This window comes from Xenopus tropicalis, chromosome 2 (assembly GCF_000004195.4).
Source record: "Xenopus tropicalis strain Nigerian chromosome 2, UCB_Xtro_10.0, whole genome shotgun sequence".
Classification (NCBI taxonomy): domain Eukaryota; kingdom Metazoa; phylum Chordata; class Amphibia; order Anura; family Pipidae; genus Xenopus; species Xenopus tropicalis.
In genome coordinates, this window is record NC_030678.2 from 157,689,633 (window position 1) to 157,761,420 (window position 71,788).

A 71,788-nucleotide genomic window follows, 5' to 3' on the forward strand; every position below is an offset into this window, starting at 1 on the left:
GAGATGGGCCATGTTAGCAGTCTATCCTTGATCTGCTTTTCTTAATAAGATACATGATGACAATAAGGATTTGGGATTCTGTGATGTTGGTACCTTACGTTAACCTCTTGCCCGCTGCAGAAAGTAAATCATATGGTGTCAGCTGTCAGAGAAGCATCTGTGGAGGCTCTACCATATTACTTTTAAATGCCATGTCATGCTGTGTGTTTACTGGCAACACAAAGTGGCGGCAAGATCATAAAGCAAAATACAAAATAGAGTTCAGCCAAGCCTAATTCATTCATTCCTAATGCCCCCACATAGGTGTCAGGGATGGCATGGCATGAAAAATGCCAAATTGTCAAATTCTTGACATGCTTGTGAGTATTGCTCATCTTAAGCAAATGAATCTTGCCCCTGTATGTATGAGCTTAGTCTATAATGAACTCGGTAAAGCAAATAAGGGGTTAACAGGCATCCCTACATCTTTCTTGTGTTTATTCTCATTTTTATTCAGCCTTTCTGTGAATAACTGTGACCCTATGGGTTTTGCCCACTCTGTTTGGCCCCCTGCTCTATGGGTACCAGTAGGAATTCTGTGCTTTAGGGCACATGTATGCCCGCAAGTGCAGTAAGCAAAGGGCAATTTTAAGTGCAAATGTCGTGTTTTTTTTCTCGGCATTATTACAGCCACAAAGGGAAGATGCTCTTGAGGCAGTTGCACTACTCCTACCACAGTTGTGCCCACTTTGCCAAAATTAAACGCAACTGTACACTTTGATGCAAATCAGCCACAGTTGTACCAAATATTTTCTAAATCTGCTTGGCATCATTTCCAGTGTTTGGCGTGAGAGTGAGCCCAGTTTCCTTTGGTGCAACTGAACTGCGGTGATTGACACAGGGTGCTGAGGGAACCCTGGAGGTGATGGTAACACCAGGGTTCCTTTGCTTCAATAGGCTTCATTTTGGACAGAAAGTAGGAAGGACTGAGCACAACTATAGGAAAGTGCAAGGCGCACATTTTGACGTAAGTACCTTTAATAAAAGTGTTTTTATGTGCAAATGACTGCAGGAACAGTGCAGGGACTGTACCAGCGGATGTACCTGGGCCCTTCTAAGTGTTCAGAGGATTCCAAAGTAACCCATTGAAAATGTAAATGTTCATATTTTTAAAAGCCAAAAAATAGTTGCCAGTCAGACTGTAGAACACTTTAAATTTCACATATGCAATAAGCTTGAAGGGAACTCCGGCTTAATGGGTCTGGTTACATCCTATGCTGAAAGCTAAATAACCATTTGTATTAAGTCTTATGGAAAGATTCTCATCTTTCATCTTACCTCTTCAGTAGCATAAAAGACACAGAGGTTATTTAGATATCATAAGAATAGTTCTGTTGAAATCCCAGTGGCTCCCCCCTTCCTTCCCACCCCACAAAAAAAAGTCTCCATGTGTTTGTTGTGTTCAAAGAATGCCACAAAGCTAGTGGTGAAAGGATAAACCGAAATCCCAAGCACATTGTGTGGGTTTAGCTTTGGAGAGGGACAGATGCTAAAAGAAGCGTGTTCTTTGTTGTTTATTTGCCCCCTGTATACAAGTCAGCAAATGTGAAGCATTTCACGGGATGTTTTCTCTCTAGCTGCTTCACTTTCCAACCCTCCTATTTTTCAGCCGTGTGTAGAATGGGTGCCCGCATCAGCCGTCAACAATAAAATGTTGCATTTTCGGATTTAAGGGGTTGAAATGCTTCGGTATATCAATATTTATCCAGTGGGTGCCAGCAGTTTGTTTAAACAGGATTGGCTCAGAGATGGTTAGGATTTAGTTTAACCACACTTTCCGATCAACTCTTCTTTGTGAGATAATAAAACATACATGTTTATCCGCAAGGAATGAAAATAGGCAATTTAAAATGTTACGGAATAAACGTACAATTGCATTCTTGTGGTTACCATGATGTCCAGTCTAACAGGGGACTCCTTTGTGGCTGATGTTGCTGCGACTGGTGGCCAAATAGAAGTGCACATGAGTTCAAGCATTTAATGGAAGACTATGTATTTTGCCACCAGTGACATGGTAACATCAATATGGTTGTTAAACTGGCATTTTGTAGCATTTTAACCCAATTTTACCCAGCAAACCTACTGGACATTGGGGAAATACAATGAGAATACTGATCAGCCTGGCATATAGGCATCTCCTGTCATTAAAGCTGCTCATGCCATTAAGGTCAGCCATTGTATGGACACCAAACGCCTGAAGATCCACTCATATCTTTGTCTGATATGGCCACCTATGTGGGCTACATCAGGCTGATCCAGTTGTTTGGCTCTTAGGCCAACAATCAGTTCATAATGCAGGCTGTTGGAAGAGGCCGGTTAGTTCCTTGCCCCAACAGGAATTTTGAACCTGATTAGGTCTGAAGAAGCTGAATAGGCAGTGTCCGCCCCTGTGCACACAGTATATTATCTGCTGGAGTTTTTTTTAGTGGTGACTGTTTCCATAAAAACCAACAACAGGCTCCATGGCCAGGTTTGGTGCTTTACAAATGGTAAAGAAGAATATGCCATGTTTACCATTAGTCTAAACCACACCTCTCACATTAGATCACTCCATAAATTCAGGCTATGGGTGGGTTACAAAGATTACAGAAGGAGAGGCATCATAGACATGCCAAGACGTGATATGCTGTCCCTTACCCAGTAGTGTAGCATAGTTCAGTTGTATAGTGTAATGTACTGTACCTGGAAGCAATTGGCTGTAGTTGGTTCCTAGTTACTTTTTATGGCTTCAAATGAACCCTGAAAGGGCTGAATCAATTACAGAATAAGTGAAGGTAACATAGCGGGGGCATTAAGGAAGCTATATAAAGACTAGTAAACAGGAACCAGGAATGAAAATATTTTTTGAAAACATTAAAGTAATACTGTCATGGGAAAACGGTTTTTTTAAACGCATCAGTTAATAGAGCATCTCCAGCAGAACCCTGCATTGTAATCTGTTTTACAAAAACACTAACAGATTTTTTTGTGTTTAACTTTGACATTTGACATGAGGCTAGCTATATTCTTCATTTCCCTGGGTGCCACAGCCATGTGACCTGTGCTCTGATAAACTTCAGTCACACTTTACTGCAGCGCTGCAAGTTGGAGTGATACCCCCCCCACCCAGCAGCCGATCAGCAGAACAATGGGAAGGGAGCAAGATAGCAGCTCCCAGTAGGTATCAGAATAGCACTCAGTAGTAAGAAATCCAAGTCCGGCTTGGGACTCCTCCAGTTACATGGGAGTAGGAGAAACAATAGGTTAGCTGAAAGCAGTTCTAATGTGTAGCGCTGGCTGAAAGCGCAGACTCAGGCACAATGCACTGAGATGGCGCCTACACACCAATATTACAGCTAAAAATACATTTGTTGGTTCAAGAATAAAATTTGAAATAGTAGAGTGAATTATTTGCTGTGTAAAAAGTGTAATTTAGAAATGAACAGTACCACATAACAGTACACTAGCTTTAATCAGGAACAAGCTACATTTGTTAATAGCCGGTACAAAGAGATACCATTAAACTGTACCAGCATAAGCATTCCCTTTACTACACTACAGTTCCTTAAGTCTATTTAGTGTCTTATATCCTATAAACTAGAATTTCATGCTTGAGAGTGCTTAGAAGTCTGTATTTCACCTGCTGTCCAGTTACATTTTAGCTACTAAAATTAAAGTGTTTAGCCCACTAGATGTTGATCATGCAGTCTCTATTCTTATGGACAAATGTGCCCACTTTGCTGTATATTTGACTCTTAAAAATTGTGTTCTCAAATTGACAACACCAGCAGTACCTGGACTTTAATGCTGCCTGATGCATTTATATGATATTATATTGTTCGCAGTATTCTCTCACGTTCTATAGACTGTGCCTCTGGGACCTTGGTTTTTAGGGATTATCTTTATGTTTTTCTACAACATTAGTCTAAAGCTGGCTATGCATGTCTAGATATAGTCAGCCAGTTTCAATAATTTTATTTATACTGCTCAGCCGTCTTGGCACGCATTTCAGCTCACAGACGATCAGATACCTTGGCTGGTTTATAACCACCTTAAGAGGTCGTGGTAACACCGAGCTATTGGTTTTTGTGACCGTGCCAATCCCAGCTTTTAAAGTATGCATCAGATTACTCTATACATCTGACAGGTCTTCACAAAACACTGATCTGGCCATACTGGGCGTCTGATTGGGCAGACCTAATCTAGCTCATTAATGAGAGAGATTGCAGGCACGCTGCATAGCTCTGTAATGAAACCTTTCCAGCGCTGCCGGTGGAGATATTCCAATTTCCACACCAGCACAGGGAAGAGTGCATTTATAAAGCTCTAATGGTAACTGGTGGAGAACATAATTAACAAGATTATGCTGGCACGTATAGTCAAGGATTCATATACTTGGCAGGTGTTTCATATCAAAACCCATACATCGCCAGTGAGTTCATCTTGAACGTGGTATCTGCAGATAGGCCTTAATCTCGGCGATATGCAGAAATCCCACCAATTACTAAGTATTACTTTAGATAAGAACCCATCTGAGGTTAACAGGAGCAAGTTTACAAGAATGGAAATGAAGCCTACACAGTCCTGGCTGTATTATCTAATAAGCATTGTGTGTCTTACATAAGCAGCAAGCCATAAATCATGTGACTAATAACAATTTGCAAGAAAGCTTGTCTCCATGAAGAACTACTATTGGCATGAGAAGATGCTTTTTGCTCCCTGATGGGCAAGTAAGTCCTGATAAGAAGGTCATTTTTACTGGCACAAATTGCCAGCCCGCAGCTTTTAATTAGTCATTGTTTGACGTAACGTCTAACGATCTTGTTTATATGAGGAGGGCAGATTGGCATGCCTGAACTATTCAGCACCTTGCCCTTAATATATGCTCAGGAATTTCACTTAATGAACCTTTCATCCATTCATTTTAGTGAGTGTCTACACACTATTTCAAGCCACGTTGCTTTGCCATGTTTCACACTGTTGGACAGTTGTTTTTTTCACATAAAACCAGCTATGAAAGATTAAAAAAACCTACGTACACACATTACAAAAATTAATATTTTTAGAGAAAAGTGTTTGATTTTCTTTTTCTTTACTAAGGGCTAAACTCCACTGGAGATTTTGTAGGAAGCTGTTGGATCAACAAAAGACACCCTACAAGTCGGATGTAGTTGCACAGGTTAAAATATAATAAAGTCCATTTAATGTAAATTATGGATTCATTGGGGTCTTAATCTACACTTCTCAGCCAAGATGGGTCAAGCGTAGCCCGGTGAATCAGTCCTGAAATGGAAAAAGTAGCCACTTACTATAAATTACTCGACTAGTGGGTAGGCTGGCCTTTTGGCTTTAGGTAAAAGTCCTTGATAGCTTCTACTTGCAAGAGTTCAATTTTATGTTATTCATTTTCTTTCTTTTTGTTCTTATTGAAATTTACACCATCCCAAATGTATCACAGAAGCTGGTTTTGATTGATAACTGTAGTTTTACTTTGCAGGAACCATCTACAGACAGTTCTGACGTCAATACAACATTGCTTGTCCATTTCTTTGGCCGCGGAGGGAGAGAGAAGCTCCAGTACTCAGAATTTTACAAGTAGGTACAGTTTTTGATCAGCCATAGCCAGTGTAATAATGTAATGCACTATATCAGCAAAAGTGTTGATGTGGTTATGTTTACTAGATAGCAGTCTTAGCAATAATTTGGCCAGTAATTGGTTGTCTTAGTGAGCTGTGATTGGTTGCTCACAACAGCCTAAAGAATAACCAGTTACCTATTAAATTATCCTTTCAACTAAATAGCATGGGAAAAAAGGCCAACTAAATTCTCTACCTGGCCACAAGGTTCAATCCACTCATCTATTACTAATTATGTCCAGATCGTTCCCACTGTCCCCCTGAACCAATCCCCCCAGCCCAAATGTTCCTGACAGTTAGAAAAGTGTTTACACTATAACTCAGACTGCTGCCAATACTTCCAAATTTACCAGTTCAAGTATCTATCAAGCAAGTTTGAAAAACACATACTATATTTTGTAATAAGCCAATAATACCCCTGACCATTTTCCTTTGCATGTATGCTAGGCAGCACACGGAATAGTGTTTCCCTCCAGCTGCTAGCGTGCAGATAGAGTGGCTAGAAAGGGATTATACAACTAGAATTAATGTTGTGGCATTCACAGCTACTGTATATGGGTCTATATGTGAAGGAGAGTTAAGACTGTGATCCTGTATATAGTCCAGCAGGCTGTGATAAGTACTTTGTAGATTTTGCACAATAAAGCAAAGCATTTTGCTGCCTTAAGAAAAATTGCACATAGCAAATGTAGCGTACTTGGGTCTTACTGCTCAGTAAGCTATAATGAAGTGTATATCGTTTCCCATACTTACAGAATAGATGCATTGGATGGGAGGGAGTCCTCTAGGTTAATTATTTTGAGATTTGGGGTGAAAATGTTTATTTTATGCTTTGGTTAAAGATGAAAGTTTGTCTCATTGTGGCTGCGTTTGTTGTTTATATGTCAAAGAACACAACATGTACTTAGGGGGTTTCATAGCTACTGTGCTACAGTCTGGGGTTTCATAGCTACTGTGCTACAGTCTGGGGTTTCATAGCTACTGTGCTACAGTCTGGGGTTTCATAGCTACTGTGTTACAGTCTGGGGTTTCATAGCTACTGTGCTACAGTCTGGGGTTTCATAGCTACTGTGCTACAGTCTGGGGTTTCATAGCTACTGTGTTACAGTCTGGGGTTTCATAGCTACTGTGCTACAGTCTGGGGTTTCATAGCTACTGTGCTACAGTCTGGGGTTTCATAGCTACTGTGCTACAGTCTGGGGTTTCATAGCTACTGTGTTACAGTCTGGGGTTTCATAGCTACTGTGCTACAGTCTGGGGTTTCATAGCTACTGTGCTACAGTCTGGGGTTTCATAGCTACTGTGCTACAGTCTGGGGTTTCACACCTACTGTGTTACAGTCTGGGGTTTCATACCTACTGTGCTACAGTCTGGGGTTTCATACCTACTGTGCTACAGTCTGGGGTTTCATACCTACTGTGCTACAGTCTTGGGGTTTCATACCTACTGTGCTACAGTCTGGGGTTTCATACCTACTGTGCTACAGTCTTGGGGTTTCATACCTACTGTGCTACAGTCTTGGGGTTTCATACCTACTGTGCTACAGTCTGGGGTTTCATACCTACTGTGCTACAGTCTGGGGTTTCACACCTACTGTGTTACAGTCTGGGGTTTCATACCTACTGTGCTACAGTCTGGGGTTTCATACCTACTGTGCTACAGTCTTGGGGTTTCATACCTACTGTGCTACAGTCTGGGGTTTCATACCTACTGTGCTACAGTCTGGGGTTTCACACCTACTGTGTTACAGTCTGGGGTTTCATACCTACTGTGCTACAGTCTGGGGTTTCATACCTACTGTGCTACAGTCTGGGGTTTCATACCTACTGTGCTACAGTCTGGGGTTTCACACCTACTGTGCTACAGTCTGGGGTTTCATAGCTACTGTGCTACAGTCTGGGGTTTCATAGCTACTGTGCTACAGTCTGGGGTTTCATAGCTACTGTGCTACAGTCTGGGGTTTCACACCTACTGTGTTACAGTCTGGGGTTTCATACCTACTGTGTTACAGTCTGCCCAAAATCACACAATACTGTAACATTCCATGCTGTCTTAGAGACTCCTTGCTTTTCCCCTTGGCAGAATTCTTTAAAACAAAATCTATAAATGTTTTATTGAAACCCCACTTATAGCAAATATGAACATTCGCCCTCACATTTCCACTCTGCCCATGGATACTATGTAACGCTGAGGTGACTTCCATACTTATATTTTATAGTAGTGGGTACATTATTGACCATATTATGTACAGGACATTATAACACTGTAAGCTTTGGGTTTTATAGCTCATTAACTGGGCAAGTGGCACACTGTACTTGCAGATATGACATGACAGAAGTAGGGCCATCATTTCTTCAGTGTAGGGGGGGTAGGCCTCTAGTCTGGTTAATGGACCTATGAATGCCACTGCTGATGTCCCAGTGATGGTTTCTGTGATTTCCTATACTAATTTACAGCAGTATGGGGAAGATTTGGGGTTATCACCAGTCCAGTTCTTAGTAGCCAGAATTTCCCTATTAATTCTTCGTTGGCCTCCTATGAGATTTGCCTGGAGGGTGATTTCATGCTTTTGGCGGTTTGGGTTTGGGTATTTGGCAGTAGGCATAGCAAACATTGTGCTCAGTGTCCCAGTTGAAGAATACTGCCGTTTCATCTATATCGTTACTCTTTGCTCTCCGTTTTCCCTCTCTCCCCTGCAGCCCTTTTCCATAAGCCACTACCAGTGGAATGCCCATTGGAATCCTGCTTTCCTGGTAAAGAGAAGGGGCAGCAGCCTTAATAGGATTTGTTTGTATATGGAGCATAACCTGGAATGCCTCTGCCTTCCCCTGAATCCTGTTTTGACCTATTGATAGAAGTATGCACCTCATTCAGCCAGACACTGCCAAAGGCTTTGTCTGCCACACAGATAGAAGCCTCTTATCACAATCAGACTCCCACATCTTACTTTTAAGGTTCCTGGGCTAAGTGCAGAGTCTCGTTTAGCTCATTATTCAACAACGTCAGTTTTTTTTTTATTTTCTATTTTATTCTTCTCTGAGCTGGAATGTGTGTTTTATCACTGCCTGTCCTGTAGGCTGCCATTGGCATTTACTTAAAGTAATACTGTCATGGGAAAACATGTTTTTTACAAAACCCATCAGTTAATAGAGCTTCTCCAGCAGAATCCTGCACTGTAATCAGTTTTTCAAAAACGCAAACAGATTCTTTTATATTTAATTTTAGCCATATTCTTCATTTCCCAGGGTGCCACAGCCATGTGACCTGTGCTCTGATAAACTTCAGTGGCACTTTACTGCTGAGCTGCAAGTTGGAGTGATATCAACCCCCTCCCAGCAGCCGATCAGCAGAACAATGGGAAGGGAGCAAGATAGCAGCTCCCAGTAGATATCAGAATAGCACTCAATAGTAAGAAATCCAAGTCCGGCTTGGGACTCCTCCAGTTACATGGGAGTAGGAGAGACCATAGGTTACCTGAAAGCAGTTCTAATGTGTAGTGCTGGCTCCTTCTGAAAGCTCAGACTCGGGCACAATGCAATGGTTTGAAATCCTGGCAGGGGAGGAGGGACTAAAACTTCTCCACAGCTTACAGACAGCATGCAGGAACTACATAACCCACAATGCATGTGCATAACGTGTGCATGGAATTGTGGGATTGGGAGGATGCAGGCTGAGGATAGGTGACTACTGTTACATTTCATTGGAATCTCAAAGTAGTCAGCCAGATCAGCAGGGGGCGGGGCTTAGGGGACTGTTCAAAACCATATTATTATATTAAAAATCATGAAAAGGCTGCATATTACTTAATTTATGTAAATTGCAAAGTTGTTTGAAATTGTGTTTACTTTTCAGAAAGCTTAAGTTGTGTTTGGGAGGAGTTCCCCTTTACTTTGGAAAGACCAACAGCAGAGAGAGCAGATAATCCTTGAGCTAACAGCGCTGACAGGTTCAGAAAGCTCTGTACACAGAGGAGAATAGACGATAAGTGCCTACATCAGTGCAGGATGAGGGTGACTGGGAGATGTAAATAGCCATATAGAAGGAAACCTGGCAGTTTTACTGTCCTGTATATCTCTAGGGTAGCTCTCCATAGGATTGTGACATTGCACTAATATATACAATAATATTTCCACTCAGGCCCCATACAGCGTGCAGCTGTACAGAATCCCACCAAGGCACCCTTTTGTCATTGGATAGGCACATGTGGTACAGATGGGCATTCAGTGATTCTGAGACTATTGTAAGGTTTGGGAGTGTTTTTAGTCAAAGAAGCTTCAGGTTTTGGGTTTGCCCATAGAGAATCAAGACCCTGGTAGAGAAGCACCCAAACGTGGCATTGCAGCTTTATCAGGTACTCAATGGGAATCTTTCTGATACTAGTGGCGACCCAATCCTGGGGGCGAAATTACCAAACAAGCAGATCTATTCATGTATGGGTAAGCAGTGGCAGGAGATCTCAGCCTGAAGGCTAATAAGGGGGAGATGAAGGCGCACCTCTAGCTATCTAACTACATCTAAAAACTCCAGTGTGAAAGTCGCTTAAACTTGGGATTGGCGCTGGTGTAGATATGCTGGCAGAGAGTACCCCTTGGGTGACATGGCCCTTAGTGCTGGGCGAGGGTGCGGTTCCCACGTTTGATTTCCCTTCTCACCTCCCTTCTTGGTTTCTATGATCTTTCTTTTCAGTTTCCTTTCCTACAGGATGTATAAAAAAAGCTATGATTAATAATACATAAATGCTAAAGGCCCTGAGCGAATACACAGTTACCTGTACCCCTGTAGATAAAGGTACATCAAACACTGGTTCAGCAGGACATTAATTGCCTGCAGTAAATCTTCACTAGCGGGAAGGGGGGAGCTAATCTCCCCGAAATGTGTTCACACCAGCAAGAATGTGAATTGCCTGTGGGATGGCATTTGCCTCACGAGGGCAACTTCGGAAAACCAAAGCGACACATAAACCTTCCTGCAGGTGATTCACATTCTTGCTGGTGTGAAGGCATTTGGGGAGATTAGTCACTGGCGGTAGCAAATATTTATCGTGGGTGACTAATCTCCCGGGGTGCCAGTGCCCTTAAAGGGCCAGTCGATCTTGTCATCATGGGAAAACAATGTTGCACTTTTCATATGTATGGGGAAGGGGGGATAAAGGCAGGTTAAACGGCAGGCGTGGGATAAGGGCAGTGCAAACACTATGCTACATAAGAAATGATTGGCTCACTTTCTCTCAGATCTGAACTTTGTATGTTGTTGTAGTACAATATGCGGCACCCCCTATAGGTTCTGTAATGGCGGGATGAGTGGCTGTGACCTGTACTTTACACAGTGACAGAAGCTTGAATACTGGTACGTGCAGCAAGTACACAATAATGCACCATAGGCACTGGCAGGGAGTTGGAGTCACTTATGGCCCATACAGGGGGCACTTACACTGTGGCACTGGCACAAAGAGTTAATCCTTGGGTGCAAGGAGCAGGGCAGGGTGTAACAGGGCAGTTTTGGTCTGGCTATGGGCAGGCAAATATGGGCTGTCAGCTCAGTAGTTGGCAGCTTATTGGCTCATGTATGAGGCCACACTGATGGCCACCCCGGCTTGTTAGATATAAATCAGGAAGTCTGGACTTCCATCGGCCAACTTGAGATTTCTTTCTAAAACCCCAGCGCCCCATATGTGTTAGCAATCTCTCTGATCACCCAATGGTATTAATGTATAATTAGGTTTTTCACCTCTATTTCTGTCTTACATATTTCAGTTTAGAGCCTGACCTGGCAGCAGTTCATCCTGCAAACCTTAAGTCTGAGGACACCCTTCATCCCGATCCCTTCCTCCCCCTCTTAAATCCCTAATTGCACTGATTTCGACATCTTGAAAGAGAGAATGTTGCCCGCAGGGGTGGAGTGTTCATATTGTTACATTCTGCGAGCATACACTATATCAGGGACATGTTCTTTGTTCAAGCGCTGACCATGAATAATTCATTTAATCAGCTAATTTAGGGCTTATAAGCATAGTGCCAAAGTGTGATGGGCGCGTGCCAGTTTCGCTAACTTTTAATAAGTACGTACGAATCCTGCCTCTTCTCATTAAACTTTCACTAACATTCCTGGTACCGTATTGTGTTACACTGCATTCCCTTTGCATTATTGCACGGCATTAGGTAAGGTTGGAAACAATTCATGGGACTGGGATTTCCAGCTGGATTGGCACGGATATGAATTTTCCTTTTCCATACATGAAGGAATATAATAAATATAGGAGAAAAGTTAAAGAGAAACTGTACATATTTATTACTTTCATCTATCTGTCTAACTATCGCCATCTATCTGTCTGTCTATCTATCTATCTATCTGGGCCACTCCTGCCATAAGGGCCAGTGGCGCACTGTGAAAAAACCCAGTTGGCCGTGGCCCTCATGGGTGCCATGGCCCCGCCAACCCAGGCCTGCTCCTTCCACCAACTGCAGGTGCTTGACGTTGCAACTGGGGTAAAGGACCCCAAGGCAGCAGTTCCGATGGGCCCCAGACAGCGCAATAGTGCTCCCAGCACTCTTTGGACTCTTTGGACTCGCTCTGACGCTGAAGTGCAGAATGGCCAAGGGGGGGCGGCGTCGAGGCTGCTGTCTCAGGCGGCAGCAGCCCAAGAAACTCTATCTATCTCTCTGTCTGTCTTATCCTAAGCTGAATAAGGCAAACACATTGGCAGTTATCATGGCAGTTTTGAGAGAATTGCCCCATATTATCTGCCCATGTCTACTCAGTGTAAGACATATGCTTGCAGTTTTGTTTCCCCTTAATTTCCGTGATAGAGCTACTGGCTCAGTTTGCAATTGCCTAAGTTGCCATTGTCTGTCAGGCTATCTGCCCACAACCATCCTTATCACTCCTTAAAGCCAAAATCCAGAAAAGGGGGCCTTGCTAATAATATATAGGGTTTTAATGGAACCCTCCATTGCCTGGAACTTTGGTGCCACATCAGTTTTATAATGTAAGGTTTCCCCCTACCGGGCTGGGGATTCAAAATAGGCCCTGGCATTTCAAGTACACAGAGGCCCAAACAGACCAATAAATAGTGAGTGTCTATGGCACCTTACAGCATCCCCTCTGGCATTTGCCTGAACCCACAGATTGCCAGTCCGGGCCTGTCCCCTGCCCTTACACCATTGGCCAGCCCAGGCACCACACTTGTGAAGTGGAGCGAAATATGGTGGAGCAAAAGGTGGAACTTATTGGCCTAGGTGTCTCTATAAATCCCTTACCACCACCATGGTACTTTCTCTCCACTGCTTTGGGCCACATTAGAGCACTCTGGGTGTCGATTCTATACATTCAAATGAAGCAGGGAAGTTGGGTTTTGGGGGACGTTAATGACAGCGGGAGTTGACATGGAGAGGTAGGTAGTGCAAGCACTGATTGTGTTGCTCTCTGCATAAAGCTAAATAAAATTGATTGCAGCTTTTTTTGGTACAAATTCACTTGAAATAGAAAGAGTAAAAGATAATGTACACATTACAGTTGTATAATGCTGTGCAGCTCTCACCGTAGGAGGGTTTCTTCTCAAGCACTTTCCTTGGAGTTCACGTGTGGTAGAACTATAGTGGCCCCTAGTGGTGTTCCTGTCAAACTATAACTTTTTATTTGTGTTACTTGGAGTTGAAATAATGAGTACTAATCTCCAAAACCGACCCTAGCAACAATTGTGGGGTAATAATAAATATGTGTATTGTGTACTGAGCATTATTATGAACTTGTATTCATAAAGCGCCAATATATTCCACAGAGCTGTACATATATACATTAAGCATACAGATTCCATACAAAAATACAGCTGATTACCAATACAAGAGGTACGGAGGGCCCTGCTCTGTACTGATATACAGTATGGAATATAAAATAGGAGCAACCGAAACCCCATATATTTGTTACAAGGGGCAGTGTATGCTGCATGGGTTTTACAGGTATAGGACCAGTTATCCAGAATGCTCAGGACCTGGGGTTTTCCGGATAAGGGATCTTTCTGTAATTTAAACCATTTAAATATTGAATAAACCCAATAGGATTGTTCTGCCCCCAATAAGGGGTAATTATATCTTAGTTGGGATCAATTACAGGTACTGTTTTATTATTACAGAGAAAAGGGAATCATTTAACCATTAAATAAACCCAATAGGGCTGTTCTGCCCCCAATAAGGGGTAATTATATCTTAGTTTGGATCAAGTACAAGGTACTGTTTTATTATTACAGAGAAAAGGGAATCATTTAACCATGAAATAAACCCAATAGGGCTGTTCTGCCCCCAATAAGGGGTAATTATATCTTAGTTGGGATCAAGTACAGGTACTGTTTTATTATTACAGAGAAAAGGGAATCATTTTGTAAAATTAGAATGATTTGATTATAATGGAGTCTATGGGAGATGGCCTTTCCGTAATTTGGAACTTTCTGGATAATGGGTTTTCCGGGTAAGGGATCCCCTACCTGTACCACTATCGGATGCGTTATCTGGAAATCTGTTATCCAGAAAGTTCCCATTTTAAGCAAATAATTATAATTTTTAAAAATGATTTCCTTTTTCTCTGTAATAATAATACAAAAGTATCTTAATCCTAACTAAGCTATAATTAATTCTTATTGGCGGCAAAACAATCCTTTTAGGTTTAATTACTGTTTAAATAATTTTATAGCAGACATAAGGTATGGAGATAAAGAAAACTCCAGCTCCTAAGCATTCTGGATTACAGGTCCCACACCTGCATATATTTCTTTTTTGAGACATGGGCCTAGCCATAGCATCTCATATGGCAACATACAAATCTTTCCAGCAGTGAAGGAAAGCAATATGGCAGCCCCAGTCAGACATATAAATTGTATATATGCTGCTTATTAAGGGAAAAGGAAACATCAACCTATTTCTCCGCTCTGATAAACCTGCTAATGTACGAGGACTGAGCAGCGCCAATTTATTCTCCTGTTTTGTAAATACAGTTTATAAAACAGATAAGTATTTTGCAAAAGTGCATTTTTTTGCCGAGTTTTAGCTGCAGCTGAATAATAAAAATGTTTTATTGCAATTCCATCGCTACATTCCTGCCACTTTATATCTGATTCATATTCTTTTCTCCTGGGGGCTTTAGATTTATGGAAAATTTACAAACAGAAGTACAAGAAATGGAATTTATTCAGTTCTCCAAAGGCCTGAACTTTATGAGGAAAGAAGACTTTGCCGAGTGGCTGCTTTTCTTCACGGACGAGGAGAACAATGACGTGTACTGGCAGAACGTGCAGGCTCGGATCCCTCCCGGGGAGGTGGGTGCCCCGGTCTCTATGCGCTGCGCCATTTCAGCTGAACAAAACAGTAGGCTAATAGGTGTTGCACCCTATATACTGGCTTCTGTACTTGCCCAAGGCAGCCCTTTAGCCCATGATCTGTTCCTCCAAACTGACCCTTAGTAGCTCCCCATCCCTGCTCATGCTCTGGGCTGCTCTCACTTACCTTAGGGACCCACTCCCAATATACAGTATTTATATTTTGTAATACAAGGCAGATAAGTCATTTAGATAGGATGCGCAGTGTCACTGACACTCAAAAGATGACCCAGCAAGATCAGAATATGAGAAGCCCAGTGGCTAAATTTGAAGGAATAGATAAAAAATGTCAACCAGCGCCAACCCTGAACCAACCCAAACCTTTCCTGGCCATGCCCACAGCCAACCTGTCCATCTCTGATGTCACTGAAGGGGTGGGGCAGAGCAGGCATGAATATATAAAGAACTGGGAAAAGTTGGATGTAAAGGTGGCCATACAGGCTAAGATCCGCTCGCTTGGGAAAGGTCACCAAGCAAGCAGATCTTCCATCTAGGGGTGGGCGATATTGGGCTAATTTGGTCGTTTAGCCCTTTGGGCAATCGATTGAATTCCGCTGGTTCAGGGACCGCAGCAATGAGCCAATGCAGTCCCTGATCCGACCAAAAATCAAACCTGCCCGATTTCAGGCCAGATGTCAGTCGGGCAGGCCTGTCATTCCTGCCCCTACACGGGCTGATAAGCTGCCGAATCAGTCTAAGGGACCAATATTGGCAGCTACAATCGGCCCGTGTATGGGGACCTTTAGATATTCGCTTGGGACACGGTGATGGGTTTGGGGAGCATCTGGGTTGGCAGTGTATTTGGCCCATGTATTTGATCCATTAGCTGCTGAACTCATAATCTACTGTCACACTTCTAATATCTAAAGATCTGGGAACTTCATGATTTATTTTTATAAACTGTAAAGGAGACTTTGAAAGGTTCCATTATGCATCCACAGTCCATCTAATTCCATGAATGGCTCCCTTACACATATTGTAGGTGCCTGGGTATATTCTGTAGGGTTGGGCTGCTCATTGGTTAGAAACAGCTTTTACTTGCTCTTAGATTTGCTATGGGGAGTTTCTGAAGTCCTTAAGTTCACCAACCAGTTGCTATTAAGGGCTACTAGGAGCTGAAATGGACAATGCTGATCATTTACTGACAATTGTCTCTACATGTGTTTTAGCAGAGACAATTCTCAGTATTGTCCATGGCAGGGTATTTTCTGGCCTTTAGTAGCAGTGACCAGTAGCTGCTACTAAGTAGCTCAGTGTGTCTTCACACATATGTGCCTTGTCCTGTGTGGCCTTACCCCAATCTAGGCTGAACTGACGGCTGTGTTTGATTGCAGAGTATCAGTATGGATGAATTCAAGAGTTTCTATCAGTTTATGAACAACCTTGAAGACTTCTCCATAACAATGAAACTGTTCAGTAGTGCAAACAGAGCTATAAAGATGGGTAAGTGGTGATAGTAACTGGCCCCTTTTTATAACAACCCCACTTGAAGGGCTAAAAGTCTTTATTTTTAGTGTTACGTCATTGTAAACCAGGGATTCTCAACCTTACTGAATAGGGACCCATTTTTGGATGCCGACCTGTAAAGTGGATCTCCAGGTTCCCCTGGCAAAATTATTTCAACTACAGAATATTTAAAACTGTTGACAAACACTTGGGCTCATTTATTAACACTGGGCAAATTTACACCAGGGCAGTAGCCAATGGCGACCATCACATTTTCGCTTTTATTGTTTCACTTTCATCTGACTGAAAAGCGCTAATAATGTATTGGTTGCTGTAGGTTACTGCCCAAGGGCAAATTAGCCCAGTATTGATAAATGAGACCCATTGTTAATGTATAATGCTTCTTTAACCATTTTACTAAGCATAAATATGGCCTTTTTGTAGGCCATGGGTTGGTGGGTTTGGGCCGTGGGTGGGGGTCTAAACTCCTTCCTAGGCCCCTCCCACAGCATCAGTGCACTCCATTGGTGTCAGAAAGGGTATGATGGGCCTTCATGGGACCATCTAGATGTCTCTTCACTATAAATGGGGCATCATGGTTTAAATGACGATACCCTGCTACAGTTTTTTACTTCTATTTTGTGTGTATGTGTGGGACCATTATTAAACAGAGAGGTCCAGGAACCTTCTTCTATTCTTCAGCGGAATAAGTATCAATATTACTGTATAATCTGTTGGGACTGCATGGCCTCGTATATTTAGCCATGGATCTGTTCCTGCTAAGCAATCATTCATTGACAGAAACCCATTGCACTGCATCTATTAATGTCTAGAACACACATGAATCCGCCCTATTTTTTCAGTTTTCTAATTATGTGTGTGGTTCCGTATACAATAAAGACAATATTATTTATTGACCAGCATCTGATTTTGTGTTGCTTCCCTTATTAGCTGAATTCAAGAGAGCGGTGAAAGTGGCCACGGGCCAAGAGTTATCAAACAACGTGTTGGATACTGTCTTCAAGATCTTTGACCTCGATGGGGACAACTGTTTAAGCCACGGGGAGTTTTTAGGTGTTCTAAGGAACAGGCTTCACCGGGGCTTAAAGGTAATAACTCTATACTAAGAATAATACAGATAAGGTAATACAGATTGCAGTTACTATAAAGTGGGGTGTAATCTAGAGGGATGTTCCATGCAGAATGGCTGCACATGAGGCTCAACTGACTGCTCGATACGCACCCTTTCTGTGCTTGAGTTGCAGATATATGCACAACTGCACAAACTGATCAATGGAAATAGTTCCATACTCTCTGGAGAATGGGGAGTGAAGCAGTTAATTTGCTTCTCCTTATCACAAAGGCCAGTCACGAGGAGGCATCACAAGGGCATTGTCAGCAGCAGAGCCATCCCTGCACCCCTGCAGTTGTCTGATTTCATCAGCTGCCAAACAAGCCCTTGATTCTTGTTACCGAATCGTTCTTATTCTTTGTAATTACAGAAGGAAGAATGATAAAATCAGTAGAAATGAGTATAACCTTGGATAGGTCGTGGTTCCCTAGTCTTTACAGATCTGCTAATTGACTTTCTTATAATTAGCCCATACTCCTCTAGATCGCTCCCTGTGGAATGTAGAAAGACTTAAGAAAAAAAGAGACTTATTGAGGACAAAAAAAACTTCCTTTCTGTTTTCTTTTACACTCGGTTACACCACTATTTCTGCTCATAACCAGGTACTAATGTGCCTACATAGTGGTACTCAGAGCACCGAGTCTGTGTATGGGAAAATATTTACTGTCCCTCACAGGCTTGTGTTTTAGGCTCCTGTACTAGCACAAGGCCAGGGCCGGAACTAGGGGAAGGCAGAAGAGGCACGTGCCTTGGGGGCAATGATGAGGGGGAACCAGGCACGTACCTCTTCTACTCCCCTACTCTGTGCCCTCGTCCCACTACTGCTGGAGGGGGGGTAGTGATTTGTGTGGTGGGTGAGGTAGCTGGCTGGCTAGGCTCGGCACTGCCCAAGGCACCCACTGCCCTTTAGCAGGGAAGATCTGTGCCCCAAAGATGCCCCAGTACCCCCCATCTTCTTTTCTGCTGATTCCCTGCCCATACTCTGTGCTGCTCTCACTTACCTGAGCTTAGGGGCCCACTCACAATATACTGTATTTCATTCAAATTCACATTTCATTTTAGCATAGAAACCAGTTTTTTTCTGCATCACAATCACTTTCTGCCAGTGTTTGGCTCATTTATGATGCTGCCTGACTTTAGCTATTGGCAGGACACTGAGCACGTGCAGTACCACTGCTGCACAAAAGATGGCATTACAAGATTAAACGCAGTGCGGACAGTAGTGATCAGTGAATCCCATTTAACTTTGCCGAAAATGTCGTAAAACAGCAAAAAGTTTTAAGACACATTGAAGTCAATGGGCATTGTTTTCCGCATGACTTTTTTTTTTTTTTTTTTTACTGCACTAGAACTGTTTTTCACCTATTGGAGACTGTGTATTTTTGTGCTGCGCATCCTGGCGAAAAATTTCACTCATCACTAGTGGAAAGCTGTGAAGGCATGGAACATTACTGTTGTAAGGCTACCAAAGCCATGACCGGAACTAGAAATGAAATACAGAATTTATAGCCAAACTCTTTTTTTTTATGCTTCTAAGTTTCCTGTAAAGGAGATATATAGCATAACTAAATATAAATAGATATATGGTGCTCCCTATAGATCCTCTCTGATCTCTTTGTGTTTCAAATGAGGGGTGGGTATCTTCCAAGATCCCTTTCCCTGCCAGAAGCACAGTAGGAGGGGAATAGCCAATCACAGCCCTGCAGGCACACAAGCAAAGACAGGCTTCAGTCCCCTATCAGGTCAGCGTAGCTGCTGATTGGTTCCTATCCTACAATGCAGTGTGCTGAGTGCCAGCGGCCCCACTGTACAGCCTGGGAGGCAAAAGAAAGTAGAAAGGATGGGTGGGACTAAGGGTTTTTGCAGAAATTTTCAGTAAATCAGCCCAAAATACAACTTTTTCTCAGCAAATTCCTTCTGTATTTGGATGAGTATAATGCACCGGCACATTCTTGTTTGTTATATAATATTAAATGAAAAATATTAATATATAAATAAATATCAATATAAATAGAAGTATTTAAATACATATATACGTAAATACAAAAATATTAAACGTTTTTAGAAAGGATGGTGAATCCAGATTAGGTGCTTTTGTGCAGTTTGTAATCTTAAAGGGATTAATATCCCGTGAGCGCTGTTGTATTTGCTTCTCATTCTAAACATAAACCCCTTGTTGTTCCAGCACGTGCCCCAGCAGCAAGGCGTGCACGGATACTGGAAATGTGTCAAAAGGGAAACCATTAAGGGAGCCAATGAGGTCTGGAAACAAACTGGGAAAAGTCCATTCTAACGTCTCTCCCAAAGCTTCGCTCTGTGTCTGTGCTGGTTGTGGGTTCATTGTGGTGTGGAGTCTCCATGTATTTCTGTTTACGTATATATCTGGGAATGTTTACAGCAATCTAACAGCGTGCATCTCATGTTATATCTTATATATATATATGTGTGTGTGTGTGTGTAAGTTATACAAGGATCGGCCTTGCTGCTCTGCGCCAGGGAAGGCCCCAGAGGCTGCTCCCTATCAGGATTAGCAGGGTGCTGTGTTGCACATATTCAACATTATATAGAATGTAGAACACTCAGAGGTGCAGCAGCTGCAGAATCAGCACCAATTGTATCATTTCTACTTCTGTCCCCATAAAGTCACCGTCAGTCCTGCTCAGCTGGGTACCGGGCTCTGCTGGCACGTGCTGCTGCCTTCGTTCCATATCTTTCCATGCACGTTGGTTCATGTTAGCGCCGTGCTTACTGTGCAGCCTGTTATGTTAGAGGTTGGGGTTGTTACGCTAGCAAAGCAAATGCACAGCTTCAGGCCCCACCACTCCTCACTTCTTATATAGGGGACACTATGGTGGGCTATGGCATAGAATTCACCTCCCAAACACCTACCTACAGCTTCCAGCTACAACTGGATTTTTATTTTACCTATCCCTAGTTTCTCTGTTCTTCCGCCTATAAAAATGGGCAATGAACTGCTGCAAATAGGCTTTAGGCAAAGCATTCATTCATTCATACTGTAAATGTAATGCGTGTCCCCTTGTATCTTGTCTTGGAGTCTCTGGCGAGTAACTGCCGACACAAAGGGACCAGCAGCTCTAGTATAAGGATTATGTGAAGCTATATGTAATAAAAAACAGGAGCAGTAACCCATAGCAACCAATAATACATTTGCTTTTAAACAGATGACCAGTAAATGCTACCTGCTGACTGGTTGCTATGGGTTACTGCTCCTGGGCAAACATAGTGAATTTTATTACATAACCCCCAGTGTATCTAGTTCCATGTACTCACAGTTTGATCTTCATTTTCTCCAAGCACTGAGCTCTGCACCTTCTGTTCCATAGATGTTCCAAGGAATGTTGGTTTTGTTTGGCTTTACAAATGGCTTTGGTGACTAATTATTCTGTTGTTTTTATATTATATGGGTGTCTTTTTAACAAATTTAAGCAAAAGACTCCATCAGCAAATGAATGTCTATTTTCTACTTATATCTGTAAAATATATTATTTTTCACTAAAGGTTAATTCAATAAAATATGAATAATTATACTTTGTGTCGTTTTATACCTTGGGGTTGCCAGGTGTCAGTGGGAGGCACATAGATACATTAGGTGGCGCTAGTGAAGCACAGGCCCAAACTGAATGGGGAGGGGGAAATCTTATTTTGGAGAAAAGAAAGAAAAATACTCTTTATTTTAAAGAAAGCCTATTTAAAAAAAAAAGAAAGGGTTTGCCAAGAAGAAATTTTCATGGTTTAATGAATATGAGAACTAAATGCATATTTCTTGCAAAGTCGCATACAAGAGCGTCAGTGGTGTGCTCTTCTATCATATACCGGTACGGGACCTGTTATCCAGAATACACAGGACCTGGGGTTTTCTTGATAAGAGGGCTTTCCATAATTTGGTTCTTAATAATTTTTCTACTTAAAAATCATTGAAATGTAAAATAAACCAAGGATTGTTTTGTCTCCAATAAGGATTGATTTTAATTACGTTGGGATCAAGTACAGGTACTGTTTTATTATTACAGAGAAAAGGGAATCATTTAACCATTAAATAAACCCAATAGGGCTGTTCTGCCCCCAATAAGGGGTAATTATATCTTAGTTGGTATCAAGTACAGGTACTGTTTTATTATTACAGAGAAAAGGGAATCATTTAACCATTAAATAAATCCAATAGGGCTGTTCTGCCCCCAATAAGGGGTAATTATATCTTAGTTAGGATCAAGTACAGGTACTGTTTTATTATTACAGAGAAAAGGGAATCATTTAACCATTAAATAAACCCAATAGGATTGTTCTGGCCCCAATAAGGGGTAATTATATCTTAGTTGGGATCAAGTACAGGTACTGTTTTATTATTACAGAGAAAAGGGAATCATTTAACCATTAAATAAACCCAATAGGATTGTTCTGGCCCCAATAAGGGGTAATTATATCTTAGTTGGGAGCAAGTACAAGGTACTGTTTTATTATTAGAGAAAAAAGGGAATACTTTAAAAAAAAGAAAAGTATTTGTTAAAATAGTATGTATGGGAGATGGGCTTCCCATAATTCAGAGATTTCTAGCTAACATGTTTCCAGATAATGGATCCCATAGCTGTATAACCTATACAAAAACTATTTCATCTCCCTGACCAAACTCCTCTATTTGATTAGGGCCACAGATCACAGCTAATGTTTACTATACATGCTGCTGAGCTGGAATCCTAGGACTAGAATATGATGGAATTAATTATGTTCCCTTATACAAATAAGTCAAAAGGGATTCTGGGAACAAATTCCTTAAGGCTGTTAGAAAAATCCCATTTACAAGGGTTTATCCTATACAGTGATGTTTATATCAAAGTGAGGTTTGTAAGTCTGGGGTATAGGTTAGAGCAGTGATCCCCAACCAGTGGCTCAGGGGCAACATGTTGCTCCCCAACCCCTTGGATGTTGCTCTCAGTGCCCCCAAACCAGGGAGTTATTTTTGAATTCCTGACTTGGGGGCAAGTTTTGGTTGAAAAAAACAAGATTTACTCCCAATAAAGCCCCTGTAAGCTGATAGTGTGCATAGAGGCTGCCTAATAGCCAATCACAGCCCTTATTTGGCTCCTCCATGAACTTTTATGATGCTTGTGTTGCTCCCCAAGTCTTTTTACATTTGATTGTGGCTCACTAGTAAGAAAAGTTGGGGTTTAGAAAGGTTGGGTTAGATATTTTTGGCTGGTTCTTTTGCTTTAAAGCTATAACTGTACTGTTTGATTGTGCCACTAGAGGGCATCAGTGCACCATTTTAGTTTGGGTTGACAGTATGTTGGTGCTGTATGTGGATCTGAGCGGTCATCACACTCTAATCCTTAGGCTAGAGATCTAATAAGAGCAAAATGATGTGCAAGCTGGAATTCTTGGCTGTACCTGTGCTGTGGGGTGAGAGATCACATAGTAAAGCTTATTAACTGCCCTCATTCATACTCAGCAATGTGTTTGTAATAGGCGCACTCTAAATCCCATTCCTGCCACTAACCCCCATATGTAATAAAATGCACTAAGTTTGCCCAGTAACCCATTAAGATTTTGCTTTAAATAGGTGACCTGCTGATTGGTTGCTATGGGTTACTACTCCTGGGCAAACTTAGTACAATTTATTACATAACCTCTTTAGAGTCTAGGGGGAGGCTTACTTAGACCAATCCAAGTAAGCAGTATACTCTAACCCCTTTCACACTAGGGATTCCTACTTTAGTCTTTTAATAAAAGGTTGCTCTCTCCCTCTATTATATATAGCACTGTAATTCCCAAACGTAGCAGTGTTAACAAGATAACCCAGTTACGTCACATACAGTGTTACAGTGACAGGCAACCTACAGCCGTATTATTATTGCATTGGGCTAGAACTCCCAGCATCCTGCTGTCACACTTTGAGAGTGTAATTTATTGGAGTCAGTGTGGGACTGGCCCACCAGTTAGCCCAGGTCTGCCATTGGTTTGTTCCCCCATGGAAATAAATTGGGTGTTATTTCCAGGCAAAGTAGTTGGATGTGAGTGCAGATATCTCCTACTTGGCCTGAAGTAGAAAAACAGTTAATAAGAAAGAGATGTCGATGTTTCCTGCACTTTAGGGCTGGATCTCCTCCATTAGCGACTAGTGACTGACTGGGGGAAGTAGCCACTTAGGCACAGGCCCCAGCTCTTCCTATGCATTTCCCCTCACTGAGAGCACTTTCTCAACAAGCAAATATTTCCTGCCATATCTTCCGCTCACTGCGCATGTAATCCCATTGCACAAATAATGAGGGGCTTCCCCTGCAGGAAAGCCTGAAGGCCAACTGGGCTGTACCATTGCCAGAGGGGATGCCTAGTAACAGTACTGTCCTGAACAGCCACTAAATTCATTATTATAGTTATGATACTGACAATACAAACAGGTGGAAAGTGGGCAGTTTAGGAACGGCTCAAGGTGGCCTCATTTTCAAACCTGCCTGATCGATTCTCTGACCAATATGAAATGAAGGATCGTGCGAGGGAGGGAAGATTGGGGGATATAATAGGGGCATAAAGTGCCACATGTATAATGGAGATAAAGAAAGTGGGTGCATAGAGCCAGAACCAGGGGAAATTGACAGATAAGGTTCCGATTTATGACGAGCATGCAAATTTGCTTCCGGTCAGCAGCCTGTTAGCTTCATTCAGTCTACTGCAGGCGGATTAATGAGAGCTAATCCCTTATTGGTGCATCTGTTACTTACATAAAACATTGTTCAGTATAAGTAAATGAGGCCCAAAGAGTCTGAAAGGGGTGGTTCACCTTTAATTTAACTTTTAGTATGTTATATGAATAATTCCCAGTGACTTTTCAATTGGTCTTCATTATTTATTTCTTATAGTTTTTGAATTATTTGCCTTCCTCTTCAAACTCTTTGTAGGTTTCAAATGGGGGTCACTGACCCCGGCAGCCAAAACCTATTGCTCTGTGAGGCTCCAGTTTTATTGTTACTTTTTATTACTTATTTTCTATTCAGTCCCTCTGCTATTCATATATCAATCATCCCTGGTTACTAAGGTAATTTGGACCCTAGCAACCACATAGCTGTTACATAGTTACATAGTTACATAGTTACATAGGGTTGAAAAAAGACCTGTGTCCATCAAGTTCAACCCATCCAAGTAAACCCAGCACACCTAACCCACACCTACCAATCTATACTCACATACATAAACTATAAATACAACCACTAGTACTAACTGTAGATATTAGTATCACAATAGCCTTGGATATTCTGATTGATCAAGAACTCATCCAGGCCCCTCTTAAAGGCATTAACAGAATCTGCCATTACCACATCACTAGGAAGGGCATTCCATAACCTCACTGCCCTCACCGTGAAAAACCACCTACGCTGCTTCAAATGGAAGCTCTGTTCCTCTAATCTAAAGGGGTGACCTCTGGTGCGTTGATTGTTTTTATGGGAAAAAAGAACATCCCCCAACTGCCTATAATCCCCTCTAATGTACTTGTACAGAGTAATCATGTCCCCTCGCAAGCGCCTCTTTTCCAGAGAAAACAACCCCAACCTCGACAGTCTAACCTCATAGTTTAAATCTTCCATCCCCTTAACCAGTTTAGTTGCACGTCTCTGCACTCTCTCCAGCTCATTAATATCCTTCTTAAGGACTGGAGCCCAAAACTGCACTGCATACTCAAGGTGAGGCCTTACCAGGGACCTATAAAGGGGCAAAATTATGTTCTCATCCCTTGAGTCAATGCCCTTTTTTATACAAGACAGCACTTTATTTGCTTTAGTAGCCACAGAATGACACTGCCTGGAATTAGACAACTTGTTATCAACAAAAACCCCTAGATCCTTCTCCATTAAGGAAACCCCCAACACACTACCATTCAGTAGATAGTTTGCGTTTATATTATTTCTACCAAAGTGCATAACTTTGCACTTATCAACATTGAACCTCATTTTCCAGTTTGCTGCCCAGTTATCTAATTTTGTCAAATCGCTCTGCAAAGCGGCAGCATCCTGCATGGAACTTATAGTTTTGCACAATTTAGTGTCATCAGCAAAAATAGAAACAATACTGTCTATGCCCCCCTCCAGGTCATTAATAAACAAGTTAAACAGCAAAGGCCCAAGGACTGACCCCTGCGGTACTCCACTAACCACACTGGTCCAATTAGAAAATGTTCCATTTACAACCACTCTTTGTACTCTATCCTTCAGCCAGTTCTCTATCCAATTACAAATATTATGTTCTAGGCCAATATTCCTTAATTTGATCATTAACCTTCTGTGAGGTACTGTATCAAACGCTTTAGCAAAGTCCAAGTAGATGACATCAACTGCCATTCCAGCATCAAGGTTCCTACTCACCTCCTCATAAAAGGCAACTAAATTAGTCTGGCAAGATCTGTTACGCATAAAACCATGCTGGCACAAACTAATAGTATTGTGAACTGCAATGTATTCAAGTACCCTATCCCTTATTACCCTCCTGTTAGGCTGATGCCACACGTGGCGTTTTTACGCTGCGTATTTTCTAATTCTCTCGGCGGCTGAAAAACGCCCGATATCATCATCCATAGAAATAACTTGAAAAGACTCGAAGCAAACCACACAATACGTAAATACGCTAGAAAACGCCTTAGCGTGGATTTTTCAAGCGTTGGCTGAAATATGCCAGTATTTGCACAGCAAGCTATTCCTATGTATACACAAAGGCAGCTGCCACACCTAGCGGAAATACGCGGCGTTTTTTACTATTTCGCACTATTAGCACCATGGAAACGGGATTTACTACATCACCAGTACTAGGCTGAAAAACGCCATAGTCAGGGGCTGTGTGGCTTGTGCGGCGTTTTTAGGCTGAGAAACTACGCAGCGTAAAAATGCCACGTGTGGCATCAGCCTTAGAACTGAAGAGTTGCTCAACAATTGTTAAAATTAATTAAAAAAAACTACAAATAAAAATGAAGACCAATTACAAATGGTCTCAGAATATTAATTTCTATATCATACTAAATGTTAAATCAAAGGTGAACAATCCCTTTTCATTTTATTGTGTTTGTTTTTAAAGGGGGCAGAGTTGTGGTTAGACAAGGAGACAAACAGCATTACAGCTGGATACGGTGGGGGGGGGGGAAACTAGGTCTCAAGGGGAAGCAAAGGGGCAGTTGACATAAACCATGAAGGAAAAGGAGAGGACAGAGAAATGAATTGCTAAAGAGGGAAAGGGAAATGGGTGGGAGATAGAGTATTGTTTTTATTATTCATATAGTGCCAATATTCCACAGCTGCCTAATGAGATGATATTTCATTCCTATAGTCCCACTATGGGCAACTCATGGCCCAATCATTGTGCCTGTATGTGCTGCAGTGGGAGTACTGGGAGGAACCAACACAGACATGGGGAGACCATGAGGGAGCAGGGAGGGGGCCAAGTGCATAAAGTAGGTGCAGCCCTACCACCCACCATGTGTTGTACTTTGCTCCCTGCCCTGTGAGTAGAACTGAGGCAGAACAACCCTGGCGCCCACAGACTTGTGTCCATCCCATGAATTCCCTGCATTTGGCAGCGCTGTATTCAGGGGGAGGCACATTGGCTCCCTTAGCCACCCACTATACCAACTCCTGGCACCCACCCCTGGCTGGAATGGGACCCGGCAGTGCTAATGACTGTGCCACTGTGCAGCTACAGCTGGAAGGGGAGAAACAGTTCCATGTGTTGCTCTTCCTGCTCAGTCACAAAACCCCAGGCATCAGTATGGATACTGTACTAAACGCATGCAGCTCACTGCTCCCACATTAAATGGGCTTGGTCACCTTAAAGGAACAGTAACACCAAAAAATTCAAGTGCATAAAAGAAATTCCAATATAATGTACTGCTGCCCTGCATTGGTACAACTGGTGTGTTTGCCTCAGAAACACTACTATTATGGTTTATATAAAGAATTTAGCTGTGTAGCCATGGGGGCAGCCATTCAAAGGAGAAAAGGCACAGGCACATAGCAGATAACAGATAAAACACGATTGTATTCTACAGAGCTTATCTGTTATCTGCTATGTAACCTGTGCCTTTTCTCCTTTTTTCCAGCTTGAATGGCTGCCCCCGGGGCTACACAGCAGCTTATTATATAACCTATAGTAGTGTTACTGTAGCAAACACACCAGTTTTACCAGTGCAGGGCAACAGTGCATTATATTTCATTTACTTTAAAACTCTTTCATTTTTTGGTGTTACTGTTCCTTTAAGCCAGTGATCCCCAACCAGTGGCTCAGGGGCAACATGTTGCTCCCCAACCCCTTGGGTGTTGCTCTCAGTGCCCCCAAACCAGGGAGTTATTTTTGAATTCCTGACTTGGGGGCAAGTTTTGGTTGAATAAAAACAAGATTTCCTACCAAATAAAGCCCCCTGTAAGCTGATAGGGTGCATAGAGGCCCCTAATAGCCAATCACAGCCCTTATTTGGCTCCTCCATGAACTTTTATGGTGCTTGTGTTGCTCCCCAAGTCTTTTTACATTTGACTGTGGCTCACAAGTAAGGAAGGTTGGTGATCCCTGCCTTAAGGGGCTGACTTTCTGAATGGAGATGGGGTCGCTGACCCTGGTAGGTAAGCCACTATCGCTCTGCCTATTGCTTAAGCCTAATATTACAGGAGAGAGACGAGCTGAGGTACAAGCCACGCCAAGCAGCAGTGAGGGCTCCTTTAGGTCGGACACTTCCGGCCGGACAGACCCAATACAACTACAGAGCGGAAGCCCTTGGCCCGGTACTTATTGGGAGCCGAGCGTGGCATGGGCGGGGCCCAGAAGCCAAAGGGACCGGCCCGGATGGGCGTTACCGGGGTGTCAGAGGGGGTGGACCCTACAGGGTGGAGTTTAGTTCCAGAGAGGCGTGCCCGGATGGGCGCTTTTATTGCTAAACTCCGCCCCCCTCCCAGCTGGTGACAGGAGTTAGTGCGGCGCCGGCGGCTCCGGTAGAGGAGCGGGACTATGGCGCCGTCACACGTTCTGCGCTGCTGCCAGAGGGTGGTGGGCTGGATCCCGGTGCTGTTCATCACGGCGGTGGCCTGCTGGTCTTACTACGCCTTTGTGCTGGAACTGTGCGTCTGTGAGTAACTGGCTTCCTGTTTGGGGGGAGAGGGAGGGGGAAGGTGGGGCGCTAGTGTGTGTGGCACCTTGTGCCAATGGGACTAGTACGTTCCCTGTGTGCCAGTGTGCTCTCTCCCATACACCCTGCGCTCCCTATGCAGTGACTGCCTTACTAGCAATCTGCCATAAAAGTTCCAGACGCGGGTTAGTTCCCCTTGCCTCTCCCACTAGCCCCGGGCAACCTGTAGCTCTCCGGATATTGGGCGTTCAGCTGGGGTGCGTTAGTAGGAGCTACCATACTGCTTCCCCTGCTGGTGTAAAGTGCTCTCTCCTACAGGATACACAGCGTTGTAACATTAGGATCCTTACTTATAAAAGGTGGGGGTTCTGCCACTTATCACTGGCTTCTTGCTGAGTGTGTGCAGCTTTTGCCCATATGTTAGCCCCCCCCCCCCCCAGCAGTATAAGGCTTTGCTTCCTCTCTAGTGACCCCCTGACACTAAGCTTCCAGTAACAGTCTGTGCAGTCAGAACTCACATGATTCTTTACTAAAAGGCGGCAGTGCCCTTATTATAACTGTAATTATATAATACAGCGCTATAGAGGCTTTCCCTGCCCCAGTACCCAGTGCCTGAGTCACTTTAGTCAGTTAACCTGCTTATTCTGTATATGTGTTGGGCATCAGAGCCGGCAGCAGCTCCAGGCAGGAGCCAATCATTATTCTATTTGCTACCCGGGGAGAGCTGTGCCAGCCTGCAGCTCCAATGGGGCAAGCATTTTGGGTAGGTACAGCCATACGTTCAATAGCATTCACTGTATCTGACTGACCTTTGGGACACATGGACAGACATTGTACAATTAGGGCTGTGATACACGGGGAGATTAGTCATGCCACGACAAATCTCCGTTGTCGCGGGCAGGGTATTTTCTGACATTTAGTATCCGTGACAAGTAACAGCTAATAAGTAGCTCTGTGTGTCTTTGCCCTAAGGGCCGTGACACACGGGGAGATTAGTCGCACCGCAATGCCATCCCACCGGCTAGAATGTAAACCACTGGCGCCTTGAGAGGAAACTTCGGCAAATCGTGGCGCCGTGTATGCGGGGAGATTAGTCGCCCGTGACAGCATAGATTTGTTGCGGCGTGACTAATCTCCCCGCAATGCCATCCCACCGGCTATAATGTAAATCGCCGGTGGGATGGCATACACAGCGCCACGATTTGCCGAAGTTTCCTCTCAAGGCGCCGCGTATGCCATCCCACCAGTGATTTACATTCTAGCCGGTGGGATGGCATCTGTCGCGGCGCGACTAATCTCCCCATGTGTCACGGCCCTTAGGGCAAAGACACACAGAGCTACTTATTAGCTGTTACTGGTCACGGCTACTAAATGCCAGAAAATACCCTGCCATAGACAATACTAGGAATTGACTCTGCTTAAACACATGAAATGTCATTATTGTTGGGCAGTATGGCCATTGTATATAGAGATGGCATGGTATTTACTGAAGGGTATGGGCATGTGTATTAATGTGTGTAGCATTTTCGGACCATGTAAGGGCTCAGAATTATTGATAATTTTCTTACCATGGCGACCGCTCGTTTAATGGATTGGACGGGTTAGAAAATTTAGGTTAGATAGCGATAATATCTGTGCATGTGTATCTGACATTATCCTTGGGGGGCCTACAGTGTATTTCCAGGAAGTCGCTTTTGTATGATCGATGTCTGCCAATTATTTCATGGTCAGCACTAGGGATGCACTATATCCAAGGTTCGGGTCAGGATTTGGCCTTTTTCAGCATTATTCGTATCTGGCTGAATCCATGGTCCTGGCTGAATTGAATCGGAATCCTTAAAAATAATGTGACTTATTGTCACATAAAACTTTTTGCTGCGCGCACCTCTCTTCCACCCTTCCGTATCCTAATGTACATATGTAAATTCGGTTCAGTATTAAGCTGAAACTTTTACAAAAGATTCGGGGGTTCGCCTGAATCCGAAAATAGTGAATTTGGTGCATCCCTATAATAGTTCTATACTGGCTCCTATCATCCCATGGCAGCTTGTATATGTTATCAAAAATGACTGCAAGCGAGCAAATATGTATCGTCTGGTTCCCGTCACTGTGTGACAGGATATGTATGTGCTAATGAGCCTATGTGTGCTAGGGAATAGGTAGACATTGATGCATTCCCTCCGTTTATGATCCATAGAAATGTGTGTGCAGTTGTCACCTTCCCTAGTTATCCTTCTCATAGGAGTTATCCTGTCCCATGTTGGTAATGGCCATGCGCCTGCCGTCAGTGCATATGTACTAATAATAGTGTGTACCTACTGCTCTAGGCCTATAGGGATAGTTAAAGGGATTGGGCTGCCCTGTATGCTGCTGGTGGAACCTGGGTACTGGTTATGTCTCACTGGTACTCTAGTTTGAGTGTGATTGGTGCAAGTTCTCTGTGTACGCAATTAATTTCAGACAGGACTGATTCTCAGGCTGTGGATAAATCCAGGCCAAGAATCAGCCCCTGCGCTGGTGTCAGCCTGTCCCTTTGATTGCACCTGTAGCCATAATGTCAGCCTGTCCCTTTGATTGCACCTGTAGCCATGGTGTCAGCCTTTCCCTTTGATTGCACCTGTAGCCATGGTGTCAGCCTTTCCCTTTGATTACACCTGTAGCCATAATGTCAGCCTGTCTCTTTGATTGCACCTGTAGCCATAATGTCAGCCTGTCTCTTTGATTGCACCTGTAGCCATAATGTCAGCCTGTCTCTTTGATTGCACCTGTAGCCATAATGTCAGCCTGTCTCTTTCATTGTACCTGTAGCCATAATGGCAGCCTGTCCCTTTGATTGCACCTGTAGCCATAATGTCAGCCTGTCTCTTTCATTGTACCTGTAGCCATAATGGCAGCCTTTCCCTTTGATTGCACCTGTAGCCATAATGTCAGCCTGTCCCTTTGATTGCACCTGTAGCCATGGTGTCAGCCTGTCCCTTTGATTGCACCAGTAGCCATGGTGTCAGCCTGTCCCTTTGATTGCACCTGTAGCCATGGTGTCAGCCCGTCCCTTTGATTGCACCTGTAGCCAAGGTGTCAGCACCAAAACACAAAAGTATGCATTTCTGCTCTGAAATCTGCTCCATGTGCCTGTACCCGTGCTGACCCCATGGCTCCAGCTGCAGGCCCAGGGAATGTCTGACGCCAGCGCAGGGGCTGATTCTTGGCCTGCATTTATCCACAGCCTGAGAATCAGTCTAGTCTGTAGTGTTATAAGTCTTACCCTTCTGTCCTCTCATGCCCATCAACCATTGCAGGTAGAATACCCCTTCTCTTTTTAGATAATAAGCTCTGTGGGTTACCAAATAATGAAATAATAACGATTTTTAGCTCCCTGGATAAATCAAATCCACAAATATTATCCGTCCCCTGGTTTATTACTTTTTGGGTCACTGGGCTCATAGGGGGCAGTGGGGCAGGGTTGTTAATAGATGCCATGCTTGCACTGAATTGTGTTTGTGCATACGTTAGCTGCTGTGCGTGCCACAATTGCCAGTTACACAGTTGCTGTATATCTACGCCTGATGCCTGTGCTTATTACATCAGTTGCCCACAATGAAGGTGATCCATCCCTGATTGCTCATAGCCACAGACCCTCAGCGTGCAACACATTTCCTGCCATTTGTAACGGTTCTCACATTTACGTACTGAACATCGTGCAACCTGAAGCTCATGGAGAGGAGGCGGTGTGTGTGCCTGGTGTCACGCTCGGGCCCAGCTGGTGCCAGCATGCCAGCCCTAGGCAGATCTGGATCTTACAATGCTGATTTATTTCATAACAACTGTTCAACATATGCTGAAAAGATGGGGATATCATCTGAGCAACTTTCCCATACACACAGACTAAACATTTTTTTCAGTGGTTCTGAATTTATTTGTAAATTGCACTTGAAAGCAGTGTTTTTGTCTCTTTCTGCGCTGCTGCCTGCTTCTGCAACAATGTAGCAGTAGTTGGCTTTGAATTATTCTCCACAGGTCTGTCGATCAGATGGCTTCTGCTACATTGTAAGGGTGAAGACACACAGAGCTACTAGTAGCAGCTACTTGTCGTGTAGACAAGCAGCTGACAATGCTGATCATTTACTGATAATTGTCTGTGTGTTTTAGCAGAGGCAATTCGCAATATTGTCTATGGCAGGGGATTTTCTGGCGTTTACGGTAAGAACCCATCTAGAACCCATGTAGTTCAATGATGTAGAAAGCCGGAGCGCATATATGGGGTTGAACTAAGGTGGAGCTGCAAATTTAATACGCACATGATCTGTTATATTGACTCCATATGGTTTGAAATTTCATCACAGCGCTGAGGATCTTGGTATTGTATTTACCCCACTGTAGAACCCATGTAGTGATTGTGACTTTTAGGGTAAAGACACATGGAGATAATTAGTAGCAGCTACTGAGGGTAAGAACCCATCGAGCGAGTTACTTGCCAGGGATAGATCCCTGCTATTGCAGGCGAGTAACTGCTCCAAAAAGGCTTTTCGCTGTCAACAATAGAAATCGCCGGTGGAAAGCCCTTCACATCGCTTTGGTTTCTGAAGTTGCCTGCAGGAGGAAATTATATTCATGTGTCTTTACCCTAAAAGTCACAATCACTAGAGCCTGGGGTAGCAAGGGACAGACAGATGCTGCTTTCATGTGCAGTTACATTTACTTATAACTTATTGACCACTGATGTATATCGGAAGTTTGCTGATACAGGTATGGGATCTATTATCTAGAAACCTGTTATCCGAATTAGGGGAAGGCTCAATTTTAATCAAATTACGTAAAGATTCCTTATCCAGAAAACCCCAGATCGCAAGTTTTCTGGGTAACAGGTCCCATACCTGTAATTACAATTTTTTTTTGTTAGTAAAAATGTTATTATTGGGTTTCGTTCCCCTTTAATTGTCACATTATTGTAGCACTTTGCTGCATACTCTTTGGGATGTGTTTGAGATGTCAGTGCCATAGATGCAGAACTCCAGAGAAATGCCAGGATGAAGTCAGGCCAGGGCAGATTAGCAGCAGAAGCAAAGGATTGCAATGTGTTAATTCCTGTGCATTAATCTGCATTAGCTGCTCTGTCATAGGGGATCATTGTGGGGCAAGTTATATACAGCCCTCAGGTTGCCCAGCCGGGTAGGTAGGTAGCAGGTAGTGGCCACTGTAGTCGTGCCACAGTAGAGTTCATGCAGATCATTGTGAATGTGTATAAAATTTCACTTATAATATAAGAGAAATATTTGCAGATTGGGTTTTTATTTTAGCCAGTTCTTTCCTGGGCTTCTGCGTCACAGAGTCCTTATTTGTGAGGTTGGGTCTGGCAGTGCCAAGCTGTGCCAAGCTAATACTCATACATGTGCGCAGCAATCAGGGAGAAATCACTGCTGATCATTTCCCTGTCATCCAACTGAAGCGTTTGACTTGTGTCCCGTTGCTTACAAAGGGGTGCTAGCAGGGATTTTTCCCTGAGAAAAACCGAGGCAATTAAAGGGCAAGAAAATCAGGTTCACCGGGAAATGCCAGTTTGTTGGGAGCCATGAAACAAAATCTCTTGCTTTTATTGCACCAACCCAGGGTACCTACTATGGGAGTTATGCCATCTAGACTCAAGTTCCCAGGACAGGAGCATGGGCACTTTTCTTTGGGGCCCCCATTCTATTTGTTGCCAAGACCCTTCACTAGGCGGCCAATAGGCAGCTTATTATTATTAGAGCCCCATGATGACAGAAGAGCCAGTGTGCAGTACGGCGGGGCCATACTTCCCAATGCGCCCATAGCGTTTGGGGATGAGACACTTTTGTTTGTTGGAACTATTCTTCTCTGCGGATTTACGTTAAACTTTCTTGTGTTTGTTTGGCTGCACCTGCACCCATTGACTGACGTCACTTTCTGCCCATGTAAAGTAGGGAAAAGGTGCTTCTGGCCAGGGCAGGTTTGTTTATATATAGTTACAGCATTATTTGTGTAGGAGAATGCACCCCTACAGCAGCCTCTTCTCTCTGGAACTGAATCACAAGGAATGTTTCCTCCGCCTTGTGGTTCACCTTCAAGTAATAGAATGTCCTATTCCTAGCAACTGGTCTTTATGATTTATTTGATGTAATTATTTGTTTTAGTTGATATAGTTATAGAATCGTGTTGATCCAGTTGGATCAAATTTGCCGTTATCGAGCCAAGGACTTCATCAATGTGCAGATCCGGTCCTTTATTCAGCAGGAAAATCAAATCGGTAACTGGCATGAAAGGCTTAATGGCAGACAAACATAGTAAATGGCTAGTGGCCGTGTTGCTTGTTCATTGTTGGATCGGTACTTGAGAAATAACTGGAACCACCCTGCATAGAACTGCTCCGGATAGCCTTGTGTTTGTTTATTCAGTCTCCCTGCTGCATTCAGCATAGTTACAGCAGCCTGCTTACCCCGGTATTGCCCTACCTGTAGCACCGGCAGCCTTTAATCACCCTGCTTAGCACTGGCTTAGCCGTCTGCTTCCATTATTGTAAAGCCTGTGTGACGGGTCTGTACTCATCAGCACCGCCTTGTTCCTTTAATTAAAAGGATACCATTCCTAAGCCTATTAGCCATACCACGTCCACGCAGCTGACTTGTTTGGCACATTAGCCCTGATGTTGGAGACCAGTGCGGTTGTTTATTATATGATCATGTAATGACTTGCCTTGCAGTTATGTGAGCAGGGAACTGATATGCTATTGTGCTGGGATATTCTGCTTCTTACCTGCCCCTTATCAACTCAGGCCCAACCTAACTCACATTTTAAACCTATGCCACCCCCCTTAAAGATGTCAGAGAGGGGCAGAATTTTGGTGGTTACATCACTAAAGATGGTGGAGTATGAATAGGGGTGTCTTAACAGTAGCGTACTGGCCCAAACCGACCGCATCCAGGGTAGCGATAGGTTTGGATTGTAACTGAGCTACAAAAAATGCAATGTGTTCACTGGCAATAGCTTTAAGATACTGGCCAAGTGGCAGCCCTTACCTCTCTGAATCAAATCATTATGTTTCCTAGATGGGATCCTCATTCTATAGAATTGCTTATTTTAAATCTGTAGAAGTTACTTCATTTGCTTTTCAAGGTCTCTTATCTTGGTTATCCGTCCAGAGTACTAAATCGTGCAGTGATGTAAATAAGTGGTGCTGAGTACTGGCCATAAAAAGGAAAGCCTTGTGAGAGAATGTACAGATATTTCACTTTCCTATGCAGCCAGACAGGGTGTTACTAAAACCACTGCTGAACGTGAAGCTTTGCTTTCAGGCATAAATCAGGCATAAATCTACTTTAAAAAGGTGCTCACCAGCCTCCATAGATTGCCTCTTATGGACAACAGTGGCAAGTGGGCCACTCGCATTGGGTCATAGCATGTGCTGCAAATTGGGTGCAATTTCGCTAAATAATTTCAAGATCTGTCTGGAATAATTTCCAGTGTTCGGCGTGCGAGTGACGTGTGCGTCCTATTCCTTTGGCACAAGTGTGCTGCGCCTATTGATGCAGAGGGGGCCCCAGAAGGCAGCTTTATGCCTCTATGGAAATGCAAGGAGCACCTCTATGGAAATGCAAGGAGCACATTTAGGTGCAAGTCAGGGCTTTGGAGTTGGTAAATAAATTCTGACTCCTCAATTTATGGTACCCAAAATTGCTTCCGACTCCAGGAATCTGAACCCTGGCAGGGCTGTGGAGGCCCACATAAATCCTCTGACTCTGATTTCTTAGTCTATGGTGCCTCTGACTCCGGGTACCCAAAATTGCTTCCAACTCCACAACTTTGACTCCACAGTCCTGGTGCAAGTACCTTTAATGAAAGTAGTTTTACACACAAATGATTGTGGGAAAAGCACAAGTTGCCCACTGCACTTGCGGAATAAATGAGCCCATGTTTTCTGCTGCTGTGCAATACTGTATTCTAAATACTACATAGCGGTGCCACAGGCATCAGGGATTCCTTGATAGTGTTTGCCAATAAGAGCAGTAGGTTTTGGCTATGTTCTGTTATAGGTGTAAATACAGCAATCCAAGGAGCATTTGTTTAATAACCTTCTTTTCTTCTGTTTTCTTATAGTTACTATTAAATCCAATGCTGAAAAAGGTAATCATTTACTTTATTTACTTTTCCTAGCCCTAAAATATAACACATCTGTCTAAAGCTGCCCATACATTGAAAGATCTGCTCAAAAGAAACTTTCTCCCACCCCAAGGCCCAAAGGCCAAATGATTGGTTTACACTGACAGGGATACAGGCCATTGGGACAAGGAATGCATTAACAAACCAATGCTGTCACCACTTTGATTTTTAAAGCTGATCAATATCTGGCTGATTTTCAGTTATTGGTTAAGTAGGCCCATCACAGTGCCCCATACACGCCAACATCAGGCCGAAAATCGGGCAGATGTGGATTGGACAGCTTTAATTTTCCTGTTGGATCAAGGACTGCATTGACTTGTTGATGCGGTCCTTGCCCTAACAACCCAATATTTGCCCACCTTAGGTGCACATATAAGGTAAAGGTCCGTATGTTATTGAACTCGCCAACATTTGAACCGGATGACTGTAGGCCAATAAGTAGTGCACCTTACTAATAGACTGAAATACTTTGTGTAGAACATACGCCGGTTTGTAGCAGGTATGAGCAGCCTGTGAAGCTAATTCACTTATTTTATGGTTACATAGATGCACTTGGACTTGCCATTCACTTTTTCTGTTCTTTCCTTACTCTGTTCCTATAACAACGTGTGTTGTTGCTATTACAGCTGTCTACATGGTGATTTTCCACCTATTATTTATTATGTTTATATGGTCTTATTGGAAGACGATATTTTCACGTCCTGCAAATCCGTCCAAAGAGGTAAATATAATCATATTTATGCTGCATGTTTTTGTTACGGTACCCCTTATAAATGTTTATTATCTCTTATCTTAGCTGATCCCCTTGCACATTGGCAAATTTTCCATTTAATTTGCTGTCTTTGCACCAATTCCATCTCCATTCCCTGAAGGCCTCGGGCACAAGGATTATTGCAGTGGGAGTTTTGCCACCAGCATGTCCCAGTTCATTATACTGGACTCGACCCTGTTGGTGCCCCCATGGGTCAGGTGATTATCATTCAGAATCATGGCAGTGAGTGTTTCCAAGTGATAATGGTTAATAATAGGGGGCACCTTCAGGTTTTTACCATACTGATTTTCTTGGAATGAATTGGTGTAAAAGCTGAAAAAATCTTTTCTTAGGGGTCACTTTATTAAAATTCTGAGGTTTTCCCCAATTCAAGTTTGTTATATTGTCTTATTCCAAGCAGTTTTGCAATTGGTCTTCATAATTTTTTTTTTTTTAATAGTTTTTGTATTTGCTTTCCTTCTCTACATCTTTTCCCTAGATCCAAATTATCACATTACAATGAAAGGTATACGAAAGGTATAAGTGAGGGCTGCATTAAAGAGCCACTGTGGTCCACAGTCCGACAGAAAAAGCCTGTCCAATAGACATCTGCCTTATTTTTGGCCAGATATCAGTTGGGGAGGCCTGTTGAAGTGCCCCATACACAGGCTGATAAGTGCCATGTTTATTTGCAGGGGCCAAATTATTGGATATGACCAAATGCTCCCTTGGTTTTGCCAAGTGGAACCTTTAGTGCAAAATCTCTCAGACTGGCGTTCCCTTGTTTGCAGACGAATGCCACACAAGAAGCTGCAATATTTTCATTCAAGTTGTGGTGAGAAAATATCAGTTGTTGTTGTTTCTAAGCAAAGTCTGTGGGAAACATATACTGGCAGCCTTCTGCCCAATATGGAGACATCTGCACGCTGAGTAGATCCTTGGCAAGACAATATTTCTCACATAGATTTTGCTCAGAGACAGCGCTTGGCTTGTAGATGCCACAACTCTATTGTGTAGCAGTGACAGGTGCCATGTGTCACACACAGCTTGCTAAGAAACACAAAAAAGCATGGCTTGTTCTCAGTAGCCTGAGCTGCTCTGTGTAATGACCCTAGCATCTTTCCATACTGTCTCTAATGGTGTTCTCTGCTTCTCCTTAAAGGCATGGGAAAACATATTTTTTTCAAAATACATCAATTAATAAAGCTTTTTCAGCAGAATCCTGCATTGAAATCCATTTTTAAAAGCACAACCAGTACAGTGAGAGACAGAGGGCAATGGCACCCAAAATACATTAAATACAGTGAGAACTTTAGCCCCAAACACATTAAATACAATGAAGGATGATGATTTCTGACAGCCCAGACCCCCTTACCCTTCCAAAAAGCAGGTTTCCTGAAGGCTGGGGAGGATTTCAGCATTGTAGCGTTCAGAACAAGTTGACAAAACATTTGCATTGCTAAACCTGCTCACTTGCCACCCAGCCGCCTAGTGGTAGACATGAGAATAGCAGCCAAGCAGGAAGAACCCTGTTTAGCTATTATGTAACTTGGGTTCTATTGAAAGAACATTGAGCAGGAGAAACCATAGGTTAGCTGAAAGCAGTTCTAATGTGTAGCGCTGGCTCCTTCTGAAAGCTCACACTCAGGCACAATGCACTGAATGTAAAAAAATACATTTGTTGGTTCAAGAATAAAATTTTAAGTAGTAGAGTGAATTGTTTGCTATGTAAACAGTGTAATTTAGGAATAAAAAGTATACCATAAAAATCATGAGAGAATTCCTGTAACTATTTCATCATGTTTATGACTTTACATTCTTGTAGTGCATTTGCCATTTAAACTTGCCCAGCTTTCCTTAATATCTTGGTCTTTCTTTAGTTTTGCTTATCAAAATCGGACAAAGAGCTCTATGAGCGAGAGGAGAGGCAAGAGTTTCAGCAGGAGATCCTCAAGCGCGCCGCTAAAGACTTGCCCATTTACACCACGACTGGAACGAGAGGTGAGATTCCTTTGTTTTGCGCCTGGCTTTATGCAGTAAAACTCTACTTGTGGCACAAATGAGATGAGGCGACTAACAAATTGCTATTGGTACAAGCAACATAAGAGATCAGAAGGTTACTAACAAACTGCAATCCCTCTCGTTTGTGTAGCTTGTATTGGTTCCTGTATCCATCTATCCTTGAGTTACCCTATCTGTCTTTGTGTTTCTCAAGCCCATACACTGGTAAAATTGTAATAAATGATTAATGATTATATGTTTGTGTATTATAGCAACCCAGTGCCAGGCCAGGTAGTATTGGTACCCTACCTGCCCCAGGACGCTAAACCCATTACCCCCAAGCTCTCACTGCTGCTCTCTTTTCTTTCTTGCCCCTGCCAATGGCTCCTGAACATGTTGCACCCCCCACACACGCCTCTCCTTCCTACCCCTAGTTCTGGCCTTATGCCCCGACAATCCTGGCCAGTATCCATGTACTACGGATATCAGCTGGTTCATGGATTTGGCAGGTTTTAATCTTTCATCAGCCAATGTGCCATATTGGCAAATGCATGGGGATCGGCAAAAAGAGGGAGTGAAGAGAAGACTTAGCTGATTATTAGTGCTCTTTGCATGAATGATTGGATAAATAGGAAGGCAGCCATGGGGGCTGATCAGTTGGAGAGCATACCAAATCAGCCCATGTATGGCAGGAAAAAATTCTTTCATTGTTGATATGAATCTTGGAGGGCAATTGATGCATGAGGCAAAGTCAGAACCTTGCCCTACCAGGTACAGCAACTTTAAAAAAGTCAAATTTGAATTTTTAGAAGGGATGGCCACTTTGGGCCTTGCAAGGTGCCAAAAGGCCCCTGACTGGAAAGTAGACCTTTCTTCTATAACCAAGACGCACATCCCAGGAGCCAGGGACTCCTACTGCTTTTTAATCTTAAGCAGTGTACGTAGCATGTAACATGAACTAATATGTTCCGTATGAACCATATGTTAGGGATTTAATGATGCTGTAAGTTTAGAAGTCTGCATCGCTTTAAGGAATAATGATATAAATAAGGAACACTGAGCAATACAATTGAAAGTTCGCAAACAAGAATACACACTGCTTCATTTTGATTTAGTTTTTCACTATTGTTTAATAAAGGTGGAGAGGGGGAATACACAGTGGAAGGAATTTGTTCCTGATGGTTGTTACTTGGCAGCACTTAATAGAACCCAAGTAGGAAGCAGTGAGTTCAGAAGTGCAATCCTTTATACTAATGTGACATTTCGTGCCAGGACTTGGCATCTGCACAGCTTTGGTTCCAGGCCCGGACTGATAATCTGTGGATTCTGGCAAATGCCAAAGTGGCTGCTGTAAAATGCCAAAGCCAGGTGGGGGCTTTTAGGGCCTCTGTGTACTTGAAGTGCCTGGGCTTATTTTATGTCCCAGTCTAAGCCTGTTTGGTTTTTATTTTCACTGTGCTGGCAACATTCAGTGGTTTCAAGCGTGACCAGGTGATCTTTCCTAGTATTTAATACTAGGAACCATAAATGCCCAGCAAAGAATATGATCTATTTCTTGCACCCTGAAGGAACCATTCTCCCTGTAATTGCATTAAGGACGTGGGATATATATTCAGGATTCCTGAGCTGGGAGCTAGAGTCAGCTCTGCTAGATAGGATTTAACGGGGTGTGCTAAATAGCTTCCAGTGCCTGGCACTATCCTGTTAATACTCCAAAAGATTTAGGGCATTAGTGGTTAGCTGAAAGGGCATTTAGTAACAAGCTGTGTGTAGCAACATCATTGCCTTTCATATTGTGTTCATAAAAAGGCTGACTTTAATGGTCTAAGAGCCAAACACAGAGAATAAGCCTTATATTTCATTATACAGGTTAAAGGACAAGGAAAGGCTAAGCACTTGGGGGTGCCAAAATGTTAGGCACCCCCAGTGACTTTAATCGCTTACCTTTTACCCCGGGCTGGTGCCCCTGTTAACAGAAAACCGCACTAACCCAGGGTACCTGCAGCGAGTGTTTCCTCTTCCATCTTCCATCTTTAACAAAAAAGTTGGCTTTTCCACTCTACTGCACATGCGCCAGCCCAGGCGAACACAGAACAAATAAGGAAGAGCAAATGCTGCAGCTACCCCGGGCTGGTGCAGTTTTCTCCTAACAGGGGCACCAGCCCGGGGTAAAAGGTAAGCGATTGTTTTGATGGGAAGACCAGAATGCTGTATATTTTCTGGAAATTTTCTTGGAAAATGGAAATACCTTACATTAACCCCATGAGTATACATGTGAATGCCCAGTATATTATATTATATCTTGCAAGGATTTGATGAGTTGTTTTGTTTTTCTTTGCAGCTATCCGTTATTGTGACAGATGCCAGCTGATAAAGCCAGACCGATGTCACCATTGCTCCACCTGTGACGTGTAAGCCTTTTGCCCATTTTTATTTATTTATTTTAAGTGCTCATACATAACCAGTTAGTTGTGGAATAGGTTGTGCCCTGGAACCGTCTATCCACAAGTCTTCTTCACAGAGCCTAGAAGCCACTCAGGTAGGGGAGTGATTGGGCAGAGGGACATTCCTAGGGCAGTTCTGGATAGAAAGTATGCAGCTGTTTTGGCAGAGGCAACTATTCCGTACAACTCGGCTTATGAGTATCAATGAGAGTATCACTGGGATAACGTTTTGCATTGTTCAGACCTTTCTGCCCATAATATGGCATTGTTTCTACTGGTGCCACTCAGGGAGAAGAGTAGTCTGAACGTTACGTCTGCTGCATGGAAACAGAAAGGCCTCTTTATTAATAAACCATCTGCTAGCAGAACAAGAGGCAACCATGTTTAGTGACTTCATTAGCCACAACCATAAAACACGTTTAACAGTATGCAGATGCAGAATAGTATAGTGCATTATAGTATCATTCTTTTTATGCTGTAGAAAGTGAACCAATGATTGAAAATGGAAAACTAAATTAGGTGATTTATTGTTGCGGTGCTTATGTGCGGGTCAAGGGGCAGAAATCAAGACATTTAAATAAGATAAAAAATAAAGATGCTAATGAAAAAAAAACATAATTATAAGCAGCTCTTTGATGCACATTAATTATAGATTTTCCATGGTTTTAAATTTATATGTAAAGGTAATAGCAGCTGAAAACCGCATCTCCATCAGTCTGTTCTCTGTTTTCTTACAATGAAGGAGAAGTCAGTTTTCCTCCAGGTCTAACTTCTACTACATTATTTCAGAGAGTCAGAACCAGCAGTGAAGAGAATATAAACAGCTAGACAAATACTGCTTTCAATAGCCTTTACATCTACAAATTAACTTTAAAACCCAATGAAAAATTGTAATAATTATATTGGAAAGTTACTTAGAATGATATTTTCTTTCATTCGTGTTTTTGGGTGGAGTCTGTTCTGCTGCTGGGGAGTGTAATGTAACTGTTCAGTTCAAGGGAAAATACCTGCCATTTTTTTGTAGAAAACCAAGTGACCTTTCTTAATGTATTGCTGCTTCTGTTCTTACAGATGTGTGCTTAAGATGGACCATCATTGCCCATGGTAGGTGTCTTTGAGGTCTGCAACTCCTTTTCATTAAAAATATATTTCTAATATCGGAGAATAGGGTTCAGCCCTTCTTTATGTTAATATATTATATCTGTAAGTTTTGTTTGTATTTTCTTTCCAAAAATTAGATTTGGTGGTGACAGCCCTTGGCAAAATCTACATTAAAACTATATATAGGCCATTTTTATGTTATCCGAAAAAATCCGCACACAGGCCAAATGATGGGATATTGCCTTTTGTCTATAGTCACCTTTCCACTTGTCTGACAGAAGTGATAGGGAGCCCTGAGGGCCCTTTTAATGTGCATAATGCCTTATTGGTACTCTACTACAGAGAAGAGGCATCAGTACACCAGGAAACTGACCTTCTATATCGGTGAATATATGGCCCCCTTGCTAAACTTGTGCCTAACCAGTAGATAGCTAATTGAATTCCCATACAGAGGGTATTGTAGCTCACTGAGCTCTGACAACTGCTGTATATTCAAAAGCCTTTTGTCTGACCTATGGGATCCACTTCTGTCCTGGTCTGAAAGGTGTTCTAAGCCAGCCATGTACTCGCTGGCAGGCGGTGGGTCAGATCATGCAGATCCAAACTTTAGTGCCCTGTTGGATCAGTTAGGGTGGATGTGCATCCTTCTCACACACAAAGCCCACCTACTGCTGAGACTAATCAGATATCTATACCAGGCCTAGACAGATACCCTATGGGGAACTGGTTATTTTGGGAACATTCATAGGCCAAGAGGCTGCAAACCCCGTTAAGAGAAGCAAAGTTAGCTGCCTGGGTATTGGCACCTGTAAATGAATATAGGCTGACCAGTAAGTGCATTAGTAAAGCTGACAGGGAGGAAGGATTCTGTGTGTACGCCATGTATACGTGTATAGTGATAGTCCAGGGATTATCTGGAGCAATACACACCACCAATGATGCTCCATCAGTTTATTTGCAGCTTCCAAACAGGTGCATTAAAACCCCCAAATGTCTAAAATGGATGTGCATATAAATAATACTCACTCTATAATAAAATAGTCTGTAGAAATCCAATGCCACTCCTAATCTGTGTAAAGACCCCCAATGTATGTTATAGGGATAAGTAAGCCTTTTATTTTAAATTCCCATAAAATTACTCGTAACAACCCCAAGAATAAGATACTTCTCTTCCTGCATGCAGACTTACTTTCTCTATTACAGCCAGTTCAGCTACAGCTCTTCTACTGACTTCCTTGTCTAGTGTGAAGCTCCGCGTCCTTTTGCTTTCTGAGCCCTTCTTCTCTCTCTGACTATGATAACTTTAAAGAGGTGCCTACTGGACATGCCTGATTGATTTTAATTGGAGCAGAGGCAATGATCATGCCTAGTAGACACCTCTTTGAGATCTTGATAGTCAGAGAGAGAAGGAGGGCTCAGAAATAAGAAGGGGGTGGAGCTTCATGCTAGACAAGGAAGTCAGTAAAAGAGTTACAGTTCAGCAGGTTGTAATAGAGAAACAAAATAAATATGCATGAAGGGAGGAGGGTATGTTATTGTGGGGCTGTACAGAGTAATTCTAGAGATTTATTAAGTTTATTCTCTTAGTTTTGTGCAGTATGTCGAGTAGTGTGATAAAGCCATCATGTGATGTGCCATTCTCAGGCTAAACTTTCCCGCTTTAGCTAAGGAAAAACCCTGCAAACTAATAGCCAGCTCTTCCTCCTGATAAATACAGTTCTCTATCTTGCAGGGTGAATAACTGTGTGGGATTCTCCAATTACAAATTCTTCCTGCTGTTCCTGATGTACTCCTTGCTGTACTGCTTATTTATTGCCGCCACAGTGCTTCAGTATTTCATAAAGTTCTGGACGGTAAGTGATCCCGAGATAATGCTGTAAGGAAAACATTCCTTTTGCATAAAAGGCAATCTAAAGTTTATTTTTTATTTAACAGGTTTAGTATCCTTAAGTTATAGCATGGCAGACCTTTATGTTAACACAAGGCAACATCCACTTTCAAACAGACTCTGCTTTACACCTTGTTGGTGGGGGGAGAAGCCTTCAAAAAACATGTAACCTTCCTAAGGGCAACAATGTTTTATGAGCTTTATTTATTTAGTATGACTCTTATAGTCCGAAATAATTGGGACTGTAAATGAATTGCTAGGTAGGGAACGCACACACACAAACAGTCAGCTAGGGATGCACCGAATCCAGGATTCTGTTCGGGATTTGGCCAAGATTCAGCCTTTTTCAGCAGGATTTGGATTTGGCTGAAACCACACTCCTGGCCAAACCGAATCCGAATCCTTTCACGTGACTGTCACATAAACATGGAAGTTGAAAATTTTTTTTGCGGCACTTTTTATCCCTTTCGTATTCTAATTTTACATATGTAAATTAGGATTCGGTTCGGTATTCAGCCAAATCCTTTACAAAGGGTTCGGGATTTGGTGCATTCGGTAATTAGGTCAGCCACTTTATTTGCAAACTGCCACGCTGGTTGATCATCTTAGCCTTTAAATGGTTTTGGTTATGTATCTCTTAAAGAGGAACTAAAGCCAAAAATGAATATGACTAAAAATACTCTACAGGTATGGGACCTGTAGTCCAAAATACTCAGGACCTGGGGTCTTTCTATAATTTGGATCTCCATATCTTAAGTCTAACAAAAAATAATTTAAACATTAAACCTAACAGAATAGTTCTGCCCCCAATAAGGATTAGTTATATCTTAGTTGGGATCAAGTACAGGTACTGTTTTATTATTACAGAGAAAAGGGAATCATTTAACCATTAAATAAACCCAATAGGGCTGTTCTGCCCCCAATAAGGGGTAATTATATCTTAGTTGGGATCAAGTACAGGTACTGTTTTATTATTACAGAGAAAAGGGAATCATTTAACCATTAAATAAACCCAATAGGGCTGTTCTGCCCCCAATAAGGGGTAATTATATCTTAGTTGGGATCAAGTACAGGTACTGTTTTATTATTACAGAGAAAAGGGAATCATTTAACCATGAAATAAACCCAATAGGGCTGTTCTGCCCCCAATAAGGGGTAATTATATCTTAGTTGGGATCAAGTACAGGTACTGTTTTATTATTACAGAGAAAAGGGAAATCATTTTTACAAAATTCAGTAACTTGATTAAAATGGAGTCTTTGGAAGATGGCCTTTCTGTAATTCTGAGCTTTCTGGTTAAGGAATCACATACCTGTATTTTATATACTGACTTACTGTACCTGCAAAGGGGTTTAGCAGCCATGTAACAATAATGATCCAGGCTTTTAAAGCTATCAACAGGAGCACCCTATCTTGGATCTTATTAGGCCATCTTTAGAGTGTCAGTGACACTGCACATGCTCAGTGGGCTCTGGGCTGTTGGTGAAAAGCTAAGCTTAGGGGTTTTTGAAAACCATCAAACAGGTTCACCGGTTCAACAGGTCATGGAAGCTTTAGTTCTTCTTTAAAGGGGTTGTTCACCTTTGAATTCACTTTTAGAATGATGTAGAGAGTGTTATTCTGAGACAATTTGCAATTGGTCTTCATTTTTTATTAATACCCCCGCAACCAGGCAGTGGTTTGAATGAGAGGCTAGAATATGAATAGGAGAGGTGTGAATAGAAAGCTAAGTAATAAAAAAAATGACAATAACAATAACATTGTAGCCACAGAGAAAATTGAAAATTTACTATGATTTGGCCATTCTATAACAAAAAGTGTAACTTAAAGGGGAACCACCTTTTAAAGTACAAGCAGATGGCAAAGTGAAGATGGCTCTGCTAATATCACTGAATAGCACATGTTATGGCTCCCTGTGGATCATGCCTTGTGCAAATGGCAGCCAGCACATTCACTTGTGAGGTCTTTCCCTTGTGCTGACTGTGCCAACGTCTCCAACACACAAGTAGTACAACATGGTGATAAAATGAAGCTATGAATATAATATATAATTCAGCATGGAGGCAAACTATTCATACTGGCCAGGCCATACACCAGCATGCATGTCAATGTCTCTATGCTTTCCATGCTGTCACTGTGCGCAGGATGTATTTTGGTGTCTAATTAATTGTCTTTGTTTGCGTAAAGCTTTGCCGCAGCAAATCTGAAGAGAGTTGTCCACAGGTAAAATAACTGATAATTCGACCCATTCATTCCATCCTCCCCAGGGAAGTGCAACCTGCTAGAGCCCAGCCACATTACAGCACCACCCGAAATCTCCTGGGGGCTCAGGTCCTACTTCATTTGGACTTGAGCAAAACTTTCTGGCAGATTTTGGGTTAATGCCACTCCCCATGCACCACAGTAATGATCTGTTCCATGGGGGGTTTAATTTGTAGTAGTAGATGTGATCCTTGCATAGTCACCATTTTAGTTTTGTTGCTGCATCTTTATTTGTAGTTGCAGGACTGGATTTTCCATTCTTTTTCTTTCCTACCTAAAGACTTTTATTCAGTGGGGTAGACGCAATACTGTAGGGGTTTTAATGTATCTGATGTTTTGGCAATATTTTCTCAGTGCAGCTAATTCTCATTATACTTCAGGGAAATAATGCAATTTTGCCCTACTGTGCCCACTGAACTCCTACTTATCTACATCTGTAGGTCCCTATGTGTAAAGGTCCCCATACACGTTAAGATTCACTCACTTGGCGAGATCGCCAAGCGATCAGATCTTCACCCGATATCCCCACCTACAGGTGGGCGATATTGGGGAGCGTGTAGGCTAATTCGATCAATTGGCCCTGGGGCCAAACGATTGAATTATATTGGCAGCAATGGGGCAGTCAGTTCTCGGTGATGCAGTCCCCGATCCGACAATCTTTTAACCTGGCCGATTGATATCTGCCCAATTTCAGGCCAGATATCGGTCGGACAGGCCCCTCGTTTCTGCCCCATCGGCAGCTACAATCGGCCCGTGTATGGGGACCTTTAATCCTGATTTTGACAGATCTGCCATTGATTCCCATTCTATGTGCCATAGGCAGGGTGATCCCAGACCAGCACAGTATCATGGGAAGCAGCTCCTATCAGTTTCCATGCAGTTTTGTGGCTGTGGTTTTCCCTGAAAAGAACACTGGTGCTGAAATACCTTTGTGTGACATGCCCTATAATTGGCTGTGGGGGTGTTTTATTGTCTCTGTTCCTTTTTCTATTTTCATAGATCCTATCAATTCCAACATATTTCTAAAAATTGAGAAATGTTCCCTTGAAACATATTTCTCTGAGTTTGTAGAAATGTCCTGTGCATGAGATGAGTTCTAATGAGCTCAGGTTTTCATGTGCAGGTCCCTGAACCAAATCAGAGATGTCACACACCCACTGCACCAGTAGGTGGCACCTGTGAGTTCAGTCTGGCAAACATTATACCAACCCAGCTAAATAAAGCAGCTCACCCAGTGGGCAGGAGGGCTGCTGCACTTAGTCATTTCTGCCTAATGGGGCTTGACCGGAAAATCCAGCCCTGAGTAACCTGCTTTCAGTTTAGCTATTACCTATTCTCATGCTACCTTCACGCTAGGATTTTCTTTTAATGTAGGTCTTTTAAACTAGTCTGATTTTTTTTGTTTTTGCTTTTTTGGTGTTTCATTATATGTAATTGATTAGAACAGGATTTGAATCCTGGATTTGGTGCATCCCTAATTTGGAGGTGAATACAGCCTTGCAAGTCAGTGAGGAACCTTTATGAGCAAGTGTTACTGTATTTATGCCCCATAAAGGACTAGAATAGATCTTGGCAGCTGCTTTACTGTACCCGTCTAATCCTAAATCATATCGAGGCAATTTTGTCTCTCTAAAGTCAATGGGATTTTAATAGTTATACATTAAGTCAATATGATCTATAATCCTGACTTGCAACTGCACACTGGGACCAGAGGCATTATATTGGGTATGCTGGGAAATATGAGCTGGTAATGGTTTCCTAATGGGTTTGTTCCTTTGTCTATATTGCTTGTTATCAATGCACCCTGAGCTATTCCCCCGGCATATGCACTCGGTCTCTAAATGTCTGGAATCTGCAGTCTGCAACATCTTCAAACATTAGCACTCCAGATTTCAGCTCTTCTTATAACAGAATTTCAGAAAATAGCCCAAACATAGAATATCTGAATTTCCTGGTAGAAAGCTGAATCTCTTAATTTTAATTTGTTTTATAAATATAAAACAGTAGTTTTGCACAAGTAAGTAGAGCAAGACACACAAGTTAAAAGAGCCAAAGTAGACTAACGGCAACACCTCAGCCAATCAGGGTCTTCAATGCTGGAATGTGGGGAACGCACACACTAGGCTTCTGTAATATAGAATGGGAACACCCACAATAAACCTTGGATGCAGTAAAACCCTGTGAAACCTGCTGCCTTTTGTAATGGAGAATGGTATAGGTCATAAAGATCAAGCCCCAAGGGCATCCCTATTGCTTTGCTGCTCTCACCTGGATATTTACAGTTTTGTGGACTTTCTGACAATAGTTCTGCAGAGTAGGAGTTATAGAATTCTGACTGATGGTCACTTTAACGCACACAATTAGCTTTTGGAGGAGATTGAGAGGTTCAGGATCATAGCTATAGAATATATGCCAGCAGCACTTCTGAGTTGTAATCCACCATAGCCAAGTCGCAAATGAAATCTCGAGCTGGTACAGATATATTGCTGTACCCCTCACTGGAGCAAAAGTAACCATTATATAAACTTAAAAGCCTTGTTTAGTGTGCTTTGCAGATCCTGATCATTTAGAGCAATAAGCCATCACATGTGTAATGATGTGTAATAAGAGCAATACACTAGTGAGGCCTTTCATTATTCTCTTCATAGAATGAGCTTCCCGACACTCGCGCCAAGTTCCATGTCCTTTTCCTGTTCTTTGTGGCTGCCATGTTCTTTATCAGCATATTGTCACTCTTCAGCTATCACTGTTGGCTCGTTGGGAAAAACCGATCGACTATAGGTAAGTGCAAACTTTCAGATTTCACGCTGTAAGACTGCCCAGCGCTCCCTCTTATTAAGAATGCCTATGAAAACGTACTGCATTTACATTTAATTGCAACCAGTGCGGCCCTTCTAGCTGGATTTTCTAGACGTTTCCCTGAATCTTCATCTCATTATGTGTCTTCAGAGGCCTTCCGTGCTCCCTTGTTTCGAAACGGTCCAGAGAAAGATGGGTTTTCTCTTGGTTTCAGCAAAAATCTAAGAGAAGTTTTTGGCGATGAGAAGAAGTATTGGCTACTCCCTATGTTTACAAGGTACACACAACTCTTTCATTCTTTTTCCCCCACACACACACATATATATTGTGACATGCTGAATGCCTGTACACGCAATTTTGGGGGAATTAGCATTGGTAGGCAGGCAGGCAGGCATGCAGAGGATCTGGAGCATAGAGACAGGGACACCAAGTCTTCAGGCAAAACTCAGGTTTATTTAGGGCCAGTTCTTCCCAACAGAAACATAAAGACATAAGTTCATAAACAGTTCAGTGTTATGATATGTCCCTCCTTCAGGGTTCTCACCTTCCAGGGTTGGTTCCACACTCTGGAACACTCAGGCTTCACAGTAAGCCTTGCTGAGCCCTCTCAGCACTCATCCATTTGGTCAGAACTCCCTCTGCTCCCTGCAGTGGCAAGTGGCACCCCCAGCTCTTCTGGGAGTTCCTAACACAGGCAACCCTCCTGCTCTGTGCCCTGCTCTGAGAGTGACCTTCACTCAGTCAGCATTCAATTCCAACTCCAACCCCTGTGTAAATCATACAGCCCTTTTATTGGCTGCTCACCTGCAGCCTAATCAGGCAGCTCCCTACAGCTGGCCAATTCAAACCTTAAAGGAGATTTACTCCAACACAGCATTACCTGCTGTAAAACCAGGTATTTTACCTTGGGCCATTTGTATCCTACCTTAAAGGAACAGTAACACCAAAAAATGAAAGAGCTTTAAAGTAATACAAATATAATGCACTGTTGCCCTGCACTGGTAAAACTGGTGTGTTTGCTACAGTAACACTACTATAATTTATATAATAAGCTGCTCTGTAGCCATGGGGGCAGCCATTCAAGCTGGAAAAAAGGAGAAAAGGCACAAGTTACATAGCAGATAACAGATAAGTTCTGTAGAATACAATAGTGTTTTATCTGTTATCTGCTATGTGCCTGTGCCTTTTCTCCTTTGAATGGCTGCCCCCATACTACACAGCAGCTTATTTATATAAATTATAGTAGACTTTCTGAAGTAAACACACAACTTTTACCAGTGCAGGGCAGCAGCACATTATATTTTAGTTACCTTTATACACTTTCATTTTTTGGTGTTACTGTTCCTTTAAATACTGGTGGAAATACACCAAATAAGGACCTTTCCCATTGCATCTCTCACAATATATATATATATATATATATATATACCACTTTGCCATCTTATTTTTTTTTTACCACTTTTTCCATCTTTATTCAGTATTTTACCCCTACACCCCTCCCTCACAAACCTGCATATTTTGACTCTCCTACATATTTTTTTGCGTTACTACTTTCCATACCTTCTCCTGTATATATTGTCCTATTTTATATAGTTAGACATATAAATGAGTATCCAGACACTGGGGTCATTTATAAAGACTGGGCACATTTGCACATGGGCAGTAACAACCAATCGGTGTTTAGCTTTTTCATCCTGCTGCAGGTTGAGCAGTGAAAGGAAGATAAATGTTTGGTTAGAGATCTGATTTGACTCTTGCTCCTCCTTGCAGCTTGGGAGATGGTTGTTCTTTTCCTACTCGTCTTGTACTTGGAGACCCAGAACAAAATGCTGCCACTGTCCAGACGGATTCTACCAAACAGTATGTGCTTATTTTACTACCTCCCTCAATAAATGAACCTTGAAACGGATCAGGTTTCTTTTTTAAATGTTGTACTTAAAGTCAGGAAATTTAAACTTAAAGGTTTCCATGGCCAGTGACCCCACACATACTCCAGTTTTGGGTTTTTTTTGTTAAGGGTATGGAAAAATCCAAGAATCATTTCTTGGGTGTTTCCTGAAGACCAAATGAATTGGCCATATGATTTCTTTTGATTTTACAGTAAAGACACCAAAATGTCAAGACGTGTAGCTTAAAAGGGCATTTTACCCTAATGTTGTTGTGACACTGGTGTTCCTGTGACTGCTGAGTTTTATGAGATGTATCTTTAGAAGATATGGGAAGACACTCTAGATTTTGGCTTGGTTAATGTAAGAAATTACAATAATACAGAATGGTTCATTTGCTGCTTTAATGTGGGAAAACTCCCAATGAAAGGAAATTCTACTTCTTCACACAAGCACAATCAAAACAAATCAGCAGCCTGTGTATAAAGAAAACCCCTCCTTTCCCCTCGCTACAGCCTGTCAAGCTGTGAGATAAGGAAGAGCTCATTATTACAGAGGCTTCTCAGTGGGATGCTGATTTGTTTTCTTTGTGCTCATAAAGCTGGCCATACACGGGCAGATCCGCTCGCTTGGCGATATCACCAAGCGAGCGGATCTTCACCCGATATCCCCACCTGCGGGTGGGCGATATCGGGGAGGCATGTAGGCGAAGCTAAACGATCGAATTCTACACACGGCAATGGGGCAGTCGGTTCGGGGACCGCATGAACGACTGGATTTTCTAACCTGGCCGATCGATATCTGCCCAATTTCAGGCCAGATATCGGTCGGCCAGGCCCCTCGGTTCTGCCCCAACACGGGCCAATAAGCTGCCGAATTGGTCCAAGGGACCGATATCAGCAGCTATAATCGGCCCGTGTATGGGGACCTTTAGTGTAAGAGCAGATGAGATTTGTCGCCCATGAGAAATCTGCACTACCTGTAGGCAGCAACAAATCTCCTGAAAATCCCTTAGCATTGGTATCCGTCTGTATTGCAATACATATGAATTGTGTAACTGCCAAAAATGCAGGAGACGGCTGTTTTCCTGTGGTTACATGATTTGTGTTTTACACTAATGTGGTTGCTAAGGTATTTTTAGGAGATCACCCATGGGTAGCGCAGATTTCTCACAGGCAACAAGTTTCCTCCATACGCTGTTACCCTAAGGGGGAGATTTATCAGAATGTGAGTTTAGAGCTTATTACATAAAAACTCGCCCACCTTATAATTATTCCTGTGGGATTTTAGGAGCATATTTAACAATGGGTGAAAGTTAGAACTCCCCACTTGATAAATACATCTCCTATTTATTTATAGGAATAATAATAAAAGTCCAGTGAGTTTTTTCTGTAGTGAGCTCTAATTTCAAACTTTGATAAATCTCAGAGTCAGGTATTTTGGGCACAACACTTTTGTGCACTGAGGGTGCAACAGTTTGTCTGCACACTGATATTATATTGCTTTTATTGCAAAGAATGATTTTCTATTCCCCACAGAAGGTAAAACATTAGATTCCCTGGTCCAGAGAACGTGTGCATCACAGAAAGTGTGTGTTTGAGAGCTTCTGGTCTGTGCAAGTTGCCCAAAATGGAAAGTAGAATGTACATGTGCACTCACTCTGGTTATGTCCTAACAGTGTGGGGCCCAGCAGCCAGACGTTCCCTGCCAGACCTCTCAGTGAGTCCCAGAATCGCCTGTTAGGAAGTGAAAGTCAATGGACTGACAGCGCGCCAGGGGAGGAACCCACTGATAAAGGTACAGTGCATAACCAATATCATTTTAGGGCTGCCTTGCATCATGTGTCCTTGGGTTTTGTACAGCTTTGGGAAGGCAGTGGCATTAACAGGAGTCAGATTTTGGCAGCAGCTCTGCCACACCAGCAGTATGGTCAGAGAATAGCTTCTTTGTGTTAAACAAACGGTCCAAGCCATCCAGTTAATTGGTAAGGATCTTGTGTCCTAACCCTCCGAACCAGTTTTCTACACACATCAAAGCCATAGGGCATATTGAGAAGCCTGCACTGTTTCACTTCTCAACCCTCTGGCATGAGGTAGGAGAAATGGGGTGGCACTTTGACCTCTGAGGGTTTATTACTAAATCTACATTCAAGTGCATGCCCTGTTGGGGTGGATAAGGTTAACCCTTACATATGTCACCCAGTATTTCCAATAAGAGGTTCTACATTGCATGTAGGTTGCAACAAGTAAGAGGCACTGGAATGTGCAAGTGTTTGTTGTGCCTTGCCGACATCTTATTGCCTGTCATGGCAGCAGTGTGAGTTAGCCAGGTGATTTCTGGACTGAACTCCAGATGATTTATTTATGGGAATCTCAAAATCCAAGAAAGAATTATAGCCATGCAGCTACAGATAGGTGTCCCTTTCAGCCAATAAACTGTGCTTTATACTTTGCAGGTGTGGAGAGCCATGTTGCTGTGCTTATTGAGAGCTAATTTTTCATATAGCGGCTTCTCTAATTGGGGAAAGAGGTAAGCCAAGCAACGGAGAAAAAGATTACTCAACAATTCATTTATTTATATTCATTTATTCATATTCTTGTGGGATATGGGAGCTGAGGGAACGTTTGCAAGGTTTTGCATAGCTGTAATGAACCGTTATAAACCCACCCAATACTGAGCTCATAAACAGGCGGAGACGCGGAGCTACAGAGAGATAAATCAGGGGCCAAAACAATGGATCTTTGGGGAAAGAGAGTTTGGGCTGCCAGATACAAGAATTCTACTAGTGCTTCACCATCCACATATGCAGTATGAGCAGTGCAATTAGAATTATATACGAATTGCTTACCAGCGTTTATCCTTGGTCCTGATAAAGGTCTAAGAGACAGAATTTGATGCTGACTATAAGTAATTAGTAAATATTTAAAACACTTTGCAGGCTGAGTGCTCTAAGATAGAAAAGAAAAGATAGAGACAGAGATACAGGTCAATTTAGATAATAATTTAGATAAATATTTATAGAAAGATATAACATTGCAAACAGCAGAGTATTTTTGCATGCTTCCCTCTAACCTTGATTAGATTATTGGGGCTGATTTATCAGTGTTCAAATGAATTTTTTTATTTATTTATTTTTTTTGTTCAAAAACTCCCTAATTCGAATTATGGTTACAAAACGAATGTTGCATATTAAGAGCAACAAATTAAAAAACTCAAATGTAAATTGGTACAAATGTCAGTATATTAGGATTCAAAACAATATACAGGTATACACATTTTATACACTAAATGTTGCCTAGCATTTCATTTTTTTTCTCTTTTCCCACCAGAAATTCCGCAGCACATTTTTGTGCTCGAGCAACCAATCCAGACGGCAGAGATCCACAGGTGGATGTGCCACAAACACACCTACAAAAAAAAATTAAAAAATGTCAATATAAAAATCGCACAAACCTACTGCCATGCACACTGATGAATGTCGAAGTGCCACCACAACGACTCACAACTAATGCCTTACAATTTAACACACCCGTTGCCCCCTTGCCTGGGAAAAACATTGCTCAGAAAATGTATTATTTTTAAGTTTCAAACTGACCGCGATTTTACATCAAGAAAGGCGGCTGCGTGGTTTATTGGGTTCCCCCCCCCCCCCTTTTTTAAATGGTAACTGCCGATATATACTGTAATAACAGGGCTGCTAGGATTGGCTGTGTTAGAGAGATCTGTACCTATGGTTTTACAGCGCTGTTGTCCATGATATCACTGGCAATCTCCAGATGCCACCGATTGCACTGCTTCCCTTGTTCCTGCACATTTTTTTTTCTCCCTAAAGACCTCAGTAAACGTTTCTATTCAATGGCAAACTAACATTCAGAGATGGGTCAACCGTGACGCAAAGTGTAATGCCAAACAGCATCTATCAATGATAAATCTGCCTCCAGAACACGATCTTCAGTCGTTAGTGAGAAGCCAAAGTCAATGTTTCCTGAACGGGTGATCGTTACATTCCAGTGTGAATATACAGTATCAGTTCTGAGCTTGCCACGCTTTTATCAGGTCACATGATTACCAGATTTCAGGGCTTCTGTACCAAAGGGATCTTTTTTTATTTGTTTAAGTCTATGGAAGTCCACAGGAATGTTCTGTCTGTTTGTCTCACCGCTATATCACCGAGCTTGGCTGCCTCCGGACACTTGTCTCATGGATTCTGTTTACAGATTTTCTTTTTTTTTTTTCTTTCAAGAATAAAGCCATTTCTGTTGGCTAGAAGGACCAGAATATACTTGGCCGGCTTTTAATCAGAGAAACTTAGGGGCACATTTATCGAAGGTTGAGGAGACTGAACGATTTGCCAATCGATCTCATACGGTTCCTGAAATCGCAATGTTTATTATGTATCAAACTCAAATTGATCATCAGTGTCACATTCCCAGCACAGATCACAGACATACCACTAAGATGATTCTCAGATTTCACTTATGGGAGTTGGACGTGTGTTAATTTTTTTCTAAATGTCGTCTGTCTTCCCCAATAGGCGACTACATGGAATGCTGGGATTCTGTAAAATGACCTCTTAACAGTTTCAGACCTTTCTTAGATATGGTCAGATTTAAGGAAACCTACAACAGTGATACAGGTATAGGATCTATTATCAGGAATGCTTGGGGTCTGTGGTTATCAGGATAATAGTTTAGATCTCTATACCATAAATCTGCTAAAAATCATTTAAACATGAAATAAACCCAATAGGATTGTTTTGCCACCAATATGGATTCATGCAGCATAGTTACCATCAAGTACAAGATACTGTTTTATTATTACAGATGAAAATCATTTTTAAAAATTAAAATCATTTGCTTATAATGGAGTGTATGGGAGATGGACCTAGTATAATTCAGAGCTTCCTGGCTATCACATTTCTGGATAAGGGATCCCATACCTGTACACGTGAGATTGCACAATTTGGCACAAATGCACAATTTTTTATTCCTGTGCCCACTAGAAATTGTAAGGGTCCCACGGACTCCCCACCACCTTTATTTTTACAAATAGGAGAATACGTGCAAAGCTGAGATGAAAGCAAATGCCAGATGATTTAGAGATGTCATTGTGTTACAGTGCGACGCCGGGGAAACCTTTGCAGCCAGCTTTAGTGCAACACAACAGTATACGGCTGGAGTGATTTTATATCAGAGACATTAATTTATACTGCTTTTTATATCTTTTTTTATAACAATTCTTAGCGAGTTCTTTATGTATGTGCACAGAGGTCTCTTCTGTATATGTGAATTCTGTACAATAATGATTTTTTCAGCTTACTCTATTGGCAATTAAAGTCAACTATTAAAACACCTGTGAAGTGGAATTTGGGTGGGGGGAAAGCTGAGGCTGGTCTTTCTGTTCTTATGTCACATTTGTGTGGGTCTGTGAGGACTTTGTATTCAAGGATGCAATATGGAAAGCAGTGGGAATCCATACATGAACCTGCTACTTTGCCTGCAAGCAGTCATGCCTATAGGGCTTGCACAAACTATAACTACATGCACAGGGCTGGATTTTGAAGTTATGATGCCCTAGGCCTGCGACCGCATACCCAGCCTATTCCTCCCCCCCCTTCATGTGTAAGAGAAAACCAAAAGGGGGCCGAGCCCAGAGGAAAAAGTTCTCCCTTAGGTCAATCCTCCTTGGTGGCCAGGATTAGCATGTAGATATTTAAGCCTCATGTGAGCTTAGAGTAGTCTCAGCTTCACTTTGCTGCACTGCTGTACCCTGCTGGAAGCTTGCCAGCTTTCCTGCCCCACTTGATTCTGTTTAAACACATTTTGACAATGTTGCCATTACCTCAGCCAATTAGATTGTATAGGCTTAGCTCATAGCAGGGGAAAATACTAAGGGCAGATTTATCAAAATGTAAGTTTAGAGCTTAATACATAAAAACTCACCCACAGTCTGTTCATTTCTATGGGATTTTTAGAAGTGTATTTATCAATGGGTAAAAGTTAGAACTCGCCAATTGATAAATACGCTCCTATAAATCCTATAGAAATGAACAGAACGTGGGTTTCTATATATTAAGCTCTAACCTCACAACTGCCTACAACTGGTGTGTTAATATATATTAATAGGAAGCAGCATGGGTGGCTTCAGGCATTTATGCTGTATTACACTTAGCCCCAGACTCTCTGAATGTGCTTGCACAGTAAAGGCCATATAGATATAGGCAAGATTCTAGTGTGCTTTCATATTTTTCTTTGTGTAATATTGGGTTGCCCACATATACAGTGGTGGTACCGTGATATTGTGGGGTGCACTGTGTCCTGTTGCAGTGTAGGCTGCTGCCATAACCAGCTAGCAGTGAGCTCTAATTCACTGCCTCGGTGCAGGGAGCTTACGCCAATGTATCTGCCCTCACTGAGTTTACAGCATTAAATGAAATAATTTATGGATAAATTGGCATTTTTCAATATATAAATGGCATGACTTCCTGCAGTGCTGGAGATATTCTGAGCTTTAAATGATTTAAAAACAGCCACTCTCCCAACACAGGGTAATTGCCTGGGCAAACATTTGAGTCTCATTTCATATACTGGAGCATTTGAAATCAGGTGCAAATCAGCCTGCATTTATAATTGTTAGGGCACTGGTGCTACTGCGGTTATGTACTATGCATTATGGCTCGGGTACTGAGAACTAGGTTCAGTTTTACAATGGCTCGCTTTCATCTGGTATGGCACCTATGGATTGAAGGAAGGCTAATGTCATTCCTATATTTTAAAAAGGATTACAATCTCAGCCTGGCAATTATACGCCAGTGAGTTTGACATCTGTGTTGGGCAAGTTATTTGAAGGCTTGTTAAGGGATCACATACAAAATTATGTTACTGAGAATGGCATGAGCAGTAATCAGCATGGCTTTATGAAAGACAGGTCATGTCAGACCAATTTAATTGCTTTTTATGATGAGGTGAGTAAGAAGCTGGACAGTGGGGATGCAGTAGATGTGATCTTTTCGAATTTTGCCAAAGTAATTTTATACCGTTGCCCACAAACGACTGCTTTCTAAACTGAGGTCTATTGGTCTTAGGTCTAAGTCGTTTGCACATGGATAGAAAACTGGCTACAGGATCAGGTACAGAGGGTGGTTGTTAATGGTACATTCTCTACTCAGAGTTGGGTCACTATGTTTAACTTAATGACTTAGGGGAGGGTATTACAAGCAATGTTTCAGTGTTTGCAGATGACCCAAAACTCTGCAGACCAGTCAATTCTATCCAGGATGTGACATCCTTGCAGCAGGATCTTGGCCAACTGGCAATCTGGGGGCTAAGTGGCAGATGAGATTTAATGTGGATAAATGTAAGGTCATGCACCTGGGATGTAAAAATATGCAGCCACTTATACCCTTAATGGGACTGCACTAGGCAAATCCATAATGGAGAAGGACCTTGGAGTCCTTGTAGATAATAAACTTGGCTGTAACAAGCAATGCCAGGCAGCAGCTGCAAGGGCAAACAGGGTTTTGAGCTGTATTAAAAGGGGTATAGATTCACGGGAGGAGGGGGTTATTCTTCCCCTTTACAGAGCGCTGGTAAGGCCCCATCTAGAATATGCTGTTCAGTTTTGGTCTCCAGTGCTCAAACGGGACATTACTGAGTTAGAGAGGGTCCAGAGAAGGGCAACTAAGCTGGTAAAGGGTATGGAAAGTCTCAGTTATGAAGAAAGACTGGCCAAGTTGGGTCTGTTTACACTGGAGAAGAGGCGCTTAAGAGGTGACATGATAACTACGTATAAATATATAAGGGGATCATATAATAACCTCTCTAATGCTTTATTTACCAGTAGGTCCTTCCAACGGACACGAGGGCACCCACTCTGTTTAGAAGAAGGGAGGTTCTGTCCGAATATTCGGAAAGGATTTTTAACTGTGAGAGCTGTAAAAATAAATTGCCAAAATGTTTGCCTAGACTTGCAATATAGATTTTCAATATAATAAAAACAAAAGTCATGTGGTCGAAGTCCTTCTCCGCAGTCTCCTAAAAATCGAAGCTAGAAAAGCTTTGGGGGGGAGCGAGCACACAGGATTATGCAATCAGGAAAATTGATTTTCAAATTTGATTTTCAATAGCTCATTTCGTATGTATGTACATACTTCCTCAGGGGCAACCTTGGGGCGGCCACTTCTCTGTACTTCACTATATCTGGTATATATGAACTTTTCAGCAGTGGAATGTCGTTATTGGGCCCCGCAGCTACATCATTTGGCCCCTAAACTTTGGTAACATAAGTTCCATTAACATATACTGCAGCTGCTTATCAGCCCCCCATAGTTCCTAGGCCACCCACAGTTGCAGGGTCTGTTCCTTCTATAGTTACACCCCTACTTTTCTGTAAAATAATTGGTGAGTTTGTATTAAAGTAACTGTGGTTGAAAAAGGTACATCCAACAAGTTCAAGCTTTTGTCCCACAAAATTGGTGTGGGCAAAGACTGTGGTACTGCATACACCTACACACGTTTTGATGGGGGGGCTCATATCTATAACTTTTAGGGGCCCTGATGGTTGGGGTTTAAAAATGGGGCTGTGCCAAGCTCTGTGCCACTGCGTCATACTACATGGCCTCTTGATAATGCTGCCATTCATGCACAATTGTATGTTTTGTATTTGTTGTGGTTTGTTCAGCAGCTCTCCAGTTTGGCATTTCAGCAGCTTTGCAGTTGGTCTTTAGTTATTTTGTGATTTACAGAATTATGTAGCTTTTTTTGTCCCCCTGCCCAGTGAAGGGGAACGGGTTTTGAGAGAAAGATAACGCCCCAATGTTACCCTCAATGCAGGACTGCCATCAGTTGCCCTAGGGCCCAAGTTATTAGCCCCAGTAAGTAACCCACTCTAGTCACAAGGGCCCTGAGCTCTTCCCCCCCTTCCAGCCCAAAAAAAAATCTATCTGACAGCACGGCCACACGCCTGCCTGCGCTCAGCTCCCTACTCAGTTGCACTTTCGCTACACAAGTCGCATCGCACCGGCACAGACTATAAGCAGCCATAAGATGGCGCCGGCATTTCCATAACAGAAAGTGGGGCCGGGCATGTGCGCTGTAGTGTTTGTGTGTTTGTAGGAAGGGCTCTCAATAAAGTTTTCTGTAGCAAAAAGCTTTTTAAAAAAAAATTAAACTTTTGGGCGGGATTGGTTGGTGACAGCTGGAAGAAGAGTCTTTCAGGTTAGTGGCGCAGGGTAGTGCCCGGCTTGTGGGCAGCACATAGGCCCGGCTTGTGGCTACGGCGGAGCGCTGTCTGTGAGTCCCTGGCTGTCTCTGTGAGTCCCTGGCTGTCTCTGTGAGTCCCTGGCTGTCTCTGTGAGTCCCTGGCTGTCTCTGTGCGTCCCTGGCTCTCTCTGTGAGTCCCTGGCTGTCTCTGTGAGTCCCTGGCTGTCTCTGTGCGTCCCTGGCTGTCTCTGTGCGTCCCTTGTTGTCTCTGTGCGTCCCTTGTTGTCTCTGTGCGTCCCTTGTTGTCTCTGTGATTCCCTGGCTGTCTCTGTGCGTCCCTTGTTGTCTCTGTGATTCCCTGGCTGTCTCTGTGCGTCCCTTGTTGTCTCTGTGATTCCCTGGCTGTCTCTGTGATTCCCTGGCTGTCTCTGTGCGTCCCTTGTTGTCTCTGTGATTCCCTGGCTGTCTCTGTGCGTCCCTGGCTGTCTCTGTGAGTCCCTGGCTGTCTCTGTGAGTCCCTGGCTGTCTCTGTGAGTCCCTGGCTGTCTCTGTGCATCCCTGGCTGTCTCTGTGAGTCCCTGGCTGTCTCTGTGCGTCCCTGGCTGTCTCTGTGAGTCCCTGGCTGTCTCTGTGAGTCCCTGGCTGTCTCTGTGCATCTCTGGCTGTCTCTGTGAGTCCCTGGCTGTCTCTGTGCATCCCTTGCTGTTTCTGTGATTCCCTTGCTGTCTCTGTGCGTCCCTTGCTGTCTCTGTGCATCTCTGGCTGTCTCTGTGCATCTCTGGCTGTCTCTGTGATTCCCTGGCTGTCTCTGCATCTCTGGCTGTCTCTGTGAGTCCCTGGCTGTCTCTGTGATTCCCTGGCTGTCTCTGTGCGTCCCTTGTTGTCTCTGTGATTCCCTGGCTGTCTCTGTGATTCCCTGGCTGTCTCTGTGCGTCCCTTGTTGTCTCTGTGATTCCCTGGCTGTCTCTGTGCGTCCCTGGCTGTCTCTGTGAGTCCCTGGCTGTCTCTGTGAGTCCCTGGCTGTCTCTGTGAGTCCCTGGCTGTCTCTGTGAGTCCCTGGCTGTCTCTGTGCGTCCCTGGCTGTCTCTGTGCGTCCCTGGCTGTCTCTGTGAGTCCCTGGCTGTCTCTGTGCATCTCTGGCTGTCTCTGTGAGTCCCTGGCTGTCTCTGTGCATCCCTTGCTGTTTCTGTGATTCCCTGGCTGTCTCTGTGCGTCCCTTGCTGTCTCTGTGCATCTCTGGCTGTCTCTGTGATTCCCTGGCTGTCTCTGTGCATCTCTGGCTGTCTCTGTGAGTCCCTGGCTGTCTCTGTGAGTCCCTGGCTGTCTCTGTGCATCTCTGGCTGTCTCTGTGCATCTCTGGCTGTCTCTATGCATCTCTGGCTGTCTCTGTGATTCCCTGGCTGTCTCTGTGCATCTCTGGCTGTCTCTGTGATTCTCTGGCTGTCTCTGTGATTCCCTGGCTGTCTCTGTGATTCCCTGGCTGTCTCTGTGATTCCCTGGCTGTCTCTGTGATTCCCTGGCTGTCTCTGTGATTCCCTGGCTGTCTCTGTGATTCCCTGGCTGTCTCTGTGCATCTCTGGCTGTCTCTGTGATTCCCTGGCTGTCTCTGTGCATCTCTGGCTGTCTCTGTGCATCTCTGGCTGTCTCTGTGCATCTCTGGCTGTCTCTGTGCATCTCTGGCTGTCTCTGTGCATCTCTGGCTGTCTCTGTGATTCCCTGGCTGTCTCTGTGATTCCCTGGCTGTCTCTGTGATTCCCTGGCTGTCTCTGTGATTCCCTGGCTGTCTCTGTGCATCTCTGGCTGTCTCTGTGCATCTCTGGCTGTCTCTGTGATTCCCTGGCTGTCTCTGTGCATCTCTGGCTGTCTCTGTGCATCTCTGGCTGTCTCTGTGATTCCCTGGCTGTCTCTGTGCATCTCTGGCTGTCTCTGTGCATCTCTGGCTGTCTCTGTGCGTCCCTGGTTCGGCCGCTGGCAGCCGAGTACTTACTAACAGCAAGCGGCTGTTGCAGTCTGAGTAACTTGGGGTTTGTTGTGGCTCCCAAGCCTTTTGGGATAATGTATAGTAGTATCATGTTTAACAAACACACTGGGTGTATGTATATATTTATATTACATATTGTGGCGGGTGGAAATCTGAATGTAAGTTGTATTTGTGTTCCCTCAGCTGCTGCAATGACAGCCATGTCTGTGACTGGAAACTTCTTCAGTAAATTAAGATCTCTGGCAGTCACCCTAGAGAAGGAGACGGGCCAACTGGAGCAGCTGTTCAGCAGTGAAGATAATGGTGAGTCTGTCACTTCATACAATGTTCTGTAGGTGGGAGGGTTGGGCAGAGACCTCTGCATCCCACTCCCCATAACTCTCTGTGAGCTGGCCCCTGCCCCTGCCCAAACCCTTGCCCAAATGAGAGCAGTTGGATCCACTATCCGGCCATGGTCATATTAACTGGGGTTGTCCTATAAGTTAACTTTTAGTATGGTGTACACATTGATGTTTTGAGACAATTTGCAATCAGACTGTATTTTGTATTTGTTGTGGTTTGTTCAGCAGCTCCCCAGTTTGGCATTTCAGTAGCTTTGCAGTTGGTCTTCAGTCTTTTGTGATTTGCAGTTTTTGAATGATGTAGTTTTTTTTGTTCAGCAGTTCTCCAGTTAAAGAGACAGGAATATGACTGGAGGAGGGCTTAAAAAAAAAATAAGAATCAAATTGTAGCCTCACAAAGCCTTTTCTTTCATTTTTTTTTCTTTGTTGCGGACCCCCATTTGAACCCTGAAAGGAGTCAGAAGAGGAAGGCAAATAATTCAAAAACTGCAAATAAAAAAAAAAGTTGCTAAGAATAGGCTATTCTATCAACCACACCTTTAACTACATCTTACTTTATTTTATTCCATCTTTTTAGAATATGAAGAGGAATCGCCAATGCGGGTCTTGCATGACTTGCGTTCTGACATAATGGTTTTGAAGGTACAATCATTTTATTTTTTTTTAGTTTTGAGGGTGCCTGTGACTCGGTTATTCTCTTGATTATATAGGGCCACCATACTCTCAAAATAGCTTCACTGTAGTAGTCTACTGTAAATCTCAGTAAAGGCATTGAGCCTAGGATGATTTCATTGCTGTAGATGATTCCGTTACAGCCCAAACTTTGCTCCGAATGGTACCCAACCTTGCACCCTGGAATGTCAGGCCACACTCTTTCTGACTTCTTGTAAGGGAGCGTTTATAATACAACTTCATTTTATGACGAACCATTAGTCAAATGCAAAGGGAAAGTAAAGCAACAAAGGTCCGGCGGCTTTTTACTGACTGTATCATTTTATTTATTCCCCACAGGGTGATTTTCAAAGCACTCTCAATAAGAGGCTTGCCAGAGGCCAGGAACTCTCCGCCTTCATAAAAGCATGCAGAGTCTTGCACGAGAGAACCGCAGCGGATATAGAGCAGATAAAAGAGACATTTCAGACCTACGGCTATAAACCTCAGTGTAATGCCAATTCCGGTAATTATAATAAGACAATATTATTAGGGCGCACTTCCTCTAAGCTTACAATTAGTTACACTGAAGATATGTAATGGGGACTTAAGCCAGTCAGACAGTGTTTTATTGCTGTAGGATTTATACAATCACTGGTTCATTCATATTTGCTGTACCAAAGGATATATATATTTATATAATATATTCTGTAGCCCAACAAATATGGAAGTTTTTTTTCTGATAGGATTAAAGGGCATCTGTCACCCTACAATTGTTTCCCCCACCAGAGGTGCAGGTAATAGGGGACCACACTGGTGTGGGTGGCCGTGTTGTGGCACAGAGAATTGTGCTCAGTGTTCAGCAAACTTACATCTACTAATTTTATAGAGAGGGAGCAAACACAGGAAAGCGGTAAGCCTAAGGAGAATGGAGTGAGCCCCAATAAGGCAGATGTAGAGGACCTGCAGGCTCTGCCTACCCTGGAGAAGACAGCAAGTACCTCATGGGATATACTGCGGGCTCCCCAGCTCTCTGACTTTGGCCTTGCCCATTATCAACTACCGACAGCATGGGAACCACCAAAAGTGAAACCGTGTAAGAAGGACCCAGAGGAGGAGAAACCAAGGATCATGTTGAAGGATCCAGAACCAATGAATGTTGCTAAAACCCCAAAATGTGCCCTTAGGCTTGAAGAGGATTTTTCACAGATCCAGCATTTTGGCATTAGTGATTGCAGCACTAATCTGAATGATGATTATACCATGGCCCTGATCAACAAGAAATTCCAGAAAAACCAAAAGTAAGTATGAAGTGAAATATCTAAAGCACACGTAGTCCATCTGTCACTACAATGTATGTTTTCTGTAGTTCTTCTACTGCCACACACACAGCAGAGCAGAGGCCATGGTGTAGCAGTATTGTCAGACAGTCCTATGATCTAATTCAAATACAGTCTGTATATCCAGACAGACAGTTGTCTTCTGATGCCAACAGCAGCACTTCAAGGGGTTATTGCTTATTCATAACAGAAAAGGACCACGCCTCACTAACATCTTTTGAGATCTGCTTGTTTTGGCCTTCAGCAAAGAATTCACATCAGTAAAAATGTCCCTGTAGATGTGAAGGGAAAAGTCACAATACCTTGAAACTAATCTATTTATGGCCCTTATTATGCTGCTGACCCTTTTAAAGCATATAGATGGTTTCTAGCCTAAAAGCAATATTTGTACTAAGTAAAGGACATGTTGATATACCAAATGAGCATTTTTTCCCCTTTTATAGTGTTACTGAAAATGCTGCAAAAGAAACATGCCAACCAAAGAACCTGAAAAGCCTTCTAGCGACTCCTTCCCATCTGAGCCATCGAATGGGTATGTCACTAAACTACAGTTCCCAACAAATGGCTGCTGACTGCTTCTGGGAGTTGTAGTGTAACAGCCAGGGGGACGGGCAAATGTGGGACAAGGGTTAAGAATCAGGCCTGGACTGTCAATCTGTGGATTCTGGGAAATGCCAGAGGGGCTGCTGTAGAATGCCATAGCCAGTCATTGTTTAGTGGGATGGTGGGGGGCTGTTTGGGCCCCACTTCTCTGTAAAATTGACCCCAGCCTAGTTAGCATTACAACTTTGCTTTTTTCAGCCTATATTGCTTGCACCAGTTACCGTAACCCTGGACATCCTTGTGTGGGTGAAGTAGTCGCAGAAAGCCCAGTGTCTAAAAGGGGTGTTGATGAAAACAGTTGGAGTAGAGAATCTCATTGATTCCAATGCCTATACCTCAGCCAATCACAGTTCTAACGCATCTTTCACTGCTTTAAAGGAGTCTGAATTGGCTAACTTCAGTTTATTTTCTGTTTTATCTTTAAACCCAGATTGGGTTGACTCTCCTCTGCCACCAGTGTTCTGTACCCCTGGTTTAAAGGTTCATAAAAAGGAAAAAATGTCACTGCCTGGGAAGCCTGCGGAAAAGAAAGGCCTGAATGCAAACAACACTACATTACCTTCTGATACCTGTGATAGGAACGACCCTGACAGTGCCCATCTAGAAGAGTAAGTTTTACTGGGGTAAATATATATAAAACTGTGCATGTCCTAATAAATACCTCAGGCCATGGACCTTATAAGCACTGGATTAACACTACGTATTATACTATGCATATAGCACAATGGGGGCTCATTTACAAACACTGGTCAGTCGTTTCTAACTTGCAGTACTGTTCAGTGATTGGTTGCAAAAGGTTACTGCACTGAGCCCCAAGGTCCTAAAAGCCTGAACCTATTATCCTGCCTCTATATTTAAATATATAAATGTCTGTGTGAATTAATATATTCTAAAATGTGTGTGTTATTTCTGTTTATCAGTGATTATGAATGCACTGCCGTGAAGCCAGCAATAGACTTTAAAAGCACTTCAGCTGCACCTGCCTATCTCTCTCTCGGTTCTAGTAAGTATCTAAATAACTGATGTGGTTTTATTCCTTATGAGATATATCTACGTGTATGTATGTATGTATGTGTATATATAATATATGATATAACCTCACATGTATTTTCTCATACATGGAGATACAATGATTACTTTAGTAATCATAGTAGCAAAGGATATCCATTCTGGGATTTTTGTTTGTTCTGTTTTTTGCGTTTCAACATTTGCAATGGTGCTGCCATGTTGCTTGAAAAAATTCTGAGCTATAAAGAAAGCTCCAGGTTGGGCAGGAAGGAATGGATCCCTACTTGTATGTGTAGCTGCAGACCTGCAGAGAAAGGTTAATCATTACATGCAAAAAGATAAACCTGTTTTAATGACAAATGAAACCCAATAAATTGTGTGTCTATTTTACAGAGCTGATTCTCCTGCCCAGTTATAAAATGCTACACAAACTTAACACAAGAGTTCCTTGGTTGTAACTTACCCCTTCCTGCTCTAAAGGATAGCTCTCCTGCCTACGTATACACTACACAGGATGCACCAACTAGGCTTATAATGATTTATAAAGGACCAATTACATCTGAAATTCCTGAATGGATAGCTCATTACCTCATGACTGTGGGCTCCGGTTGCTTCTTTTCAGTGACATTTTCCGGGTGGGTTCATGTGCCAAGACCATGTGCCATGGGGGGGTTACTGAACAATTATTGAGGAAACAGAACATTAACTTCACCTTGAGACATATGCCTGTGTGTGTATTCCTTCCTTGTAGCCATCTCTTCAGTGCTAATATGTATGTTTCTCCAGTGCAGTTAGTTACTTCTGTAACAATATAAATGCACTGAAGTTGCAACTAATATATTCTTTTTTTAGATATCAATAGTGTGTACTCTCCACGGCCCCCTGTCTTCTGCACCCCAGGGCTCAAAGTGCACAAGAAAGAAACCAGCTCTGTGTTAGCAGACCCTACAGAACCAAAGGGAACGGGCTGCACTGACACTCCGCCTTTGCCTTCCTTTCAAACCAACTGGCTGAAGAGTGATGCTAAGGTAAGGCTTATGTCGGGCAGGCAGAATAGTAGCTGCCTTTTTCTCCAGTGGATGCAGGATGGACTGCCAAGCTATAATGTACTGTTTCCTGGGGGCTATTAATAGAATTTGGGAGTTATTCAAATCATATTATGTTTCTAAACTATTCTTATTTCCTCAGGAAAAAGGCTTGGATATTACAGAACCAGTCCCTAGGCCGGACCTTTCCTACAGGCAGTGCCTGGAGGAACCCCCTACACTGGTTCTAAATTCTAATAAATATGAAGCCCCAGCAATGAGGGATTACTGCATGGGAACACCTCCTCGCCCAGAAATGACTGTCTCTTTAACAGAGGATCTGTTTAAGGTACTGAGTCAGGCCACTGCAGTTCTGCAACTTTCAGCAACAGCTCTGAATGCTGCCTCTCTCTAATGTACTGTATCAGCCAGTAAAATGGGCTGTAAAAAATGGAACTTCTGTATCATATGAATAGAAACTACATGTTAGGAGTACAGTTGGCTGTTGGTTCATTTCTTATGTGTTTGAGTGGTTGCCAGAGCATTTTAAGACCCACTATACCCTATAAGCTTTGGATCGTTAGAATCTCAACTATAAAGCATCATGGAACTGCTGCTTTGTGAAAGAAATAGACTTAAATTAGACTGTGCAAACAGGAAAAGTTACACTGTTTTAAAAGTAATTGTGTATATGGTTTTCTTTAAGCGAATGCCACACAGGTTGTTTTGACCACTGCAAAGTGGAATGCCTAAACCTCCACCCTAAACTATAATTTATTTCTTTCCACATTCAGTATAATGTGAAGCCATCATCTCCTCCTAAGGTGTCAGAGTATGAAAACATGCTTTGGACCCCCGTACGCCCTGAAATGACGTCCTGCATAACAGAGGATATTTCCCAGGTACTGACATGCGCACTAGAATAGAAGTGAATAGAGCAGTGTGCCAGCCAAGCAGAGCAGCATTCCCACTGTTAATAGTGATGTGCAACACTTTCAGCTACATGCAACAGTCACACTGTCCCTTTAATTGTTTATTAGTTACATGTAGGGGATCTGTTATATGAAATGCTTGGGTTTTCCAGATAATGAGTCTTTCATTCCATACCTTAAGGTTACTAAAACATTGGGATATTAAGCTAAAGGTACAAGTTACAGTTTTATTAGAACACAAAAAAGGAAATCTGGCTCATTGCTGTGCCTTCTGTACACTAAAGCAGCACAGTGACTTAAGGTGCCCATACACCTTCAGATCCGCTCGTGGGCAATATCGGGAGAATCCAATTATAACGACGGGTATAGGCAAAGTCGGTATGGGGACCGCATGAACGAGCCAATGCGACCCCCGATCCGACTAGATTTTTTAACCTGTCCGATCGATATCTGGGCGATTTCAGGCCAGATATCGGTCGGGCAGGCCCGTCGGTAGTGCCCTATACGGGCTGATTAGCTGCCAAATCGGTCTAAGGGACCAATATTGCAGCTAGAATTGGCCCGTGTATGGGGACCTTTAGTAAGTAACACTTGTTTCTTGGAGCCTGGGGTCCTGAGTTTGATTCTATCCAGGGAACTATGTGAAAGGATTCTATATGTGTTTACTGTGTCTTGTGATGAGATTAACTGCAGTGTGTGTGAATGTGATAGTAGGGACCTTCAATTGTAAGCTCCACTGGGGTGTCTCTAAAGCGCTGTGTAAATGTATATTATATACGCTTAATAGGGGTTCTACTGTATTTGTAAAAAGAATATAAAGCTTGTCATTGCTTTCCCTCAGATACTGTCCAAGTATTGTGACAATAATATGAATCCGGCCGATGGGATATGGGATAAAGCAGGAGCTCCATTTGGAAAAATAAGCACAGAATATGAGAACAAAGAAAACAGGTAATAATGGTGTTTTTTCTTAGAATATACTATTGCTAGCAACTTTGACATTAATCTTCGTTATTTATTAATTATAGTTTTTGAATTATTTGCCTTCCTCTGCTACATCTTCCCAGTGTTCCAATGGGGGTCACTGACCCCAGCATCCAAAAACCTTTTGCTCAGGGAATCTACATTTTTATTATTATTTTTACTTTTAAGTACAGGTATGGGACCCATTATGCAGAATGCTTAGGACCTGGGGGTTTTTTTGGATAATTTCCATAATTTGGATCTCCTACCTAAAGTCTGCTAAAAACATTATTTAAACAGTAATTAAACCCAATAGGATTGTTTTGCCTCCAATAAGGATTAATTATATCTTAGTTGGGATCAAGTACAGGTACTGTTTTATTATTACAGAGAAAAGGGAATCATTTAACCATTAAATAAACCCAATAAGGGGTAATTACATCTTAGTTGGGATCAAGTACAGGTACTGTTTTATTATTACAGAGAAAAGGGAATCATTTAACCATGAAATAAACCCAATAGGGCTGTTCTGCCCCAATAAGGGGTAATTATATCTTAGTTGGGATCAAGTACAGGTACTGTTTTATTATTACAGAGAAAAGGGAATCATTTAACCATGAAATAAACCCAATAGGGCTGTTCTGCCCCCAATAAGGGGTAATTATATCTTAGTTGGGATCAAGTACAGGTACTGTTTTATTATTACAGAGAAAAGGGAATCATTTAACCATGAAATAAACCCAATAGGGCTTTTCTGCCCCCAATAAGGGGTAATTATATCTTAGTTGGGATCAAGTACAGGTACTGTTTTATTATTACAGAGAAAAGGGAATCATTTAACCATTAAATAAACCCAATAGGGCTGTTCTGCCCCCAATAAGGGGTAATTATATCTTAGTTGGGATCAAGTACAGGTACTGTTTTATTATTACAGAGAAAAGGGAATCATTTTTAAAAATGTAAATTTTGATTAAAATTCCGTAATTTGGAACTTTCTGGATAATGGGTTTCCGGATAAGGGGTTTGATACCTGTATTCTTATCTTTCTATTCCGGTCGCGTTCTATTCATATTGTAGTCTTTCATTCAACCCACTGACTCGTAGCTAAGGAAAACAAGACCCTAGCAACCACATAGTGGCTATAATTACAAACGGGAGAGCTGCTGAACAGAAACCTTAATAACGGGAAAACCACAAATAATAAAAAATGAAAACCAATTGCAAATTGTTTCAGAATAGCACTCTCTACATCATACTAAAAGTCAATTTGAATGTGAACAACCCCTTTAACTAGTGTTCAGGTAATTTTAGTTTGCATAAAATGGCCAGGTGGTTGCCCGCTAACAGATTTAGTAACAGTAAATCTACTCCATGCATATTATAGGTAATAGTGTTGTCCCTTGTGTTACAGGATAACAATCTGATTTCCTTTTCCCTGCAGACTGTATTGATTCGGAGTTCTCTGTAAAGAAGATGGAGTTTTGGCCCCATGCCACTCACTGCAAGTGTTTCTTTTATAGACTGAGCAATATTTACAGAAGGCTTGAAATTGTCATTCGCTTACTAGTTATGTTATTGCCTTTAACATTCTGTGAATTGTAGTTCTACAGCATCAGCAGTCAGCTTTGGGGATATTCTACAATCTGACCCTAAATATGTGTTGGCCTGTGGTTTTGTAGGTTCAGTCATTATGTCGTTCTGAGTGAGACAATGAAGCCATGGGTGCGGGGGGCATTAAAG

General features: G+C 42.6%; 3 protein-coding genes across 8 annotated transcripts in view; all 3 read left to right on the forward strand.

Annotated features, from left to right (window-relative positions):
- Positions 1-20,789, forward strand: part of micu2 (mitochondrial calcium uptake 2) — a 154,879-nt gene extending 134,090 nt beyond the window's left edge. Inside the window, exons 8-12 of the mRNA XM_002940749.5 lie at positions 5,516-5,613; positions 14,787-14,958; positions 16,353-16,461; positions 17,416-17,573; positions 19,782-20,789. Coding sequence (XP_002940795.2) covers positions 5,516-5,613; positions 14,787-14,958; positions 16,353-16,461; positions 17,416-17,573; positions 19,782-19,889 — 645 coding nt within the window. The 3' untranslated portion in view covers positions 19,890-20,789. The remainder of the gene's footprint in view (positions 1-5,515; positions 5,614-14,786; positions 14,959-16,352; positions 16,462-17,415; positions 17,574-19,781) is intronic.
- A 7,611-nt stretch (positions 20,790-28,400) lies between these two features.
- Positions 28,401-57,355, forward strand: zdhhc20 (zinc finger, DHHC-type containing 2). Of its 2 annotated transcripts, XM_018091276.2 has the most exons (14): positions 28,406-28,703; positions 36,810-36,836; positions 37,499-37,593; positions 39,504-39,624; positions 41,966-42,035; positions 43,140-43,172; positions 44,902-45,022; positions 47,245-47,280; positions 49,968-50,100; positions 50,269-50,395; positions 51,889-51,978; positions 53,683-53,801; positions 54,460-54,533; positions 55,334-57,355. In XM_018091276.2, exons 1-13 carry the CDS (start codon positions 28,586-28,588, stop codon positions 54,495-54,497), a joined length of 1,128 nt encoding a protein of 375 aa, XP_017946765.1. In that variant the 5' UTR covers positions 28,406-28,585; the 3' UTR covers positions 54,498-54,533; positions 55,334-57,355.
- A 3,588-nt stretch (positions 57,356-60,943) lies between these two features.
- The window catches only part of ska3 (spindle and kinetochore associated complex subunit 3), an 11,109-nt gene continuing 264 nt past the window's right edge, over positions 60,944-71,788 (forward strand). Inside the window, 13 exon segments of one of the 5 annotated variants that reach the window (NM_001126517.1) lie at positions 60,944-61,219; positions 63,369-63,488; positions 64,104-64,168; positions 64,538-64,703; positions 65,067-65,478; positions 65,961-66,049; positions 66,551-66,728; positions 67,041-67,123; positions 67,981-68,156; positions 68,317-68,502; positions 68,948-69,055; positions 69,927-70,036; positions 71,490-71,788. The exon segment at positions 71,490-71,788 is cut by the window's right edge and continues 250 nt beyond it. In NM_001126517.1, coding sequence (NP_001119989.1) covers positions 63,377-63,488; positions 64,104-64,168; positions 64,538-64,703; positions 65,067-65,478; positions 65,961-66,049; positions 66,551-66,728; positions 67,041-67,123; positions 67,981-68,156; positions 68,317-68,502; positions 68,948-69,055; positions 69,927-70,036; positions 71,490-71,499 — 1,695 coding nt within the window. In that variant the 5' untranslated portion in view covers positions 60,944-61,219; positions 63,369-63,376 and the 3' untranslated portion in view covers positions 71,500-71,788. 5 annotated transcript variants of the gene reach the window in all.

Bases quoted from the DNA above. Each gene is read 5' to 3' on its own strand.
- zdhhc20 (XM_018091276.2), top strand. From the start codon at position 28,586: ATGGCGCCGTCACACGTTCTGCGCTGCTGCCAGAGGGTGGTGGGCTGG. The intron at 36,837-37,498 runs GTAATCATTTAC...TTGCTATTACAG, and splicing joins TAAATCCAATGCTGAAAAAG to CTGTCTACATGGTGATTTTC. The intron at 45,023-47,244 runs GTAAGTGATCCC...GTTTGCGTAAAG, and splicing joins ATTTCATAAAGTTCTGGACG to CTTTGCCGCAGCAAATCTGA.